Raw genomic sequence first — 72,089 nt, forward strand, 5'->3', positions numbered from 1 at the left:
AAAAATGGAAAAAAGAATTGCTGATTGTCTATTATTAGGAAAGCACATGAATGGCAAAGGCAGCAACTATGGTTGCAAGCAGATTAACATTGACAGTACTGGGCATAAAGTCAATGAAGCACTGATACTGTGAATTCCAGATAGAAAATCAAAGTGCACCCAATACGGCTGTCACTGGACATTAATCAATTGCCTTACCAACAGAGTCCTGCTGTTAGTGAGAGGAGAGTACACAGATAGATCTGTATATTTAATGTACATTTATGGTATATGTTACTACAAAAAATTAATGTGTAACACAAACAAATGCTCCAAAATGGTCATAAATACTATAGACAATAAATCAGCATAAGTGAGTATAGGAAATAATAAATTAGACTGTCTAAAAGGCAAATAGTATCATATGCTTCTAGAAGTACCCAGTGTACCAATTGAATCCATGAGTGGAGATCTCACTGTTGCATATAGGCTGGTGAAGAGGGACCCTCTGGAATGGAAAACACATTTCGCCCAGTTTTCCAGGCTTGTTCACTTCCTGGTGTAAGGAAAAATGGGTCTAGGGGCATTAAAATATACAGTTTTTGAGGTACAAACCAATCAGGTACGCCGTATGTGGGGAGAGGAAGGAATTATCAGCTTCCACCTATGTGGAGAGGTGCATACCAATCAGGTGCACCAAATGACTGAAGAGGGAGGAAATATTGAGTAACTAAGGGCGGAAGCTGGGTTAAACGGGAAGGATAGCTGAGGGCGGAAGTAGATGCGATACTGTTATGTCTAGTACGCGGTTGTTACTGTTAGGGGACTGAAGGCAGAAGTGAGAAATAGCGCTGCCGCTGGTGAATGCTTATACTCTGTTATCTGACGTCAGTACCTGCACCAAAATCAAAAAAGAGGAAAAAGGAGCACTGTGAAAATTAATTTTAGATATCCTGACCAAAATTGGGTAAAAATAAAGTAAAAATAAACAACCCAAAATACTTCAAATGAGGGCATAATAAGAAAAGGATATGGGCCCTCATTCAGAGTCGTTCGCTCTGTATTTTTCATCGCATCGCAGTGAAATTCCGCTTAGTGCGCATGCGCAATATTCGCACTGCGACTGCGCCAAGTATCTTTGCTATGAAGATAGTATTTTTACTCACGGCTTTTTCATCGCTCCGGCGATCGTAATGTGATTGACAGGAAATGGGTGTTACTGGGCGGAAACAGGCCGTTTTATGGGCGTGTGGCTGAAAACGCTACCGTTTCCGGAAAAAACGCAGGAGTGGCCGGAGAAACGGGGGAGTGGTTGGGCGAACGCTGGGTGTGTTTGTGACGTCAAACCAGGAACGACAAGCACTGAACTGATCGCACAGGCAGAGTAAGTCTGGAGCTACTCTAAAACTGCTAAGTAGTTTGTGAGCGCAATATTGCGAATACATCGGTCGCAATTTTAAGATGCTAAGATACACTCCCAGTAGGCGGCGGCTTAGCGTGTGTAACTCTGCTAAATTCGCCTTGCGACCGATCAACTCGGAATGAGGGCCATGGTACTGAAAATAAGTATGAAGTTATAATGTAAGATTTATAAGAATGAAAATAATAACAATGATACTAATAAAAATAAAAATAAGTAAAAATAAAAATAAGAGTCAATAAATAAATGAAAAAAATTAAAATAATGAAAAAAATATATAAGGAAAAAATATAATAAAAAAATAATAAAAGCAAAATATAATTTGGAATAATTCCAGGTGAATATAAAAATACAGAGCGAAAAATTGGAAAAAAACTGCCAGGATGCAGTAAGTAGAAACACTGCATGGGTGTGCGGTAAGGAAGTGGTGAGAGTTAGGAATGCACCAAAAGGGGTATAAGTGAGAACAATAGATAGAAATTAGAAAATGCCAAGAAGGACAAGATCAAAGATGCAGGGCTAAGGAAAGTGCATGGTGAGAAAGAACTACTGGGAAGGTCATAATGACCATAAATATTATATATATATAATTAATCTATTAGATGTAACCACAGTATATTAACGTCACATAAGTGACAAAATAGGGTGCCATAGAGGCACCAGGGATTGCTATAAGTATTAAAGTCGTTGCATGTGAAACAAAAAGTGTATCATGAAACGATGTTGAGTTTATGCATGTTTTAAGCGATTGGAGACTAGGTGTGAAAATTGGGGAGAGCTGGTGGTAATGAAAGAAAAGGGAAGGGAGGAGAAATAGAAAGGAAAAGTGTGTATGAAATGGGGAGAAAAGGGAGGGAGAAACAGACCAAGGTGCAGTGAAGAGGTGGCAGTTACAGTACAATTAGGGCCACCTGGGTGCAAAAAATGTAATCTATACCATGAACAAAAGTGCAAAAATGAACAAAATAGTGTGTGAGAAGTAGGATAGAAAATAAAATGGGCGAAATTGGTATGGGGGATTATGCAGAAGTGCCTAGAATAGGGATTAGTGTACTTGGGGCACACCAGAAAAGAACTAAAAAAATGCCATGGTGAAAATGTCACTGTTTAAAGGAAAGCACCATAATTAATGTTCTCGTTTAAGCCCAAAGGTTTAAGTCCACCTAAGCGGAAAATCCACTCACTCTCCCTTTTAAGTAACTCCTTAGTGATGTCTCCTCCTCTGATACCCAATTGAATTCTATGCAGAACAACACCTTTAGATCTTTTGAGGAATCCCTATGATGAAAATGGAAATGTCTCGCAACTGATGTTAATTGTTTCATACGGGATAAATCCAGGGATGCATTGTGAATAGTTCCTACATGTTCAAGAATCCTTTCTTTACATTTCCGTGTCGTCATGCCAATGTACTTCAAGTCACAAGTGCAAGTGAGGCAGTAAATCACTGCCTGCGTATTGCAGTTAAACAAATGTTTCAGAGTAACTAATTGTCCATAACGATCCATGACTGTATTTGTTTGCAGTATTTGGGGGCACGCCTTACATTGTCCACACGGAAAGGAACCAGTTACTATATTCCGCTTGGGTATTCCTGTTGGCAGGTGACTTTAAACTAATAGATCCTTAATTTTCTTGGCTCTACGCCAGCTCAATGGTAATGTGTTATCCAAAAAGTGAGCCAGATCTGTGTCTAATCTTAAAATAGGTAGATGTTTCTCAATAGCATTCTTCAACAGCTTCCATTCAGGACAAAAGATCCCTACAAACTTAATTGTGTCCTCTGGTTGCGAGGTTACCATTTTATTGCAAAAGATCAAGTTTTCCCTTTTAATCCTAGTTACCTCGGAATATGCTCGTTTGAGAGATCTCTTGCTGTAGCCTCTTTCGGCAAGCCGATTGGTTAATTCCACACTTTTTGCTTTAAAGATTTGATCTTCTAAGCAGTTGCGTCTTAATCTTAGATATTCCCCTTTAGGGATATTCTTGATGGTGGGGGGAAAATGTGCACTTGTCTGGTACAGGAGACTGTTCGTTTTGCTTTCTCCTTCCGAGGTAATTCCATTTCCAAGTGCCCTGTGGGAGATTTGTATATATTCAAATCAAGGAAAGAGACCATCTGAGGGCTGATTGTGTGTGTCAATTTGATATTGAGATCATTATTGTTGAGCACATCAATAGAGTCTCCTAACATCCCTCTGTCACCATTCCAGATAATGAATATATCGTCAATATATCGAAGCCATGGGATTACGTGTGTAGTATATATTTCATTGGTAGCATTAAAGACACAGAAATGATCCCACCATCCTAGGAAAAGATTAGCGTAGGTAGGAGCACAGGCTGCTCCCATCGCCGTTTTCCTGATTTGTAAAAATAATTGATCCTGGAAGGTAATTTTTACAGAGAATGAAATCCAGCATTCTATGAAGGAATTCTACAAATTCATCCTCTCCTTCCAGGTCCATATAATACTTGGCTGCTGCAAGACCTTTATGATGATCAATACTCGTATAGAGTGCCTCCACATCCAGAGTTACTAAGTGAAAATTATCCTCAAAGTGTATGTCATGAATTTTCCGTAATAGGTCTGATGTGTCTTGCAGGAATGATGGTAAGGATAATACATGTTCACAAAGATGTAAATCCAGAAAGCGACTCAGTTGTTCCAGAAGGCCCCCATTCCTCGACATAATTGGTCTGCCGGGGGGTCGGGTAATATCCTTGTGTACCTTAGGTAATAAATATAATGTCGGTGTTCTGGGATTAGGCACTGTCAAGTATTGTTGTTCCTGTTTCGTAATGATTCCTTGTGCTGCAGCCTCATTAATCATGGAAGTATATTCTTTTTGGAATCTAACAGTAGGGTTATTAAGCAATTTCTTGTAATATTTGGTATCTTTGCAGAAAAGCCAGTATTCTGGAAGTTCTGATTCTATGGACATCGTAATTCTTCTCAGCACACCAGGAGAAGTAAGAATTCCAAACCCTGTAATAAATCCGGACAGAGGCCGGTTTGCAGGCTTTCAACATAGTTTGAATAACCGCCTCTGAAAATCCTTTGGCACTCAGGAGTGATGCTTCAAGAGCCACGTCGTCAAAGCCAGTCTGGCCAGGTCTGGGTAGAGACAAGGGCCCTGTACAAGGAGGTCTGGTCGTTGAGAAAGTAGAAGAGGATGCCCTGTCGATAGACCCTGCAGGTCTGAGAACCAATGCCTTCTGGGCCACGCTGGAGTGACTAGAATCAGCATTCCTCCTTCCTGTTTGAACTTCCGTAGAACCTTGGGCAGAAGTGACACTGGCGGGAACACGTAAGGCAGCCGAAAGTTTCATGACACTGTCAGTGCATCCATGAACGCTGCTTGAGGATCCCTGGTCCGAGATCCAAAGACAAGAACCTTGTGATTGTGTCAAGAGGCCATGAGATCTACGTCTGGTAGAGCCCACCTGTTCACTAGGAGTTGAAAGACTTCTGGATGAATACTCCACTCTCCAGCATGTACGCCTTGGCGACTGAGGTAGTCCGCTTCCCAGTTCAGGACACCCGGAATGAACACTCTCGATATACATGGCAGATGGCCTTCTGCCCAACAAAGGATTTTTGACCTTCCTTCATAGCCATACGGCTTCGAGTGTCGCCTTGATGGTTTATGTATGCCACTGATATGGCGCTGTCTGATCTTACCTGAACCGACCTGTTCTGTACCAGAGGCAGGGCAAGTGATAATGCATTGAACACCACCCTCAGCTCTAGGACGTTTATTGGGAGGATTGATTCTTCTTTGGTCCACTGACCCTGAAAAGAGTGTTGCTCCAATACCGCTCCCTATCATCCCTATCCCCTCAGACTGGCGTCAGTTGTCAGTAGGACCCAGCCGGGGATCCAGAAGGGACAGCCCCTGCTCAATTGCTGGTCCTGGAGCCACCAGGTCAGCAAAAAATGAACCTCTGGAGTCAATGAGATAATTTGAGATCTGATCCGATGAGGCAGGCCATCCCACTTGGCAAGAATTAATCGTTGCAGGAAGCGAAAATGAAATTGAGCTTACTCTACTATGTCAAACACCAACACCATCAGGCCAAGTACTTGCATCGCCGAGTGTATCGACACTCTGGGGTGACGGATGAAGTGTCTTATCCTGTCCTGGATTTTTAGGACCTTGTCTGGAGACAGGAACAGTCTCTGACTGTGTGTGTCCAGAAGCGCCCCTAGGAGCACCATGCTTTGAGCTGGGACCATCGAGTACATCTTCCATTTGATCAACCATTCATGGGCTTGTAAGCAACTCACGGTCAGTTGTAGATGACTGAGGAGGACATATGTGTGTGTATATATATATATATAACACAACGTAGTCCTAGACCAGAGGTATATATCCGAATACTCGTACAATATATTCTGTAATAGGTACACTCTTTCTTAACTAACGCTGTCTGTAGAAAGACATGTAAAATACTCAAGTGTCTGCAAAGTCTCAGCGCTGTATACAGGCGGCTTTACAGGGGAGACCTTGGCCTGCAATCCCAGAGACCAGTAGCAGCAGCTATGCTCAGAAGATGGCGCCCAGTGTCTCTGTCAGGAACTGAGGGAGAGTGTGAGGCAGCTCCAGGGTGGGAAATCTGCGAGGAGATGGCGCCCTGGGCCAGGGGAGGGGCTACAGGTCAAGCGCCGGCTCCCCTATGCTGGACCTTACTGCCGGTACTACGGAGCCTTATCAATCGGGCGTTAGTACACCCGCCCTGTACTCCTACGCCCTGGCTGATATAGGGGGTAATTCAGAGTTGATCGCAGTAGCAAATTTGTTAGCAGCTCGGCAAAACCATGTGCACTGCAGCTATGGCAGATATAACATTTGCAGAGAGCGTTAGATTTGGGTGGGTTATTTTGTTTCTGTGCAGTGTAAATAATGGCTGCTTTATTTTTACACTGCAATTTAGATTTCAGTTTGAACACATCCCACCCAAATCTAACTCTCTCTGCACATGTTATATCTGCCCCCCCTGCAGTGCTCATGGTTTTGCCCAACTGCTAACAAATTTGCTGCTGCAATCAACTCTGAATTAGGGCCTTAGTGGGGTCCCTGCTCGGTAACAGTGTCCACGCCAGCATCGCAGTCCGTCTCCCTAGACTGCAATCAGGAACGCGATTTAGTGGCGGGTCCCGCCGGGGGGACCCTTTCACCTCCTCCCTTCATAGCAGCCATGCGAACCAGGAGAGTGTCTGCGACCGTGTGCTGAAGTCGGAGCGTCTCCACCGCAAGTACCCGAGAACTGAGCCGCAGGAGTATGCGACGCCGCTTGGGAGGTGACGGAGACGCAGCACTGAATGTCACCCTGACATATCAGTGCTGCTGCCCTTGAAGTCTGCTTAACTTTTTCAGGGCAGCCCAGTGCAGCCCGCCTGTTAGGTGACCTGCTGCTGCAGACACCACTCGAAACTGAGCTCTCAGTGCCTGGAGGCGGGGTTATAGAGGCCCCAATGCATCCTGGGACAGTCAAAGCTTTGCCTGATGGTGCCTCTGGATCAAGATCCCACTCTACACCCCGATGTTTCCCTGTGGAAACCAATGTACCCTGCTGCAGAAATCCTGATTCCCCGATCCCAACCATTTTTGGTTGGGATCGGTGAATTGGGCATTTTTAACATGTTTCATTTCTCTGATTCCCAGTGGATCAGCAGTGCTGGTGGGTGGGAGAATCAGAGCATCGCAGGTTATGTGGATAGTTCTGGAATTTGGGGGCTATTCAGAGATGGACACAGCCGTTGCATTCGCAGCAGCAGCCGCGTCCATCGGATCTGCGCACGAGCACTGGCCATAGTGCGCATGTGCAACCCGTCACCATGCGATCACACCCCGGAAGGATGTGATCACATAGTGATTGACAGGAGGAGGCGGTGCTGCTGCATTTAGTGGGCATGGTCCATACAACGCAGGCATGTCCAGACCATTTTCTGAGTGGCTGCATGTTGTCACACGCACCCTCTCCAAGAAAAACAATGTCGCCAGACTGCCTGCCAGAGCAGCCAGGCTGCGCAGACAGGGGTCGTCCTCACATTGATGCATTCACAATTAAATTGTGAATGCATCGTGGAACGGTGCAACACACATGCTGTGAGGCCTTTCCCTGTGCTGGACGGCCCCCAGCATGTGAGCAGATGGACGCAGATCTTGCTGCGGAAGCAAGATCAGCGTCCATCTCTGAATAACCCCTATTTGTCTGCAGAGTTGAGTTTTCAGAGAACATTTCAAAGTTTGGAGACTAGAGGAAAGTCTTATTTTGTAAGTAAAAGTATTTTAATATTGAAATGTAAATCAGTATCCTGAATACCATAGGGAACAGATTTACAATTAATTAGGGGAAGAAGCAGTAACATGAAGTTTCTAAAAAAATAAAAAATGTTTTGTGAGTGTAGAAGGAGAAACAAAAATGTAATGCTTATCGGTGTGGCGGCCTATCTGGTGCACTATTATAACTGTAAATAAGTAGAAAGAAAAAAAAATCAAGAATGGGAGTTTAAGAGGAATGAAGAAAAAAGAAAAGTAATGGTAAGTGTGTATCTCAACCCCAATTAATCACCCTTTGTCTCTCGTAACATAAGAATGATTACATTTTCCAGTTTCGTCTTTTTTTTTTTTTACATAAAAAAAGTTTCTTATGATAGATATTCCCAAAATGCTTCCTTTGCATCCATCCGCCTTATGCTCTCCTTAATCTCCAATCTCATGTAATGAGGTTGTCACTGACCTGGGTTGGGAGTGTTGAGAACTCGGGGGTTCTTCTGATGATCGGGAAGAGGAACCACAGCTGGACCGGATGTAGGATTTCCTCATGCAGAACTTAGCCATTGTAACCGACGTGTAATGCTAAAGAATTAGTTGTGACCAAGGCTTGGGGGCGATGCTGAAGTACACAGGAGAATGAAGAACTTGTGAGCGATGTTGAAGAAATGAATGAAGATTTGAGAACGATGTTGAAGCACACAGAAGAATGAAGAACTTGTGAGCGATGCTGAAGAGTTGAATGAAGATTTGAGAACGATGTTGAAGCACGCAGAAGAATGAAGAACTTGTGAGCGATGCTGAAGAGATGAATGAAGATTTGAGAACGATGTTGAAGCACGCAGAAGAATGAAGAACTTGTGAGCGATGCTGAAGAAATAAATGAGGATTTGAGATTCAGTGTAACTCTGGAAGTTTGGGAGGCGTTCCACTTAGGGATACCCTGTAATACTGGAAGCACAGGAGGTGTCCCTCTGAGAGATACACTGTAACGCTGGTAACGCAGAGAATGTCCCACTGAGTGATACATTATAACGCTGGTAGCACAGGGAATGTCCCACTGAAAGATACACTGTAACGCTGGTAGCACAGGGAAGGTTCCACTGAGTGATACACTGTAACGCTGGTAGCACAGGGAAGGTTCCACTGAGTGATACACTGTAACGCTGGTAGCACAGGGAATGTCCCATTGAAAGATACTCTGTAACGCTGGTAGCACAGGGAATGTCCCACTGAAAGATACTCTGTAACGCTGGAACACAGGAGACGTTCAGCTTGAGAACACGCTGAACGCTGCTAGCACTGGTGATCATTGGAAAGACGATACTCAGGCGCCGGGGCTCTGTACGGCGTCTGCCTTTGAACTTCCCGCCCTCTCCCGATTGGCGGAAGGGGCCGATGACGTCACCCGCTCACCACGCTCTCGTGGATGCTGGGCGCAATGGCGGCGCCCACACCCCGGGAACCCGCCGGAGGCAGCGCCAGCAAGACACGATGACCCGGAGCCCACCGGGGGCGACGAACGCCGGGAGACCCAGTGCACACGGAGCGGTAAGCGCGGCAGCCGCAGCGCCGCGGGTGTGACAGTGGTCTCGCAACTCAGCTACTTGTAAGAAGATTTGCGAAATTACTTTAAAGGTGTGTTTCTCCATTTCTGCTGGTTGCCTACGATATACAGATGTCCAAGAGTTTGGTTGCATGTTTATACTGGGAGTCCTGTTGATACCACATCTTTCCAGGATTTCTGAATGAGTATAGCAGACCACCACACAACGTAAGCAAAAACTGTGTTACCACAACCTCTAATACTGGTGCTTTGTGAGTAAGAAATGAATCTGCAGTATTGTCTAGAATTTGCGACCAGGGGGTATATTTACTAATATTCGTGTTATAGCCGTTTTTAAGGGTGTTTGAACTCGAATGGTATCGGGTGCATTTTACTGCAACTTTTTGAATCCTGATACGGTCATTTACTAAGCTGCCGAGTTTTCCTCATTCGTCTTTTCCGATATCGATGTGATTCGTAATGTCAGGCAGTGTTTTACGGGAGTTATGAGTAAAACACTGCCTGACAAAACACAAGGAATCCCGGCCGGATCTGTGAGATCCGTGCAGGACTTCATTGTGTACCTTAAAAAAAGAGTTTAAAGAGTTAAAAAACTGAAAGAAATTGCGCGGGGCCCCCCCTCCTAAGCAAAACCAGCCTCGGGCTCTTTGAGCCGGTCCTGGTTGCAAAAATATGGGGGGGAAATTGACAGGGGTTCCCCCATATTTTAACAACCAGCACCGGGCTCTGCGCCTGGTCCTGGTGCCAAAAATACGGGGGACAAAAAGCGCAGGGGTCCCCCGTATTTTTAACACCAGCACCGGGCTCCACTAGTCAGAGAGATAATGCCACAGCCGGGGGACACTTTTATCTTGATCAAGTAGACAGACATAAAGTACCAACTAACCAACTCCTGTCATTTTTCAAACACAGCCTGTAACATGGCAGTTAGGAGGTGATTGTCTGGTACTTTATCTGTATCCTCTTTATACTCTCTAGAAGGCTAAATACATAGCCCCCCTAGAGTAAAGGCTGTTTTGTGGTATAAGGGAGTCAGGGATTTTCGTGGGGAGTGAATCCCTGCTAATTGATTTAAGAAATTATTATGATTCTCATATGGGTTCTTGTAGCAATTTATTGAACGAATTTGCTCTTCCAGATTTACGCCTGAATTCTTTTTTAGGGATAAAAGATGGACTAAGGCCCTCATTCCGAGTTGATCGCGTGCTAGCTATTTTTTGCAGAGCAGCGATCAGATAGTCGCCGCCCACGGGGGAGTGTATTTTTGCTTTGCAAGTGTGCGATCGCATGTGCAGCCGAGCGGGACGAAAATGTTTTTTGCAGTTTCTGAGTAGGTCTGAACTTACTCAGCCCTTGCGATCACTTCAGCCTGTCCGGTCCCGGAATTGACGTCAGACACTCGCCCTGCAAATGCCTGGACATGCCTGCATTTTCCATACCACTCCCAGAAAACAGTCAGTTGACACCCATAAACGCCCTCTTCCTGTCAATCTCCTTGCGATCGGTTGTGCGAATGGATTAGTCGCTAGAAGCATTGCACAGCAACGATGCTGTTTGTACCCGTATGACACGCGTGCTCATTGCGGTGCATACGCATACGCAGTAGTAGCCTGATCGTTGCGCTGCAAAAATCGTCAGCGTGTGATCAACTCGGAATGACCCCCTTAGTGCTTAAATGCACTTTCAGCCTGTTAATATCATGTATAATTGTGTTTCAGCCATTTTACTATACAGGAAGCCTAGAGGAGGGCGCCTGAAAGATAATGCTGAAATGAGATGCTCGATGGGCCCCACCCACAACAACTGATACACAGCAGTCTTTCAATTCTTCTCTCCTTCATATCCCTCACTCTCTTTAATTCTGTCCTCTCATGTTTGTGGTTGTTACCTTTCTAGCCACAGCATCTCTGTCTCTTTTCACATTGCCTCTCCCCCTCTCACTCTGATGTAGTAAACTTTAAGACTGTTCTTGGTACCTATCTCTTTTCCCTTTATATTTCCATGTTTGAAATGATCTCATCAGCTCCTTTGCATCCAATTCCACCTCTATGCTGACAAAAATGTACCTTTCTTCCCTTTACTGCTCTCTCTCCCTCTGACCTCTCGTATGTCATCTTCGCCTAGATTTCTTAGCACTTTCTCAAATTTAATATGTCCAAACCTGAACTCATTGTTTTCCCCCCCCCCATCCAGTATCCCTAACATCCTCTCCTATATGCTTCTTCTCCATCCTCGTTTCTATTCACACTCCAGGTCTCAAAGCCCCTTCACTGACTCCTGCATCCAATATTTCTTCAATGCTGCCCACTGCCCTGTATCTCACTTACTTACCCTGTCAAACTCTCTTCCATCTACACTTCAAATGAGCCCTTAAGACTCACATTTCATTAAAGCTTATCAGCCCCCTCATAACTCATTACTCAGACCCTCTTACCACAAACCTTGTTTCTAGTTCACCATCCTGGTTACGTCACTCCCTCTTCAACTTCATGCCTCATGAGTGGGTTCATCTTTCCTTCTGTGTTCTGTACTTGAAGCACTATGCCTGTGCACTTTATAGCCCGCCTCCCACCAGTGACTCTGATCTTGTCAGTCTGCCCACTTGTTAGGTACAGGTTCATTGCCTGCTGATTCACTTCCTATTCCTCCCCCTTGAGACTTACCACTACTTGATTTTCGTGACTGCAGTGAGTTGCTGTACCCTACCCTTTAGTTCCTCCATAATTCACCCTGCCTTTGGTTGTTTCACTTTGTTTAATTGATTTGTGTTCCCATGTATTGATGTAGAATTGTGTTGTTTAATCTCTGCGCAGAACAGCGGACACCTTGAAACGGGATCTGGTCAGGATCCTGGCGTTTGGGATCTCAGCACTCAGAATACCAACATCGGAACCCCGGCACTGCTCGGTATACTGATGCCGGGATCCCGACATGGATCTAAATGTTGGCGTCAGGATCCCGAATGCTGGGATCCCAAACAAAGGACTGCCGAGACTCCTGACTGGTAAGCCGCTGGGGGAGAGTTAGGCTGCAGGGAGGGAGGGTTAGCCACCCCAGGAAAGGGTTAGGCTGTGGGGTAGGGAGGGTTAGGGTTAGCCACCCCAGGGAAGGGTTAGGCTGCGGAAGAGGGAGGGTTAGGTTTAGGCTGCGGGGAGGGGTAGTTAGGGTTAGGCACCACTTGGAATGGTTAGGGTTAGGCTGCTGGGAGGGAGGGCTAGAGTCAGGCTGCAGGAAAGGAGGGTTAGGGTTAGGAAGGTTAGGGATTAGGGGTACTATACTTACCAACTAGGTGTTGAGATCCTGAGCGTCGGGATGCCAGTGATGGTAATCTGTCGGCATTCCAAATGCCAGAATCCCAATACCATCCCCTTGAGGAGCCGTATAAATATAAGATAATAATAATAATAATAATAATAATAATAATAATAATAATAGCTCTCTCAGATAAACTTATCTGAAGTTCAACATGCCAAAAATGGAGTTTATCATCTTATAGCAGGGCCGGTTCCAGATCTGCTAGCACCTTGAGTGAGAAATTTCGAAGCGCCCCCTACGAGAGGGCGCTTGCACACCTGGGAAAGTGGGCGTGGCCTCGCAACTTTATATTATCAAACGCTAAATATATATTTATTTTCACACCCCCTCTACACACACAATTAGTAGCCTTACACATAACACCCACAGTAGTGTTCCTTACATATAATGTCCCCAGTACAATGTCAGATACACAAAATGTTCCAGTAGAGTGCCAGATCCACATACGCCCCCAATAGTGCAGTGCCAGATGCACATATGCCTCCAGCAGTGCCAGATACACATACGCCCCCAGCAGTGCCATGCCAGATACACATATGCCCCCAGCAGTGCCATGCCAGATACACATACGCCTCCAATAGTGCAGTGCCAGATACACATATGCCTCCAGCAGTGCCAGATGCACATGTGCCCCCAGCAGTGCCATGCCAGATACACATTATTTGCCCCCCGCAGTGACATGCCATATACACATTATATGCCCCCAGCAGTGCCATGCCAGATACACATACGCCCCTAATAGTGCAGTGCCAGATACACATATGCCCCCAGCAGTGCCAGATGCACATATGTCCCCAGCAGTGCAATGCCAGATACACATTTTATGCCCCCAACAGAGTCATGCCAGATACACATTATATGCCCCCAGCAGTGCTGCCAGATACACATTATATGCCCCCAGCAGTGCTGCCAGATACACATTATATGCCTCCAGCAGTGTTGCCAGATACACAAATGCCCTCACAGTGCTGCCAGATACACATTATATGTTCCCAGCAATGCTGCCAGATACACATTATATGCCCCCTGTAGTGCTGCCTGATACACATTATATGCCCCAAGCATTGCTGCCAGATACATATTATATGCCCCCAGCAGTGCTACCAGATACACAAATGCACCCACAGTGCTGCCAGATACACATTATATGCCCCCAGCATTGCTGCCAGATACACATATGTCCCCAGCAGTGCTGCCAGATACACAAATGCCCCCACAGTGCTGCCATATACACAAATGCTCCCAGTGCCAGACACATTATACTCCCCCAGCAGTGCTGCCAGATACACATTATATGCCTCCAGCAGTGCAGCCAGATACACAAATGCCCCCACAGTGCTGCCAGATACACATTATATGCCCCAAGCAGCACTGCCAGATACACATTATAAGCACAGGAAACTGCTGCCGCCAGGAGTGTGCCGCACACAGGGGACCCAGACTAACCAGATCCCAGTGTGGTGGGGATGGGGGGTGCGCAGTGTGCTGAATGCTGAGGTCTGGGAGCTTCACTCCCGGCACCTCAATGCTATATGCAGGCAGAGAGCTACGGCACAAAGGACAAGCGTACCAAGCTGCTGTATTACACATGTTGCTGGGGGCCGGAATAGCCGGCTCCCAATGTTGAGGTTGTTAGGGAACCCGTCCTGCCCTCATAACCCTGGGCTCACTCACTGCGATGTCTGGTCCACACCTCTCCTCCTGTCTCCAGCGGCGGTCATCTCAAATATGGCACCGGTCCATGAGCCAATCAAAGCTCGTGGCCCGGCAGCCAATATGCCTGGAGCCAGCCCTGTCTTATAGTGCACGTATAGTGTTACATCTCCTCTAGTTTCACTCAATGTTAACAATCTCACACTCTCCCCTATTCGTCAAATCTGCTACCTTGGTATCATCCTTGATTCCATCCTCAGCAGACATATTACTCTTTATGATATTTTGTTGCTTCCTCCTTTGTAGAATGTGCTCCTATATTACTCAGGACGTTACCAAAACCCACCTTATCTACCTCCTTGATTATTGCAATTACCTTCTGTCTGGCCTGTCCCTCTTTCGATTTTCCCCTGTACAAGTTGTCTTAAATCCACGGCAAGACTTCCTCTGTCTGCGCTCTACATCAACTGAACAACTCTGCAAGCCCTACACTGACTTTTATTTATTAACAGTTTGTTCTATAGCGCAGCCAATTCCATTGCGCTTTATAATTGGACACAATGATACACCAAAACTGGGTAATAAACAGTCAGAAGTAGGAAGGCCCTGCTCGCATGCTTACAATCTATAGGGAAATAGGCATTGCTACACAAGGAAAGGCATTATCTATTGCATATTTGTCCACCGGATTGCAAAGGTTCTAGGTGGGTTGCATGATATCACATCACAGCAATGGTGAACCCTGCTTAGAAAGAAAGGGAAAGTGAAGAAAGAAAATATGTGGACTTTTACCCTCCTGAATTCCAGATAGCTACTCAATTCTTTCAAAACTCTGACCAACTCCCCTTCATAGATCTCAGACCTTGCTATGAGATACACTCCCTTGCATCCTTTTTTTCTACCTCTGACCTTACTTCTCTTCCTATCTGATAACTACCTCTCACTCCTGCCTCCAAGACTTCACCTATGCTTCAAGACTTATGGAACTCCCTTACTTGTGAGGCCAGAACTCCGACCCTCTGACTGTGATTCTCCAACTCCTGATCCCACTAAATAGAACCAGACTCGTCTGCTGCTATCTGGCACTATCTTTGGCGGGCACCAGCATTGATACAATACATTCTATCAATGAACTTAATGGAGTCCACATGTGAGATCCACCTGCTACCATCCCATCCGAACAGCTGTCTCACACTATGAAAAAATGACAGAGGGACCACATACTGTGGACTTCACTGTTAAAATGTGACCAATCCAGCCTTTCCTAGCTAGGTCACAGGCTGACAGGCATATCTGTGGGGGTGTCCACCTCTGATCTAATCTCAAATATGTGCCCCTACTGAACTTAAAAACAAAATAAAAAAAGAGATAAGCGTGTGCTTAGTATATACCATACGAGGTGTATACAAACATAAATGTTTTATTCCTTACTATTGCAAATCTGTGTATGTCTAGCAAGGTGAAAGCATGATATGATGTAATCCGTTAAAAATTTGATCAAAACATTTAAGCCTACAACCAGCTTCAAGGTCACCTCATTTTTTGTAGATTTTACAAATCTGCAATAGTAGTGATAAGCGCGCACAACAACTATGGCTTTTGATTCTTTTTTACCGCACTCGGGTAAATTTAAATTTTTAGAAAACCATCGGACCAACTATCGATTATTTAACACAGACAACAGTAGAAAGCTTTGGGTTTAGAAGTCACCGCAAACCCATTGGCAAACCCGGCCAAATAATAGTCCTCTCTGCAGACGAGTTGGTGTGAAGCACTATATACATCACTATGATCTTTGCAGTTATCATTTTATTAATATGCTTTCAAAGTGTTAAAAAAAATATAAGAAAAAAACGCATTAGGACATGGTTAGGAAGTATGCCATGATGCCCGGGCAGGCTTGCTGTTACCTGTAGTCAAATTGTAAAGAGCAACATTATTTTCACTTTCTTTATACTATTACCTCTGCACCCAAAGCCCTGGAAGTGTAGTGAAGAGCTCTGGCCTTTCAGCAACGGACTTGTTGTTCTTAGGTTGGGTTGACCAGGGCCGTCTTAACAGCACTGAAGGCCCTGAGCAAATCCATGTACTGCGGCCACTATATACCTATTTTCAGGAATAAATAAAATAAAAAATGATAACGGGCACTATCTCTCCACATGATTCCATACAGTGAATGGCTGTCAGTACTCTGGTGAATGGTTGGAGTTATCAAGCAATCAATCAGCAAGCTGACACACATTCACTGAAAGGAGATAGAAAATGCTGCACTCTGATTGGTGGATAGCTTTAGCCATCCACCAATCAGCAAGCTGACAGCCATTTGGTGTCTTGCTGCAGCCTGGGATTCAGGTAGAGAATGCTGCCTGGCCGCTCTGAAACATAGTTAGGAGCTGATTGATTGTTACGTTATCTCTCTCTAAGCTTTAATAAATCTGTGCCTAAATGTTCTGCTGCCGTCAGCGGAGTTCAGTCTCATGGTAAAGCGACTGAGAGCTTTTTCTGTCACCCCAGTACAGGATACTTAGGCTTAGGGTGTACAGCCAATCAGTGCAGGATGCCGAATTGCTCCTCCTCCCTGATATCCAGCTGGCTCACCCCTCACCTCCACCGACCTCTCCTCTTTTTCCCTTTACCCTCTATTGATTTCTTGCATCAGTTTTTACTCTTCCCTCCATTATAGATCCTATCTCTACCTGCCCTTCTCTTTTATACTGTTCCCTTTGCTCATGTCTCTTCTCCTCCTGCTTCCACATTTCTCACCATCCTGCTTCTCCATTGCATCTGGACTCATGCATGCCCTTCCGGATCTGCGATGGAGCAATAGAATCTGGAATTTCCATCTGGCCTCCTGGGGCCTTCGGAGGTTATACATTACACACCAACACATTCCTAGTGGCTCTTTTGTTATTGTTCTTTGATCAGAACACATTGAACACGCACTGTTCAAGTAATAATGACTATATGAAATGATGTGGGGCGGCATGTCTTATACCCCCAGTGGGAACTTTTCATACCCCCAGGGGGTGCAGGTACCCCTGGATAAGAACCACTGGCCTAGAGAATGGGGTTTTCCACCTCTTGATTATCATTTAAATATTTATTCCCACAAATCATCATCAACACTCCCAGCCTACTAAGCTTTAGATGTCAGAGTGGCTTGTCCAAACTCAAATCTAAATGACAGTGTTAAAATAAAACTATCCAGCATTTGTGGTCATGTATTGGTAGCATACTTACGCATTGTGGGCCTAATTCATGTTTGTACGCAATAGCCGATGAACAGAGCGATAATCTGCAAACTGTGTGCTGCTGCGATCCCGAGAACTTTGTTGCAGAGTGATTGACAGGAAATAGCTGTTTGGAGGTGTTCATGGGAAATTATGGGGAGGGTTGGTGACACGCAGGCGTGTCATGGCTGTTATCAGAGCGTGTATCTTCTAATGGCTGCATGATCGTACATGGAAATACATGGCTTTGAGTGATTACTGCTGTGGCCAGTCTCAGCAGCTATAGGCCAACCCTTAGCTTTGAAGTTCTCCATAATTGTATATAGTCTGCTAATGTGTACACAATTGATGCTTGCGATCAGTCCGGTGGGTGTCTCTTTTCATTACTGGGCAGCAGCTTCACTTACTGACATTAGCAGCTCCATAGCCTAGAATCGTAATTGCATTTGCGAAAAATCATGAATTAGGCCCTGTGTTCTGTATCATTATGTAGCATAACCTAGTCCTTAATTGGATTATTCTTGCCTACTGCCTGCACTGACATGATTTAAGACCTATTGAAGCACAAAGGCGTATCTATAATGGGTGCAGTGTACAAGGGCTCCTGGGTCCAGGGGGGCCCACACCACACATCCATGTTCAATTACTTTACTCTCCAGAGTCATGTGTCGGCACTGCTGCTTCAGCAAAAAGCGCTGTGGCCATTTTACTAGTGATTCATGCATGCGCAGTAGAGATTTGTCGCCGGGAACATGGCGGGTGCCATTTTCCAAAAACCAGCACATGTGCAGAGTCTACTGCATCGCAGTGAGGAGGGGGCCCGCATGGAGTGTGCACAAGGGGTCCTCTTCTCTCTTAGGGGCTAATCAAGCATGGAACGCAGGTACATTTGTGTTCACATGCTGAAGCCCTGTGAAGTGTGCATGCGCAGCAGCCGCGCTGCGTGTGCGCAGACAGTGAGATGCAAAAGCATCTCACTTGTGTGAATGCCTCTGCCTGATTGACAGGCAGAGGCTTTCACAGGGCAGGAGAGGCCATCAAATCTGCATTTAAGGGGAATCGTGGCAGCGTTGGGGGCGCAATCCAGACAACGCAGGCATGTCTGGACAATTGCGGGGCAGGCAGCGGCAGCTGTGTGTGATGCGACCCGAAACATGGTGGTTAGCCACCTGCCTTCGCCCTTCTACCCTAAACATGCTAAAGCATAGCCGCATGCGGGGCGGACTTGCCCTGTGCTGGGCATCCCCCCATGTCAGAGTAATGGACCGTAGATGTGCGATTTTTCGCACATATACGATCCACGCTGAATTATTCCCTTAATCTGCCCCTTTTGATGCAGATGTACTAAACCTTGGAAAGGTATAAAGTGGAGAGAGACAATGTACCAGCCAATCAGTCTTAACTGTAACAGTTAGAAACGGATTGTCTGGTACTTTCTCTCCACTTTATCACTCTCCAAGGTGTGTACATATGCCCCATTGTGTTAACAGCCTGCCAAGATTTTGGATTGTATCTGACCATTGTTGCCACTCATTCTTTTTTTTTTTTTTTTTTTATATGAGTGGATGTTTTGTGCTGTTTTTTTACTTATATTTGCTACCGGCTGCATAATTTGTTTAATACTCATGAATATGCCACTGGCATTTAACAAGACCACTCCAGTTATATTGAACTATGTTCTCCTCAGTGGCGTCTTCTGCTCTTTTGCTGGTAGCCTACCACAGGCTGCTTAGTAATGTGTATGCTCATGGCACTTCCACCTGGCTTTGCTGAAGCCGGAAAGGTCTCCATTGCCAGCAATGGGGTCCGTACCAATAACGCCAGATGGCATAAGTGGTACACTGACAAACAGCTGTAAGCTAAGGTTACTGCTGTTTGTTAAGTACAGACTGGCAGACATAACCCTTTAGTACTAAAGGGTTTTAGAGGAGTTGTCTCATTCTTAAAATAGAGCACCTTTTGTTTCCCTGGTCTCTGCATAGGTATGTAGTCGCAACAACACTATTTATATGCATCACTCTCTATTATCAACATCCTAGTATTTTGGACCCGTCATTTGCTGGGCTGTGAATATGCAAATGGCATAAAAAATTATCTGCATGAGAACCAGCAGCTGTAATGTAAGCAGCCTTCAATCCACAAATGCCACATTATCCTTATTTCAAGAGAAAACTTACAAGAGAAGACACAAAAGGTCACTGCGTTGTATCTGGGATTCTGCTAGGCATTTGCAGATTCAGGTCTGAGGCACCCGAAGCATAATCCACAATATGCGGCGGCATCGGGGCTAATAATAGGACAGTCCCTGGAGATCCTATTAGCAGTAGGACCGCTGCTAATAGGATACCACCCATAGTGTGGCCCCAATTATGGGTAGTCATCATGTGCAGTTTAAGTTTCAATAACTTGTCATGCATTTAAATAAAATATGCCATGTCCTGTACTTTTAAACTAATTGTTCAAAATTGTCCTATCTTCTTAAATGTTTAATAATTTAATCAGGTAAAGAACCTAAAATTAAACCTACATATTACAAACCAGGAGTACACATGACCACTAGGTGTCACCTCTGGCCATTATGTGTAATGGAACATGCACAATCTTACCACCAGATGGCACTCATTTCTATAGAGAACATATATAGAATATATATGGTTGTTTAAATCAGTGTAAGGGAAACAAGGGCTCGACATGTAAGGAAATCTAATCTCAAATATACTAGACGCCATCCACCACTAAGCACCACTTCTGCTAGTAATATGAGCCTTAAACTAAACTGCTAGGGGTACTAATATACCTCTCCAAAAAAGTTTAAAACTTTAAACGGTATATATCGTTGTGCTCACTTTAATGTACAATCACTATTTTTTTTTAACCCATAAAAGTTTTTTAGACATTACATTATTGTTAACTTGTTAAACATGGGAGGTGGGCGGCATACTGTATCTTTAATGCTATGGGTTTTCTGTGTAGCCAGGAGCACACAACCAAGGGAATGTGTACAATCTAATTATTAAGAAAACCTAGAAATTCATGTCCCAGTCACTTAAGTTTTAGGAGTTCTCCAATGAAGAGTTGGAACAATTTCTGATAGCCAGAACTGAGATTGTGACAAATGTCCCAAGATCTAACGTTGCCACGTGTGGCGATTTCAGAACAGGTTTAGGAATTATTTATCATTGCCCCCGAGCCAGGATAGCTACTCCAATAAGCAGCTGTCATGGTGGAACCAGCAGCAAAAGTTTACACTGCTAAAAAGGTTTTTCTAATAAAATAATATTCATGAAATAACTAATATTTATACTGCAGTAAATATGTCCAGTATGCTATTTGACTGATCCAACAGAAATCACGTTAGAATTAGTTACTACCACATGTAGTGGCAATGTTTTGTAATGTGTCTATACACTGGTTCCTAGCAAAGTGAGAAGCTTCATTCTCCAGAGCCTTGGATAAAATACATGCGTGGTTCAATAATAATGTCCCTTTTAGTGCTCATCCTCCTCGCTGGCAAAGGTTGGTTTGATGATTAGATAGCGTGACAGAAGACAGAGTAGTCATAAAATATTTATATTTAGCACAACTTCTGATATACACACATATATTTACACAATGGTTTACACTGTATGACAGTAAATTATTTACAGATGTATATGTATATAAATATATACATTGCTCTGCAGGTTTTGCCTTTCATAAGTGTCTTATACCCCACCCTTCCACGGAACAGTTCATGCTAGTGATATCTTGGGAAACTCTCCTCTCAAGCCATCATCACTGTAATGGAGATATAGTCTAGAAGCATTTTCCAACACCCATCTCTCTCCTGAGGTCGTAGCTGTGTGATCTAGCCTTCCACAGGAAGTGACAGTGTGACTTCAACACCAGAAAACCCCTATTATTTTAGTGCCCATGCTTTAGCAGTTCTACGGAGATCCCATCATGCTATCAGTGTGTGTCGACACGGAATGACAGCAGTTTCTCAGAGTGCATGCTGTTAAGGGTTCGCAGGTCGGGCAGTCGCAGCAGTAGTTTGGTGAAACGGGAAGTGTCATTTGGACTATTTTTAAAGATGAGAGAGCGAAGGGCACGTATGAGAGTCTCTTGCAGCTGCTCTACCAATGAGGCATTCTCCATCCCTGAACGGTCTGCAGCAAAGAAAAGAAGAAAGCATTACAAAAGGGAAGTCCATATACAACAATAAAAAAATCTCTCTCATAGCCTTATGTATTTGATTTGTACTTTAACTTTTTGGACACTTAAACTTTCTTTTACATAGGAGTTTTACTGTATTCCGGAGAACTAGGAACTATAATACCAAATTGCTGCATTTTTAATCAAGGTCATAGGATGTTACAGGGATTTATTCTGGCCATGGGAAACTTAAGGTGCATACACACGGTGAGATTTTGACTAAATTCCAATTTTGACTATGCGATTTCCCTTGAATTCCCCGGAGCCCAGAATCACCAATTTTGATTATACTAGAAACCAGACTGTATACTTTCTAGTCAAAATTGCCATGCCTGCACAGTTTTTTTTTTCTTGTGATACCGAACCCACAGGAGCACGCATTGGTATCACAAGCTGTATACATACGGTGCGATATGTGGTAACTCTTCTTACGATTTTGACTATATAGTCAAAATTGTAAGCACACAACGCCATGTGTATGCACCTTTAGTTATTTTTCAACAATAACATAGTACACAAACAAACAGCATCACCCGCCATTTTAACCGCGCCCCCCTCCCCCCTCAACAAAAAAAGAATGCCTTGGCACCATAGTGAAATTGTCTATTGTTGAACTACACATACTAGCATGCCTTGCTACAGTTTTGCTATTTAGCCATGCTAAAACTGTTGCAGGGCATGCTGGGAAGTGTAGTTCAACAACAGCTGGAGGGCCGAAGGTTCCCCATCCCTGGTCTACACTTAGGCAACTTCTGGCTCAAAAAAAAGGCCGTAGAAACCAACTATATCATTATTCTTGCTTCAGGTAGAATCTCACCTGCAGATACGAGCACCAGCGCAGTGAAGATCCCCAGCTCCTCTTGGCTCAGGTTGAGAGACGCCAGTTTTTCACTAAAGTCAAACATTGAGCTCAGTAGCTCACCCATCCCCATAGCTTGGAGCTCTGGCAGAGAATATGTAGCTCCACTGAGGAAGCGGAGAGAGCGTTCACGCACATCAAATAAGGAGGCAAATCGGACCATGAGAACCTGGAAGCAGATAAAGAATGAGGCTGTAAGACAGATGGAAAAAGTGAGGAGACCACAGTGGAAAATAAAGAAAGAGTTCACCACTCACCTCAAATGTACCAGCCTTTAGCAAGGTGACTTGGTCTTGTTGAGTTAAGTCTTGGAAACCAGGAATGTGACGGGCAAATTCAACCACCTCTCGCACAGCTGGGGTAAAACTGAGAGAGAAATCTTCCCACACCTCCTGTACAGAGCAGAGTTTTCCTCCACGGGGCAGAGCATTCATGGGGCATGCCTGAAAAGTGGAAAATTAATAAAGCATTAACTATCTGCAATGTATGGACAAATAGCTTTAGTAATATACATATTACTCCATGTACTATCTGTACACATATTAAATATATACAAATCATAAATAAGGTCTGCACTCTGTGTCTGGATGTATTAATGCACAAACTGGGGGTTACCATGTTATGAATGCAACCAGGGCTGCAGCAGGGCACATTGCATTAAGGGGGCAAGGTAACAAATGCATTTAAATCATGTCTACTGCACCTCAAGGGGTGATGTTGCACCTGAGGGGATGATGTTCAGCATGTGGTGCTGAATGACCACCCAATAAAAATATTAATCAGTCATTTTTATAAGGAATAATTTGTGAAATAGAACAGTGCCTTTTACCTCAACCCTTGTGACCCACACTGTGTGGTGGCGAGGGCTGTAGCCAGACAGAGGCTATTAAATGGCTTAACAGGTGGTTTCAAATAGGAACGCAAATGGTTCTGTATAAGCAGCTTTCTGCAAAAACATTTTTTGTAATTCTAATGGTTTTATAGGAAACACATCTGAATTTTTGCAATGTTGCACATTTTCAAAACGGATCCTGTCAGATGAATAAGCCTAACTATTGAGAAAATGTATCCACTTGTTAAAGAAATGCATTTTTGAAATTGGGAAAAGTTTGCGATGCTATGTCTTACCAGAAAGACACTGCGATTGCCTCTGGTTTCTCCATTGTCTTGCGTCCAACATTTTGACGGAGAGACGTCATGGTGCTCCCATGATGCTAACTTTCCGCTCACTTTTTCATGGGCGTAGACAAATATCTGTCGATGAGCCTGGGTCACTTGACCTATAACATCATCGACATGGTCTGGACTGGGAGAGCGAGGAGGTGTCAGTTGCTGTGGGTAATGGGGATAGGCTTCTGGGATCGAAGGTGGTGAAGGACAGGAGGTTGGACCCAAGTGGGGAGGAGTGGAAGGTCGAAGTTGCTGTGGCTGAAGTGGAACAGGACTCCTTCTCCCAAAATGGCCACCAGCAATGTGACTCATAGCACTGTGCATTTCTGCCAACATCCGTTGTTTTTCCCTCTTTGGGATGCGTCCAAACCTCACAGCTAAAGATGAAGAAATTAAAAAGTGTTACTATGCTAGAAGTCTAAAAAAAAAAGTCAGACTGCGCAATATAAAACGACTATGCCCTGACAAACTTGAACTCACCATCTCTAGACATGCCCACAGAAAGACACTTTCGAAAGCGGCACTGTTGGCAACGGTTTCTATTAATCCGCACTATGGAGCACGTCTCATTCTTCAGACACTTCTTGTACTGAATATTTTGCTGAATGCTGCGTCGGAAAAAACCCTGAAAAAGAAAATGCATAAGTGTCAGATTAATTAAGTGATGGCTGCTATATTCGCACCACTCCACTGCCAGGAACACAAAAACACTCACACCTCATAGAACCAGAATTACTGGAACAAAGGATATGAAGTCCTCAATGAACAATTATGCTACCCTGAGGCATGAGATATGTGATATGACACATCATAACTATCAAGGCAATGCGCTTATGACAACCATGCCACTTGTATTGTCATGCACGCCTTGAAACCAGCTACATCTTCTAATATAAACAAGACAAGGAGGCCTGAACCCCACTGCCACTAAAAATGCAAGACAACACTCATTCGTCATTAATGCTAAGATACAAAAAACATACCACTCACACAGGAATGAAACAACCAAAAGAATGCAAGACCAACCACAAAATTGAAGCACGTGTGTAACAGACCAATTATAGCAGACATCTGTAGAAGCTTCTGCAATTGGTTTAAAATAAAAAAAAATAAAAAAAAAAAAAAACAGGAAAAAGCAACAATAGGGTAATCTATAAAACAGCGTCAAATTATATAGGATAAACACAACTGTTGCCTCACCATGATTGGAGAGTAGTTATAAGGACATTAATTGTTTGGTGCAGGTTCAGCCATGTGTAATGTATATTGGCTCCTTGAGGAGATGCTATCGCTATACTGGCTGTGAGAATGTGAAAGTAACTGTGTACAGGGGACAGGAAGACCTACAGTTACTTTAAATACCAAACACTACTGATGACCTGGTTACCAGATCAAACTGGTAGTTTCCCAGAATCCACACTCCTGGTGTCATTACCCAGGAACCAATCACACAATAGAAAAAAAACACACACACACACACAGTTGGTCAACCTAATATTCTGATTTTGATCTCAACTCACCTTGCAGCCCTCACAGGCATGTACACCATAATGAAATCCAGAGGCCACATCACCACAGACTTTGCATAACAGAACCATTCCATTCAGCTCTGAAAAATAGCAAAACGGAAGGCATGTTTAATATCAGCCTGAAATCATTTGTAAGCATGTTAAACTCAGGTTGTCAGTGCCTAGTGTAATGGTTTTAATGTTTGTGATGGCTGTGTCCTCTTAGAATCTACACATGCGCAGAGAGCACATTTGTTAAACAATGACCAGCTATACAGATAAATGGGATCATACTGTTACATAGGGAGGCAATCCAGATACCGCCACTCGGGATCTTGGCGGTTACAAAGCAGACGCCAGAATCCTGACAGGTGGTGAAATACCACTGCCGGAATACCGGCGACACAGGCTAATCTCCCTCTGTGGGTGTCTACAACAAGGGGCTTTCTAGCGCTTGCCCTGCTGCCGGCATACTGGCGGACGGGATCCCGTCCGCCGGTATTCAGTATGTATTCAGTTATATACACCTTTCATACCAGGACACTAGAGGTCGGTCTCCGTATGAAATGATGCCAAACATCCACCCTGTTCTTGCGGAAGGTGTATTTAGACCTTGCTGCATACTTACTTGTGATATTGCTGGATGTTTTGCTCGGGGATACACGACTGCCATCATCTAGCGCCACATGAAGTCCTCCTGGAGAAGAAGCCAGGCAATATGATGAGCGTGGAGAAGTCTCCCCTCCTGAGCCAGAGGAGCTGGCGCTATAAGAGTGGGAAGGGGAAGGCGGCAGATATGATGGATAGTGAGGGGCTCCACCTTGAGGGCTGCCAGTTGAGCATTCACTGTACAGAGAGACCGGGCTGGTCCTACTGGGTGATGAGCCACTAGAGCCGACATAACTTATAACTCCACCTAGAGAGAAAGATGAGAACAATGCGATTACGGAAATGGAAATAACAAATTTTATTATAAATATTCCCTACACACACACACATATATAACAGATACAGCCAATGACTAGGCTAAACCAATCAATGAGAATATAGTTTTTGCGCCTCACTGTTTGTTTCCTAGTGAACGGATAAATGCCTTTCTCAAGAATGGTGGTTCAGCCACAAAATGGCTGCCTCCTCAGGCTAGGACATTGGCGCTTTTTAAAACCTGTAACAAGTGTGTTGCTATAGAGATCAGAAATAACAGGCCAGGAAACAATGGGGGTAATTCAGATCTGATCGTAGCAACAAATTTGTTAGCAGTTGGGCAAAACCATGTGCACTGCAGGTGTGGCAGATATAACATATTTAACACAAATCTAACTCTCTCTGCACATGTTCTATCTGCCCCCCCCCCCCCCCCCCCCCCTCCCCCTCCCCCTCCCCCTGCAGTGCACATGGTTTTGCCCAACTGCTAACAAATTTGCTGCTACGATCAGGTCTGAATTACCCCCATTGTTTCCTGGCCTATTATATATATCCAGGTTACTTGGGCAAACTTTATACAGCAGATAGGAATTTTCAGCAGAAGACGCAATATAGAAACATTTTAAAACAAAATGTATTAAAGTAACTTACTATTTACACCTAATAATTCAAGTGCTTACAATGTGCAGATTCTGCCTTTAAATGCAGCATATACATCATTAACGCTCTATTTTATATAAACTATACAAACCTAATCCCCTATTGATATATATGATATCAAGTGGATTAAAACTTATTTCTGCAAGATACCCAGTGTTATGGCACATAAAGGGTTAATGTCTGGGACTCTGCACTGCAGGCACCGCTTAGCATTCTGGGTAACGCATGCAGAGATTAAAGCATATTCAGAGGAACTCCCTTTTACCGCATATCAGGAACTCATGGTTTGCTCAAATGGCAGTTTATAATTATAAACACACACACACACACACACACACACACACACACACACACACACATACATATAATGGGGGTGGATAAATGTCACCTGACGCAAAATAATTAGAAAGGAATAAAATAATATAAATTTGACAAACAATCCACATATCTTCAACACAAAAGGTATATTCACATAGGACAACCACGAGGACATAGGCAGAAACGCCGCTGTTGATGTCACAGCAGACAATCCTAGAATGCATAGTATTTCCAGGAAGCAATGATGCAAACAGGAAGCAATTAATCTGCAACTTTCACACTCCAAGTGATAATAATGATGATGACACTGCAGTCTGACCGGTTCCCATATAAAACACAAAGACGGTTGGGCTCATTTACGAACACTGTATGTAGGTGCAGATTTGCACTAACATCACAGCAACTCAAATACTTGTTTTCTTAGGGCGGCATTCAATTCAGACCAAGGTAAGGCTGCACACATTTTAGGGTTATTACAATTTAATTTATTGTAAGTAATGCTCTAATGGATTTCTGTTGCTTCAAAGTTTTAGTAACTTTTGCCAAAGGCCTACATACCTGCCTAGACACCTACATATGAAAGGAATCTTCTCTGAACACCAGTTTCTGTTACTATCTAGACTTGTATATTTAATCTAAAAAAACTGTTTCTTTCTAGCTGACCCGTTACCTACACAGTGATACTGCCAACCTGTGTGCAGACGTAACAAAGAAATCCAATTCCCTTAGAATTAGTGGCATCACCCCCATCGAAGTCATTCTGTACCTTTCTCTCCAACAATCAAGTCACCCTTACAGTCCTTTTTTTTAAGGATATCCATGCTTGTGCACAGAGAAATGTTAATAAAATGAACCCATATGATACAGACAACACTGGCTAGGATGTAGACAAGGACATGGAAACCCAACTGGGGTATTCTTCACTAAAATTCTAGTCAGAACCAACTGAACGGTAATGCGGAGCCTTTCCAATGTTATATGAACAACCCAACACACATGGGGAATTCAATTCAGCGAGAGCTTCTTAGTTACGGGGTATGCGTACCCGCAGCTATTCAATTGCCTGCACTGTGTAAAATCATTTAAGTTGGGAGATGCAGTTTACCGCAACTAAGCCATGGGTATTAATCATGGTAAACTGCATTTACCATCTGAAGTGTCAGACACTATGCTGTTACCACGCACAGTAACACTGCATCTAACCAGTCACTAGTTAGCATGGATTTCTGTTTAAGCCTCAGGAGGCTGCAGGTAGAAGTCTGCAATTGAAAATCTCTGGGCACTCATTCCTGGGGATTAACAAATGCCTACTGAATTGATTAGCTCTTAGAAGTGGTAGAACATGTATGTGCCATTCTAGATTTGCATATTGTTAAACTGAGGTAACCTTTTTAATACCTCACACCGCTCTCCCCTATCACTGGTACTATTAAATTTAGCATGTCACTGACAGTAGTGCTCTCCAGCTACTGTCTCCAGAATAAGCTTCATGTTCTTACAGAAACATTGTCCCCTTCCTGCATATACAGCTCCCAGAAAAAAATACATCCATTTGTTTCTTTCTAGCTTTGCCAGATCCCCCATCCACTAACTTCCAGATCTAGAACCCTTTCTATTGCTTACATACTCCCTTTCTCTCATTACTCATTTCACCTGTCCCTTACTCATCCCCCACTCCTGATTCTCCCCAGGTTATATAAACTGTGTCCAACCACATGTAATGAATACCAACTCACTGACCTCAGGTTACTCGTCCCCTCCTACCTCACGCACACACTCCACGTGTTGTCACTGCACATGTTCCCATTGCACATGCACTCCTGAGTCACACCTACCCAATGAGCCTGCGGCCAATCTTGCTGTCCTAATGACACATTTCTCCTCCTTTTACGAATGGCACCACCCTGCAATGCTTTAACCTATCTGCTACCAGTACACGTTCTGCACGAGTCACTAACTTTGCAAGATTAGTAATTTAATAGAAGTATTAAGGGTATGTTAGTTACATTACTTATCCGGTCTCATGCTGGGCAACAAATCGCTGCAAAGTATGTTTTCCCTGATTAGCCTGTTATTCTATTTAATATGGGCTCAAAGAAATTGTTAGGTCTGAAACAATTAGAACACACTTGCCTACCTAACCCTCTCCATGTGGGAGAAATGCTCTGTTCCTGGACATGTATGATTGCCATTACCTGTGGTGAGCTAGGTAATTGATAAGAAAGGTGTTTCACCACAGGTGATGGCAATCATACATTACCAGGAAAGTCCAGGAACAGAGCATTTTCTCCCTCATGGAGAGGGTCAGGTAGGCAAGTATGAATTAGAATAGTGCCAACAAAAACTACACTGCCTGTTTTTATCACAATGAAAATCTAGACGACAGCAGGCTCTCTGCAACTGTGGAACTACAAGTCTCATACAAGTTAAAAACTCAATATCATAAAATATAAAAGCACAGGTTGCCCAAGGCATCTTCCACCATGTTTTGGCTGTCCATTCTCAAAGTGGCAGAGCAGATGGATCTGATCAGGAACCACATTTACCTACTACAAATGGACAAAGCAGAGTATCTGCAAAACTGCACTCTGCTCTACAGGCACTGGAGACAAATTACACTGTCCCATATCACTGGGGGGGGAGATGTCCTAAGCTTTGGGAGAGAGAAATTACCCAACTACTGTCATTTTTCAAACACAGACTGTAACATGACAATTGAGTTGATTGGCTGGTAGTTTCTCTCTCTCCAAGGTTTAGTACATCTCCTCCAGATTATGAATGGGGTTAAACTGACCAGGCAGTAACCCAGACTCCAGTCCCATGCCCATCTGTGGGCGTGTCCATGAAGTTCCCTCCGGGGGCGTTGCTACAGCAGCTATCCAATCAGGACTCAGACTAGAGAAGCAGGAATGAAAACACTGTGCACATGGCTAGGGCGGGAGAACACGTGAAGCAGATGGGAGGATCTGGCTCACACACAGCTCGGATGACCTACTTTCCTCATTCCATGTGACTGCAAGCTCTGCAGGCCAGGGTACCCTCCCACTCATGCTTTCATTTTATACATAGGATGACTTCTAAATATGAAACATCCATTGCTGAAAGTATATTTATATTTTAATGTAGTTGATCACAATAATGCATTTTTTTTATTTTTATTTTTTTAAAGGCAGAGGGTGCAGATACAAAAAATACAGCCAAAAAATACATAAGACAGCCTGTACTGAAGATACATAGTGGTAATCTAGTGATTAGAATGGTTAACTGCGCCCTATAGGGTCATATCAGTGGCAGATTACAACTTCTGTGCTAGAGAAGCCAGGATCCCACAACACGTGATCTACGAAGGAATGCCGTTACTCTGATCCCTCCATACATGCTAGGAATCTCAGTGACCGTTGCTGCATTATGTTATAATAATGAGTATCTAACGCTTGGGAACAGAAATAGCAGGATGACAACAACAACGAAAAAAATAGCAATATTGTAACCAGGCTACTGCAGAGGCAAGCAGACATGTAACATGTCACAGCAAAGACCTGCCCCTTCTAGCAGGGACTCGATGATCGCAGTGTCTACACCCTCAAACCCCGCTCACCTGTGTTGTTACTGCAATCCATAGTGGTCATGGTTGAAATTCCGGGATCATTCACCGCAAGACGTCTAATATTACACTGCAGTCCTCGTGTCCTTTATATACCCCCTGGGTGCAGCGATCCACTGTAGTAATTCCTTTTACATGGAGAATTTATAGAATATTTTGCCAGCAGCTGCTGCATTGGTGAACCAAATATATATTGTTCTACTCTAGATGCTCCTTTAAGAAAAAAAATGGGAGCTGCGTCCTGCAGAGGTGATGAGTCTGATGCCCTCTGCGTTACCAAAATGACAATAAGCATAGGACTGCAGCCAGCCGTGGAGCACACTAGCACTGCCAATCAGGAGCTAAATCAACGGGATTTTGGCAGAATGAATCTATGAAGATCCACAAAAAAAAAATTATATGCCAGTGCACCCTTTACTGGAATGCTGTTCACTCTGCAGTATCTCCTGTCAAAACACGAGCAGCGCTGCAGCTATCCAGACTGTTCCCCGAGAGGAGAGCTCGGCAACACACGTCCTGTTTCTCCACCCTCCTTGCTCTGCAATGTTCTCCCTCGCACGCCTCCAGTCTGCTTTAGACAGCTTGACTCTGCTCACTGCAGCACTGCGCCTGCGCACAAGCGGCTGTCCCTCCGGGCCCGGCACGCGGCACTGAAGCAAGGACCACGTGACTCCTGGGAGAGCCTCGTGCCCCAGTGACACACTTTCTACAGCAGTCTCGCAATGCGCATGCACGGTTAGGTCTGCGGCCAGGGGAGTCCACTGGGCTTTCTTATTTTTTTTTTCTCACTAAACTTTGTTTACAGTTACAGAGAATAAACAATGACACTTGTTGTTTATATCACTTATCCACTGCTATCAGGCATGCAAAACCCTCCAAACCGTTCTCATAAAGAAAATTGAAAGATTACTGTTCATTACAAAAAATGTTCTCGCAGATTGTAGAATGTTACAATACATTTATGTATGAACTTGATTACAGACAGCGGTACGCAATCTCCTTGGTTTCTCCACATATTTGCAGATCAATCTTCTATTAGATGAGGATTCAGAAAAGGAACAGCAGAATACTTTTACATTGTTGTTCATTTATCTATCCAGCTTTTTGAGGTTGTAGTAGCATCTTCAGCAAATCACTTAGAGGGAAATTTGGAGAACAATAAATGAGAGAGAGATAAGTTGTACAAAAAGCAGCACCTGTCGTTACGGTAGCGTCTACTTTACCTTCGTGGAGAGAACCTTTCCCATAACCCCCTGGGTCCATGTCACAATCTATTTGGAATAGTAACCTGTGGGGAGCGGAGCGAGACACAGAGCCCGAAGCATGGCGAGTGAATCGAGCCCGTGAGGGTCCAATGCTGCATAGAAAAAAAATTGACCCCAAACGAGCGGAGAACAAAGAAAACATCTAGGTGCTGTAAGGGCGGAAGTTCTCTCCTGCCCTCTCGTTTTGTCACTTCCAGGTCCTGAGCACGAAGGTAACATAGACACAACCCTGTCATTACAGGCTGTGTTTGAAAATGACAGGAAATTATTGGTTTGGAGGGAACTCAATTGCGGGAGGAGGGTGCAAATTGCCATTTGTGCTGTGTTTAAACAAAGGCAACAGCACCGCATCTCACAACCCTCATCCGCCCATATTTACACAAAACTTCTCACGGCCATATGGGGGTGCGAGCAGTTTGTATAAGATTGGGCTGCCATAAAGTGCAGCTTCTGACGCGCTGATTTGGCCAGGTGAAGACATCCGCCCACAATTATCTCCTTCCACTTTGTCAGAGCTTTGATACAGCTCCCCCTTTGTGGGAAATATGCCACCTCATTTTTCTTAAATGCAAAACTTGGTTTCTCTTTGCCATTGTTCCTCTGGATTCTTCTGTGAAATCTTGCACTCACTTTGTCTCCCTCAATTTCAAACTAGCTCCATTTATCCCACAGCCACCATTTTGGAATAAACTGCCTAGCTCATACTCCTTTCACACCAAAGTCCCGTGTCTGACCAGGGTTATGGAACTCAGTTCCAATATAGGTATTCCTGGGATAGACCTCTTTCATACCGTGGCTCTGGCCTGGGTTTTTCCCAGTCAGCACTATTTATACTGCACACAGGTGCAGTGCTGGTGCTTAGTGATGACATCATCTCCAAGCGCTGGGAATGCTGCTCTCCCTATGCTGTGAACTAGACCCAGGTCCCGGTTCACACTGACCGGTAATCCAGGTCCTTCCTGGAACCAATCCTGCAAGCTACCTGGGTTGCATTACCTGGTAACTGGACATGGGTTATTTTTTGGGGGGATAATAGAAACATAGAATTTGATGGCAGATAAGAACCACTTGGCCCATATAGTCTGCCCCCTTTTTTTTTTATCCTTTAGGCAATCTCAACCCTTTTTGAACCTTAATTCTTTCTAAAGATATTCATATGCCTATCCCAAGCATGTTTAAATTGCTCTACAGTCTTAGCCTCTACCACCTCTGATGGGAGGCTATTCCACTTATCCACTACCCTTTCTGTGAAGTAATTTTTCCTTACATTTTCCCTGAACCTCCCCCCCTCCAGTCTCGGTGTATGTCCTCGAGTTCTAATACTTCTCTTCCTTTTGAAGAATGTTTCCCTCCTTTGGATCCTTTCGCACCAAGCCGTGACCAGAGGTAACCTGGCAATAACTCAGGTCAAAAGCTCAGTGTGAAAGAGGTAGAAGTAATTCAGGCTAATCTTTATCTAAATACTTTATATGGTTTTATACATTGGCAAATCAGCAACATCTATTATGTATATTTTTAGACCTGGATAAATATTCTGTGACATAACAGACATTATACCTGACATGTAGAAAATTTCCTTTGACATGGCAAAAAAACAGTTTCTTGTAAAAAAAAAATATATAAAAAATGCAATTTACCATGTGCTTACCTCCATCACAGCCAGAGAGGAATGATGAGTCAAGTGCTTCCTGAATTTCTTGTCACATGGCAACAAAGTGTTGTTTATATACAGGGAGTGGGTAAGCCTATCCACTGTCTCATCTTACTCCACTCTCCCCTGAGTATGCATTATTATTTGTATAGGTTAGAGTGCTTTAGAAGGACTTGTCTTCTAGTAAAATATTATTTTCAGGGGATCTTACCACCAGCTAGATCCCCTGATTTCTGTGACTGCCAGGCGATTGTCTACCTGCTCCTGCCAATGAAACATTGTTAATGGAAACTCATTTTCAAACTATTGGGTGAAACGCTGTATGGCAAAGAGCTTTTGTTGATTACTTTTAATTAAAATATTCCTGCAGCAAAATAGTTGAAGATAACCAATTAATTCAGAACTTCCTAAAGTTTTCTAAAGATACTAATTATACATTAGTTTTCAATTAATAACATACCTTTCAGTTCAGCTGTTCATGAATAATGTAGTTTGTTTAAGTACTGTCCTTTGTTTATTATTGTTAAAAATGTAACAATAGGAGGACACTGGTGACTAGTGTAAAAAATATGAAACATGATTAATTCAATTATAAATTGGTACACAATAGGACTAATTTATAATAGTAGCTACTCTGCCTCAATAAAAGGTTATGTTGTAAACCTGAAACTTTGTTGAAACAAAAGAATCCTTAAAGCCAATATAAAGCCCAGTCTGTATTTCCAAATTGAAGCTATACTTGTTAGTTGACAGGACAGAAGTAAACCTCGTACAGGCGGGGGAGATGTGTGCCGGGCGATCTAGCTGATGTGTGCTGAGCGAGGGGGAGAGACGGGGGTGGAGGGGGGAGCGCTCATTTAACACAGCGGTGATCTCATTAGATTTGGCATGCATGCATGCCAAAGCTAGAGCTGGCGATAGCGACGCGCTGTCGCCGGAACCCTACACACAGAGAGATCCTTGCTTAATCTCTAAGCAATCTAGTCCGATTGCTTAGAATTTAAGCACAGATCTCTCCGTGTGTACCCATCTGTAGGCCGAGGCAGTGCTAGATTTCTTAGTGCCTGAGGCAAAGCTGCAGTCTACTGCCCCTCCCTTCCACCAATACCCACTTCACATCTACTTGCACACTTGTCTTTTGTAAAAAAAATACATAAACTGTAACCTAATATCTGGTTGGCTAGCAAGGCTGCAGGCCAGATGTACTGATGTCTGATTCAAAATATTGTCCAGGCTACATTGCCGGCCAAGGCATGCTCACTTCTAAATAGCCCGCAATTCATCTACATTCCCACAGCAAACATCCAAATGTGAATGTCCCATTGTCGCCCAGTTCCATCCATTTAGTGGTAATCCAGCTGACTTCAGTGCTACTCTGAAAAGTCCACAGATCTGCAGAGATGTTTATACACCTGTGATAGCCTCAGATGCATGCTCATTTCTACAATTTGTAGATGCAGTCACTTTTAATCAGACCCAAAGGGTATATTTTAACTGTGTCAAAATAAATCCAAATTAAAATCACCAGATTATCCCTCTCATACCCCCATGGTCACCATCTTTCTTTTTTCTTGTCCATCTGACCATCAGCATCCCTCACATGCAACCTGCTGCCTACAATGATTTATCTTACACAAGGGCATAGCTACCATTGGTGCAGGCAGTGCAGCTGCTCTGGGGCCCAGAACTGAGATGGGCCCACCTTCCCTGTCACAGTTACATGTGCTATATACATTTTTCACTGTCTGGTATAGCAAACTTTAGCCTTGGTGCCTGTAATATATCTAGGTACCTGGACCTGCTCATTGTAATGTGGTATAAAATGAACAGGAGGGCATTATAATGTGACATAATATGAACTGAGGCACTGCAGTGTGGCACAATATGAAGTGGATGCAATATAGTGTGGCACAGTAAGGTGAATGGCTGGGGATGCACACATGGGGATGGGTCTGAATGCTGGTAGCCTGTTTACCCTCCTACTCACTGTAACTCTCCCCTCGCCACACTAAGCTACAGTGTCCATTTAGTCTCCTACCTGCATCCCTGTGTCTTCTCTTGCTGCTGCTGACTGAGCTCCAACTACAGTGCACTTCCTGGCCACATGACACATCCAAGTGTCCATCAGTGCACAAGGCCCACCCCACACTCAGAGACATGCCTCTATTGGCTCCCTTTCTGTGCAGCTTTACTGCCCGTGGTGTGGCCTCGTCCTCAGCTCTGCAAAGCAGTGTCTGACTGTAAAACCAAGGCAGGGCTGTTGCTGCCTCATCTCTCATCTCCCTGCAGCTCCAGGGATCTAAACAAAGCTTACGAGTATCATGGTGCCCACACACGGTGCGATTCTCGCATGCTATTTGATCTATGTAGTTCAAATAGCATTGCGTCTAGTTCAAATCGCACCGTGTGCACGCTCCCGTCTAGTCCATATCTCAAGGCAAAATTGTATGTGCAGGCAGGTATTTTTGTACTACATCGCACATAGGGGGTCATTCTGACCTGATCGCTCGCTGCAGTTCTTCGCAGCGCAGCGATCAGGTCAGAACTGCGCATGCGCCGGTGCATGGCTGACAGCCGGTGGCTGTCGTTACCTAGCGATCGCCTCTGCTTGATTGACAGGCAGAGGCGGTCGCTGGGCAGGAGGGGCGGCACGGCGGCATTTGGCCGCCATTTTGTGGGCATGGTCTGGTCAACGCAGGCGTGGCCGGACCGTGCGGGGGGTGGGCCACAACGGCTGCATGACATCACACACAGCCGCTGCATCCCGGGCAGCGACGAGTAGCACGCAAAAGCTGCGCTGGCCGGGAGCTACTCCTGAAGTGCAAAAGCATCGCCGCTGTGCAATGCTTTTGCGCCTCTGCGACGGGGCAGGGACTGACATACGGGGCGGGCTAGCCCTGTGCTGGGCGTCCCCCCGCATGTGTGTTCCTGATCGTAGCTGTGCTAAATTTAGCACAGCTATGATCAAGTCGGAATCACCCCCATAGTACATTGTAGTGATTCAAAATTGGATGTAGTTCAAATTAGTTCAAATAGCATACCCACTTAGTCCAAATCGCATAGCACACATTGTAAAGGCTAAAAACGCACCTAGCACAAATTTGTGGGCCCTATTATCTATAAACAGGATTACAATAAACAAAGAAGATGTTTATGTTATAAATATTTACTTTGTATCATTCTAATAGTTTTTATATAAAATCTCAGGAGTTTGACAGGGGAATCTTTGCCTCCCCTGATTACCCTGATTGCACGTCCCTGATGTGGCATAATATGAACTGGGGACCAGGGGTGGATTTAATGGTGAGGGCCCCCCTAGGCACAACAATAATACCCCTCCCCCCTTTGCCTAATTTTATTATTTTCATTTATTGGTTATAAGCTCTCATTTAATGATAGCCAATTTAATACAATAATAAAAACCCACTATGATTTTTTTTTTAATTACTATATGTATACATATTTACTACGTAGAACAGCTTACAGGAGCAGTATGTGCATGTCCTTCCCATTTAAACTCCATTCTAGATGGCATATGGTACAGTACAGTGGAAATATTTTACAGTTACTGGTACATTTTGGGCTGACAATACCTACACAACTATCTAAATGTCGCCCCCAAACAAGTGCTACTCCTAGGCATGTGCCTCATGTGCCTAATGGGAAATTTGCCACTGTTGGGGACACCGTATGCCATAATGTGAATTGGTGGCACTGTGTTGCAAAATGTGTACTGGCAGCCTGCAATGTGACATAATGTGAACTAGGGCACTACTATGGTTCATAAAATAAACTAGGGCACTATTATAGGGCATTATATTAACTAAGGCACTATTATAGTTCAGAAAACGAGCTAGAGCACCATTATGGGGTAAGAAATTAACTGTTGCGGAGAGGTGTCTCTCCAGAAGCATTGGTATAGGGGCCCCCTCAAAATGTTGCTTTGGGGCCCACAAAGTTCTGACTACGTCCCCTGCTCTTGGATATAACCCTTTAGGCATTGGCTTGATGGTGCAAACTATAACTGAGATGTGGGGGCTTACAGGATGGGAGGCACTCAGAGGCATTAAGCTGCCCAATAGTAACGCCAATAGCTACTTGTAAGTAGGTAGGATACATATAATTGTATTCACCAGAAGACAGTTAAAATGCAAACCAATACCTGAATGGTCAATTATCAAGTATTTATGAAGTTCCTTTCCAACCTAAAAAGCGACTACATTTTATTAGATGTTTATAATGTAATTCTTATATCAAGATTCCTGATTTAGGGACTCACCTGATGAGGTCACTGTGACAAGGTAGGTGGGCTCACATTTTTGCCAAAAATTGTGCTAAGAACCTAAATTTTACTCCATGCTAAATCATAGAGTATATTATAATTGTGCTGATTACCATGTTTTTAGTGCTTAGAGTGTGCACCTGCATTTTCTTTTCTTTTTTAATCAAGTGTTTTTTATTGCTTTTCAAAAACAGAACAACATAAAACAGTACAAATGTACAAATAAACAATTACAAAACCATACTTGTGCTTTTCAGACATTTTCACCAAACATCAGCTATGCCGCATGATAAGGAGGTATATCTATATATCAAGCATATAGCCATTCAGTACCAATACAATCCGCAAACATATTTCAGGCTAAATTGCGTGTCGAGATGTGTGGGAGGTAGACTGGACCGTGCCGGGACCAACCCAGCACTGTACACAACCATAGGCGTGCGCAGCACATTTTATTAGGGGGTGCACCGTCGGAGGGGTGTGTCTAGCACCGCCTTTTGGGCGTGTCTAGCACATCTATTGACGGTCAACGCAATATAAAATATCCACCCTTGTACCAATCCTAATAAAGCAGATACATTGTCAGATGTTGTGGTGTGCACCAAACAAACACCCCTGATGGCACTCACTGCAATTACACTGCTCCTCCTCAGCCTGGTCTGGCTGCCCCTCTCTTTCCCCTGCAAGCTGCAGCAGCCTACTTACAAGTCAGTCACTCACTGACAGTTGCAGACTAGTACTGCTGCTGCTGGAAAAACGAGTGACGTGTCAAAGCTGATGCCGGCCACCTGCCAGTATTGAATTTGTCTTCCTAAGAGGAACACTGGCTGCATGCTGATCCTCATCAGTGGCTGGCGTTGGCATAGCATAGAAGGAGAGAGGTGGGCATGTGACGGGTGGGCGTGCGAGCAGCATGACGTAATCACATCATGCTGTTTTTGTACATGGAGGTGGAGCCGGGAGTTTGAAAGCCGGTGGCAATGGCACCCTTGATTAACCCAGGCGTCTGGTCAGTAATGCAGTCCTGACAGGGTGCAGCGCAGAGGGGACAGTAATCAGCCTGCTCGGCAATCGCTGCATCAGGCATGTGAGATTGGGGTGCCAGACATTAGGGGGTGCCTGTGCGCACCAGGCACCCCCCCTGCGCACACCTATGTACACAACACTATCACACAATATGTAAGACGGAGGATCAATAAAGTGCAGAGATTTCCTCCAAGAACCCCATATCTTTTCAAATTTCAGTGGACAGTTACGTTTAGTGTACATAAAACGCTCATGGGAGAGAGTAGTATTCACCAAGGCAACCCATTCAGCAGACGACGGAGGGGCATGAGCCATCCAGGTGCGGGCTATACACACTCTAGCCAATGTTAAAGCAGTGTTGACATAAAGTCGAGAATGAAGCAGGAGTGATTCCTGTAAATCAAGGCCAAATATACAAATACGCGGGGTCATCAGCGGAATCCGTATACCCGTGTGAGACACAGAGGCCGTGACATCCTCCCAGAAGGCGTACACCCGTGAGCACTGCCAAAGCAAGTGCCAGAACCCAGCAGCTGGAGCAGAACATTTCGGACAGCTATCAGAAGCCGAGCCTCCAAACTTAAACAAACCACAAGGAGTCCAGTAGACCCTATGCAGGATGTACAGATGTATCTGCTGGAATCTAGCACTCGCCGAGGCCACACACGGGGAGGCCAGGATATGGTCCCAATCTTCATCATTAATTGGACCCAAATCTAGTACCCATTTAGCCCGGAGGACGCTCAGCCCATCCAAACCAGAGAAGGAGAGGAGGGAGGAGTAGAGAACCAAGACCCTTCCACAAGAAGGCAGCGTATGGATAATTGTATGAACAGGGGATTCAGAGAGTTGTGGAAAAGAACCCCGCCACTGTGCCGAGAGTGCATGCCAGAGCTGTAAATACCGAAAAAAATAATGTCTAGGGATGGCATATGTAGTAGATAAATAATCAAAACTATGGAGCACACCATCCTGATAAAGGTGCCCCAAGGCAGACACCCCAAAAGAGGTCCAGCCAGAGCTGCCCTCCAAACCATAAAGTTCAGAAAAATACAAATTATTCCAGAGTGGAGAACAGGGGTCCATCATGGAATCTCCCATTAATTTCTCAGTGCTAGCCATACTCTACGAGCCTGTTGTAACAATGGGGAAGAGAGGACAATGAAGTACGTGCTAGTAGAAACTGCAACGGAGAAAACAATAGGCCAGCTTTATCCAAAAGGGTCACTAGGAGGTTCCCATAGTCCCCAGGGGCAACCCACTCACAGAGTTGTACCAGCTGAGCAGCTAAATAATACAGACGCATATCCGGCAATGCCAGACCACCTTCTGCTCTGAGTCTGCTAAGTGTTTTATATGCGATACGGGCCCGTTTAGCACCCCAAATAAAGGAGGCAATATATCTGGAAATCAACAAAAATTGTGAGACAGGGATATAAGCCGGCGTATTCTGCAGTATATAAAGAAATTTGGGTTGGATAATCATTTTGACAACATTCACACGTCCCGTAACAGTTAAAGGGAGCTTCTGCCAAATTTGCGTCTTTATACGTAAATTATCAATCTGGGGGCTCAAATTCAAGGCGACAAAATCTTTAGGAGAATGAGAAATTTGAATGCCGAGATACTTAAACTGTGTACACCATTTAAGGGGGAGATCATAGGAGGGGGGAGGTGACGTGGAGGGACTTAACGGAAACACCACTGATTTGTCCCAATTAATACAGATACCTGAGAAAGAGACAAATACCTTTACCAAGTCCAGAAGGGCAGGCAATGAAATGGATATATCCTTCAGAAATAATATCATATCGTCTGCGTATAAACCAATTTTTTCCTCTTGACCCACAACATGAAACCTGCATTTTCTTTTATTTTCTGTGTGGCAGTACAAGTCTCAGCAAAGTAGCACCTCTTATGTTGAAAATTAGGGTGTGCATTCCATCTCTCTCTCTCTCTCTCTCTCTCTCTTTACTCTGTAATTGTGTTTGTATATACACTTGAAGGTAGAGACACCTATCTGGACTAGCATCCAACCCACCTGTCCTTAGGTGTTTTTAATTAGTATGGGTCCTTGCATTTGCTGTCTACATATTAGAATAGGCACTATGACATATAAGACATGGTTAAATGTATATAATATGTGAGTACACTGTATTAGAGATGTTAGGGACCCACCTGATGAGGTCACTGTGATGAGGTAGGTGGGCTCGCAATTATGCCAAGTTGTAGGGTATATTATAATTGATCCGATTACCAGTGTTCTTAGTGCTTAGAGTGTGCACTTGCATTTTCTTTTTTCCTGTGGAGAACTTCCATGAGTGCCAAGCTTCTCTATCCATATGCCAACTCACACATGTTGTGAGATGTAACGGAGACTTAGAACGCCGGAGGGGCGGGATACCGTCCAATCTCAGACGTTTTTTTAAAGGGGCAAACACTTACTTGGCAAAACCATGCCTTGTAAGTTATTGCCCCTCTAAAAAAAAGTCAGAGATCATCTGTCATCCTGCACCTCTTGCAATCTCGGACTCCATTACATCCCGCCGATGTAGAGAAAAAAAGAGCAGGCACCTGCAAGAGTGTACTGGTAATTCCAGACCCTCCCGAATTGTTTATTATGGGCCATATAATGCACCGTTTCAACCTTTTTTTATGGATTACTTCTTCACTGGCACCCAAAGCTGTCTGATTTCCTCTTAAAGATAATAATAGTATAACTACACCCAGGGGGTAATTCCAAGTTGATCGCAGCAGGAATTTGGTTAGCAGTTGGGCAAAACCATGTGCACTGCAGGGGGGCAGATATAACATGTGCAGAGAGAGTTAGATTTGGGTGGGTTATTTTGTTTCTGTGCAGGGTAAATACTGGCTGCTTTATTTTTACACTGCAATTTAGATTGCAGATTGAACTCACCACACCCAAATCTAACTCTCTCTGCACATGTTATATCTGCCTCCCCTGCACTGCACATGGTTTTGCCCAACTGCTAAAAAATTTCCTGCTGCGATCAACTTGGAATTACCCCCCCAATCCATATATTATTGCATTTTATTGTGCTGACCACTGCTCGTGAACTTTATGCAAGTAAATGACCTTGCATTCACACAGAGCTGGCAGAAGCGCTTGTAGTGCCCTAAACAACCGTACCCCTTACCAGATCGCTGGTGGGGACGGCATCCTAGGCTCTCCAGTCTGGGGGGCGGAGGGGGGGGGGGAGTGTAGCGGTTGGCAGTGATATCGTAGCCAAGGGATGCACTCTCAGTGTAACATTGATGTGGAGTAGCAGCAGTCAGCAGCTTTTCATGTAAGAAGTTGCTGGCTGCTTTTCCTTCAAGTCAGTGATCGGCAATCCAGCTTCAGATGCTGACAGTGCAGTGAAAAAATTTTTTTGAGTGATACTATGGGGGAGATTTAAATGTTTGAAAAGTCGGTTGGGTGTCTGTTTTTTCCTGTCTAATAGACAGGAAAAATCAGACTCCCAACTGACTTTTCAAAAATTTGAATCTCCCCCTATGTGTTTTAAGATCCCACAAACCATTTTACCCTATTTAAAACCTATGTTTGCCTAATGGTAATGCAGGCCTCGTACATAAAATAATATTCCATTTTACTTAATAAGAACACATATCCATACAAGTTAGGTCTCCCATATCTTAAATGTCTGGGACCAAAAGTATTTTGGATTTTTCCATATTTTGGGATGTTTGAATACCATAATTAAATATTTTGGGAATGGGACCCAAGTTTAAACACAGAATGCATTTATGTTTCAAACGCACCTTATACACATACCCTGAAGGCAATTTTAAACAATATTTTTACAATTTGGTCCATCAAACACAATTTGTATACATTCAACCATCAGACAGCAAAGGTGGCACTATCTCAGTCAGTATTAAAAAAAAAAATTGGATTTTGGATATAGGATTTTCGGGTAAGGGAGACACAACCTTTAAGTGCAATTAGACATGGCACTGTGCAGCTGGTCAGTAATTATATCCGGGGATATTGACATATGCAATAAGAACACTGCTAAATCATGTCAGCTTGGCTATAGAAGCTTGTAATTATTGGGGTGAATTATAAATCTATATCATATTATGGTTACTGCTTATGCACTTGTAAACCTGTGTCGGAAAAAGAAAAAAACACACACGTTTTATTTTTATTTTTTGCATATTACATCCTGACATAGTGTTCTCAAAGGGACTCTGTGCAGCTGTCCTCATTTATATGTGAGGCAGACAGCAGGTGTCTGAGAACATCCTCTGCACGTTTCTGTCTACTCGTGATCTTACTGTATTTATACATTGTGTGTGCTGTGTGTACATGCACACAAACCTATATATTCATACTTAAACAATGATACAACCATATGCAGTTCAGATCAGATAGAGAGCTTGATAGATGGACTTAGAAAATATAATAATATAGTTACGCACGTGTGTCCCCAGAGCAGTATGGGTTAAGCACTCAGTTTAAGAGCTTTGCTCTGTGCTCTGCTGTTTGACTGCACCGTGGCTCAGCCAGGATTAGCAGTGCCAGTCACGCGTGTATTGTAACCGGCAGGCGGCGGGTGTCCTCAGCCATGTAACAGATTCACTGACAGTATAGCACGTGTCACCTGCAGTTTTAACGCTTTTGATGCAGCACTCACATGTAGACACATATACACACATGTGCAGACACGAATCTGACGGGCAAACAACGATTTGCCTGTAGAATCAGAATACAAAGATAGACACAGAAAGATATAACACTTTTTCCTGGGAGAAGCATAGAAATGACACATATAAATATAGACTCATTACTTAGTCATAGACTAAAGGCTTGTACACATGGTTGGTAATATTACACATTCAATGCTTGCGCAGGCTTGCTTGCTCCTGGTAAACGCACTCTAATCCTGTTAGTCCAAAACAGAATGGACATGGATGCACACACTAACGAGCGCCCACTTCATATCTAATATTGCGTTGCCTGCATGCCTACAGAGCTATAAGAGTTACCATTGTAACTTTGTCACATAGGACTGTCCCATCCAAACGGTGGGCCATGGTGTCACATAGAGGGGGCAGAGAAATTGGGGGGGAGCACTCTCACACCACTGCTCTGCATAGTGGGTGAATAGATGCACACAGCAAGTAATATAGACGGGAGCATACCACAAGGCCACATTCCCTTTTTGGGCACATGCAGGATCCCAAATTTGAACTCACAGATGATGGGAGAGATGATAATGTGAGGCTACACACTGATGATGCATGGCCATGACCCCTTTTCAAGTGCTACAGTGTGCACAATCTATCTGGGGAGAGGTATCAAACCTTCTAGAGCAGTGGTTCCCAAACTCGGTCCTCAAGGAGCACTAACAGTTAATGCTTTCCAGGACACCTGTGGATTTTTAAAATGTGACAGTTGAGGATACACAGTGCAGCTGCCGGGTGACCTGGAAAACGGGATCCGTTAGGAGTCCTTGAGGACCGAGTTTGGAAACCACTGGTCAAGTGAGATAAAGTGGAGAAGCTTCCTATGACAAACATCTTCTGCTTATCATTTTACAGACTTTGCTAGAGCTAGATAAATTAAAGCTATAAGGTGATTGATTGCAATGGACAACTTCTCCACCTAATTTCTCTCAAAGGTTTGATACAGCTCTATCTGCTCCATATCCTCTCTTCTCATTCCAAACCTGCAGCACATACTATTTCTGGACTACTCTTATAAATTTATAACTAGCTGCTCTACTGTTCATCAGGGGTGTATCTAGCAGTCTGAGCGCCCCTGGCAAAGTAAGGGGATGGGCGCCCCCCCCATATTTGAAATAGGGAAGGCGTGTGTGCTGAAAACAGGGCATGGCCACAAAATAGTACCACAAATTCAAATTACAACACACAGTAGTGCCCCTTACTCATATTACGCCACACAGTAGTACCCCTTATTCACATTATGCCACACAGTAGTGCTCCTTACAGTGTGAGCCTAATTCAGACCTGATCGCTGTGCTACAAATTTGGTTGTCCTGTGATCAGGTAGTCGCCGCCCAAGGGGGAGTGTTAATTCGCCCGTGCAAGTGTGTGATTGCATGTGTAAAATATCCCTTAGTCAGCCGACAGCTGCAAATCCGTTTACAACTCACTCACCACTGAATGTTTTTTCCAGTGTGTGCAGTCCAGGACTAACTCCTACAGTGCAGTGACGTGCGGTGAGGTCATTGGCTGGGGAGGCACTGATATATACATTTTTATATATATATATATATATATATATATATAGTGTTTGAAGTGGAAATTTTGAGGTGGGGGTATGCAACAGTTAAGGATGCAAGTATGTGCGCGTCGAAGGCGCGCACGCTCCAGAAAAGGGGGCGTGGTCACCCAATAGGTGGCGTGTCCAGTGTAGTAGAACACCTTATACTATCTAGTACTGGTGCCCCTTTTACCTTGTAGCACACGGTAGGAGCCGAAATTCACATTATAGCACATGGTACAAGCCGAAATTCACATTGTAGCACACTGAATGAGCCGACATTTACATTGTAGCACACTGAATGAGCCGACATTTACATTGTAGCACACTGAATGAGCCGAAATTCACATTATAGCACACTGAATGAGCCGAAATTCACATTGTAGCACACTGAATGAGCCGAAAGTCACATTGTAGCACACTGAATGAGCCGAAAGTCACATTGTAGCACACTGAATGAGCCGAAATTCACATTGTAGCACACTGAATGAGCCGAAATTCACATTGTAGCACACTGAATGAGCCGAAATTCACATTGTAGCACACTGACTGAGCCGACATTCACATTGTAGCACACTGACTGAGCCGACATTCACATTGTAGCACAATGAATGAGCCGACATTCACATTGTAGCACACTGAATGAGCCGAAATTCACATTATAGCACACTGAATGAGCCGAAATTCACATTATAGCACACTGAATGAGCCGAAATTCACATTATAGCACACTGAATGAGCTGAAATTGTGATAGCAGGGAGAGCCAGAGTGACGACAGGGAGAGCCAGAGTGACGACAGGGAGAGAGAGTGACGACAGTGACAGCAGGGAGAGAGAGTGACAGCAGGGAGAGAGAGTGACAGCAGGGAGAGAGAGAGTGACGATAGTGACAGCAGAGAGAGAGAGTGACGATAGTGACAGCAGGGAGAGAGAGTGACGACAGTGACAGCAGGGAGAGAGAGAGTGACGATAGTGACAGCAGGGAGGGAGACGACAGTGACAGCAGGGAGAGAGAGAGAGTGACAACAGTGACAGCAGGGAGAGAGATTGACGACAGGGAGAGAGAGTGTGACAGTAGGGACAGGGACAGTAACGACAGGGAAAGAGGGTGACAGCAGGTGAACATTACCTGACTCATTTGTTGCGGCTGGTGGCGGTCAGTGGCTGGCGGCGGTGGGCGGCTGGCGGCGGTGAGCGGCTGTGCGCTCTACACAGCCGCCGGCCGTCAAGCAGGGGCTTCTGTCTGAGAGATGGCGTAGGAGGAGAGCACCGGGCGCCGCTCAATTCACGCTGGGTCTGTGGCTTCCCACCGCTGTCGCCGTGCACATTAGCCAGCGTTTGGGCCAGCGGGGGACATGGAACACACTTTAGCTAGTAGGGGGAGGGGGGTACATGGCACACACACATTAGCTAGTAGGGGGAGGGGGTGACATGGAACACACACATTAGCTAGTAGGGGGAGGGGGGACATAGAACACACACATTAGCTAGTAGGGGGAGGGGGGACATGGAACACACACATTAGCTAGTAGGGGGAGGGGGGACATGGCACACACACATTAGCTAGTAGGGGGAGGGGGGGACATGGAACACACACATTAGCTAGTAGGGGGAGGGGGGGACATGCCACACACACATTAGCTAGTAGGGGGAGGGGGGGGACATGCCACACACACATTAGCTAGTAGGGGGAGTGGGGACATGGCACACACACATTAGCTAGTAGGGGGAGGGGGGGGGGGACATGCCACACACACATTAGCTAGTAGGGGGAGGGGGGGCATGCCACACAAACATTAGCTAGTAGGGGGAGGGGGGGGGACATGCCACACACACATTAGCTAGTAGGGGGAGGGGGGGGACATGCCACACACACATTAGCTAGTAGGGGGAGGGGGGGACATGGCACACACACATTAGCTAGTAGGGGGAGAGGGGGGACATGCCACACACACATTAGCTAGTAGGGGGAGGGGGGGGACATGCCACACACACATTAGCTAGTAGGGGGAGTGGGGACATGGCACACACACATTAGCTAGTAGGGGGAGGGGGGGGACATGCCACACACACATTAGCTAGTAGGGGGAGGGGGGGACATGGAACACACACATTAGCTAGTAGGGGGAGGGAGGGACATGGAACACACACATTAGCTAGTAGGGGGAGGGGGGGACATGGAACACACACATTAGCTAGTAGGGGGAGGGAGGGACATGGAACACACACATTAGCTAGTAGGGGGAGGGGGGGACACGGAAAACACTTTACCTAGATTACAGTAGGAAGATCTGCCGTTCCGCTCTCCCCCTCCTCCCTGTACCGCTGCTGCTGCACTCACTGTCTTCAGGCTCTGCCTGTGTGTGACAGGCGCCGGACCAGCAGCGGCAGCAACAGCAAGGACACTGTGAGTAAGGAGGCAGGGAGGGGGAGCTGCACTTAATGAAGTCAGCCCCGCATGGACTCCTGGGCATCCCGGCGCCGCCGCAGCTGGAGCAGTATGACTGGTCCCGGCGCTGCTTCTCCCGGCCGCGTCTATGTGATTGGACCAGCGGATCCAGCACTGGATCCGCTGTCCAATCACAGGTGCCTCGCTAGCAGGGGCGTGCTTTCCCTGCCAGCGAGGCACTTGTATAAGTGCCGCATTCTAGTCTTTTTGTAATGGGCTTTTCCAGCCCAGCGCATGGCCCCGCCCCCCCCCCGCTTTGTCCCGTTATCACTAGCTACGGGAGGCACTAGCTGTCAGTGCCTCCCAAACGTATTAGATGGGCTAAAATGATTAAATTAATATAAAGAGGGTACAATACATATGACACAGAATATGTGTCTTATGTATCTTCTTTCTATTATTTTAATCATAATGACAGGGGAGGCACTGCCTCCCCTGCCTCCCCTGACTGCACGTCCCTGCTACAGTGCGAAAAGAACAGGTTGATCGGGTTAGGAGCCGACGTCACACACCCTCCCAGAAAACGCTTGGGCACGCCTGTGTTTTCCCTGATACTCCCAGAAAACCACCAGTTACCACCCACAAATGGCCTCTTCCTGTCAATCAGCTTGTGAATGGCTGTGCAATCAAAATTTTCACACCTGCTTGTTGCTGTTTGGTGACACATGTGCATTGTGGTGAATACCCATGCACAGTCACTCGATAATTGCCCGCTGTGCCCACAGCAGCAATCAGTCTGAATCAGGCCCTGTGGCCAGTATTTAGCAGCAGCAATTTACCATGATTTATTAACCTGCCCGGAAAAGTATTTATGGTCAATGTAGTAGGGAATACCAGTGCTGGTGGCTGCCAATCATACAATATGTGAACAAACAGAAGCAAATCCTGTCCCTCACCACACAATTGAACCTATGGATGACATATAAACACAATTTACTTAATGTAATATTTCTTCTACATTTCTGAATAATAAACTTTTGGCCTAGCGGTGCCGTGAAAAAAAAAAATCTGATTCTCTAGGGTGCCGTGATTAAAAAAAGTTTGGGATCCACTGGGGTAGTGTGTTCTCCATATTCCCCCCACCCCCTACACACACACACACACACACACACACACACACACACACACACACACACACACACACACACACACACACACACACACACACACACACACACACACACACACACACACACACACACACACCACTGGGCAGTGTTCTCTTTTCTATTACCCCGTGCAGTGTGCGCCATTGTACATCCTCTCTCTCTCTCCACAATGGGGGTAATTCTGAGTTGATCGCAGCAGAAAGTTTGTTAGCAATTGGGCAAAACCATGGGGGTAATTCCAAGTTGATCGCAGCAGGATTTTTGTTAGCAATTGGGCAAAACCATGTGCACTGCAGGGGAGGCAGATATAACATGTGCAGAGAGAGTTAGATTTGGGTGGGGAGTGTTCAATCTGCAATCTAAATTGCAGTGTAAAAATAAAGCAGCCAGTATTTACCCTGCACAGAAATAAAATAACCCACCCAAATCTAACTCTTTCTGCACATGTTATATCTGCCTCCCCTGCAGTGCACATGGTTTTGCCCAATTGCTATCAAAAATACTGCTGCGATCAACTTGGAATTATTCCCCATGTGCAGTGCAGGAGGGGCAGATATAACACGTGCAGAGAGAGTTAGATTTGGGTGGGTATATTGTTTCTGTACACGGTAAATATTGGCTGCTTTATTTTTACACTGCAATTTAGATTGCAGTTTGAATACACCCCACCCAAATCTAACTCTCTCTGCACATGTTATATCTGCCTCCCCTGCAGTGCACATGGTTTTGGCCAACTGCTAACAAAGGCCCTCATTCCGAGTTGTTCGCTCAGTAATTTTCTTCGCATCGCAGCGATTTTCCGCTAATTGCGCATGCGCAATGTTCGCACTGCGACTGCGCCAAGTAAATTTGCTATGCAGTTAGGTATTTTACTCACGGCATTACGAGGTTTTTTCTTCGTTCTGGTGATCGTAATGTGATTGACAGGAAGTGGGTGTTTCTGGGCGGAAACTGGCCGTTTTATGGGTGTGTGTGAAAAAACGCTACCGTTTCTGGGAAAAACGCGGGAGTGTCTGAAGAAACGGGGGAGTGTCTGGGCGAACGCTGGGTGTGTTTGTAACGTCAAACCAGGAACGAAACTGACTGAACTGATCGCAGTTGCCGAGTAAGTCTGGAGCTACTCAGAAACTGCTAAGAAGTGTCTATTCGCAATTCTGCTAATCTTTCGTTCGCAATTTTACTATGCTAAGATTCACTCCCAGTAGGCGGCGGCTTAGCGTGTGCAAAGCTGCTAAAAGCAGCTTGCGAGCGAACAACTCGGAATGACCACCAAAGTTCCTGCTGCGATCAACTCAGAATTAGGCCCAGTGTGCAGTGTGCTTCTACTCACAAAAGGATCTGTTTGGACAGCGTGTTTTCCCTGGGTAAGGGGGCTCCTCAGCCCTCCAGCTGGACCTGCAGGAGCTGTTGCGCCCGCTCCCCTCATCAAGCACTGTGGCCCGGTGTCTCACACTGGTCGGCTGGAACGGGACGGGTGTCACCGCATGTACTTACTGTTAACAGCACCGGTGCCCGGTACCGCACTACCGTGATAAAGCGCTAAATGAATTACAGCTCCCAGCAGCAAGGGCTGCCGGAAGCTCCCAGCAGCAAGGGCTGCTGGGAGCTGTAGTTTTAGAGCGTCCTTACTGTAGTGCGGTACTGAGCACCAGCGCTGTTAACAGTAAGTAGATGCGGTGCGAGTCTCCATCCTGGCCAGGCACTGCTCAGAGGGACTGGGGCACACTAGGTTCTACCCCTGGCTGTGGATGACACTGCCGGGAGGCGTCCCTCCTCAGCCGGCGCCCCTGGCAAGTGCCATCCTGGTCAGTGGGTAGATATGCCCCTGCTGTTCATCACATGGAAGTTTCTGATTTTCACGATTGTAAATAAATTAGTGTTACAAATTTGGTAAATCTATAGAGGTGTAAATTTGAGACGTCTTAATATAAGTAATTATTAATCCATGGTTCTTGGCGTTACCTGAGGAGCACCCGTAGCAGATACGGTAAAAAGTGACAGGACCATTATCACTGACCTGGTCTGGAAGTGCTGTGGACTCGGGGCTTCTTCCGGTGACCGGGAAGAGGAACCGCTACTGGGTCGCAGTAGAGATGGCCGGATGTAGGTCTTCCTCATGCAGGATTAGGACGGTAGGCAGAAGGCACGGGTGGGCGCTTGAAGGTCTCCTGAAAGACAAGACTTGTAAAGGTGCTGATGAATTGGTGGAGAGTACCAAAAGCTCACCGTGAGCGATGTAGTGGTGCTAGAGGCACTGAGGTGCTAGAGGCACTGAAATGCTAGAGGTACTGAGGTGTTTGGAGGCACTTAGAGACGCTGAGGTGCTTTGAGGCACGGAGGTGCTGGAGGCACGGAGGTGCTGAGGCAAGGAGATGCTGAGGCACGGAGGTGCTGAGGCACGGAGATGCTGGAGGCACGGAGGTGCTGAGGCACGGAGATGCTGGAGGCACGGAGGTGCTGAGGCACGGAGATGCTGGAGGCACGGAGATGCTGGAGGCACGGAGGTGCTGAGGCACGGAGATGCTGGAGGCACGGAGATGCTGGAGGCACGGAGATGCTGGAGGCACGAAGATGCCGAGGCACGAAGGTGCTGAGGCACAGAGGTGCTAAGGCACGGAGATGCTGGAGGCACGGAGATGCTGGAGGCACAGAGGTGCTGAGGCACGAAGATGCTGAGGCACGAAGATGCTGAGGCACGGAGATGCTGGAGGCACGGAGGTGCTGAGGCACGGAGGTGCTGAGGCACGGAGCTCTGGAGATCACAGGTACAGTAGTAGTAGCGATGATACTCAGGTGTCGGAGCTCTGCCCGGCGTCTGAATTTGTACTTCCCGCCAGCACCTGATTGGAGGAGCGCCGATGACGTCACCCATCCCCAGTGAACGTCGGGCGCACCCGCGACGTCCACACTACGGGCGCCGGACGGAGCGCCGGGAGGCAGAGGCCGCAAGCGAGGACGACCGCCCGGACAGCCAGCACCCCCAGAGAGACAAGGCCGGCGGCCGTGGCGGCGGTATGACAGTACCCCCTCCTCTAGGAGTGGCCCCTGGACACTTTCCTGGCTTCGTAGGATGTCTAGAATGGAAAATCAGGATTAGTCGAGGAGCCGAGACCTCAGAAGCCTTTATCCAACTTCTCTCCTCAGGACCGTACCCTTTCCATTCCACCAGATATTGCAGATTCTTGTGAAGGTAACGAGAGTCCAGAATTGTTTTGATCTCGAAGTCTGTTCCTGTTTCAGCTTCCACTGAGGTGGGGCTAGAGGACTTTGAATGAAAACGATTAAGGACGAGAGGACGAAGAAGAGAAACATGGAAGGCATTTGGAATACGTAGGTGAGAAGGTAAACCCAATTTACAGACCACAGGATTCAGGACTTGTAGCACAGAGTAAGGACAGATGAATCTTGGAGCAAACTTCATAGTGGGCACCTTCAACCGGAGATTACGTGTGGACAGCCATACCCTATCACCAACCTTGTATTGAGGAGCAGCTCGTCGTTTCCTATCGGCGAAGAACTTGTATCGGACAGAAACCTTTTTAAGACTAGCATGAATCCTACACCAAATTTGTCTGAAGTGCAGTAGAGTGGACGTTACAGCTGGAACCTCTTCTGTCGGAAGACTTGGTAATTCCGGAACTCGTGGATGGAACCCATAGTTGACGAAGAACGGAGACTCACCAGTGGAAGAATGAAATGAATGGTTATGGGCAAACTCCGCCCAAGGTAACAACTCCACCCAGTTGTCCTGTGAAGGGGAGAGATAAAGGCGAAGGAAAGTCTCTAGATCTTGATTGACTCGTTCCGTTTGATCATTCGTTTGGGGATGATAGGCGGATGAAAACTTAAGTTTAATCTGTAAGGCTGAGCAGAGGGCTTTCCAAAACTTTGCGGTGAACTGTACCCCTCGATCAGAGACTATTTCCTGAGGCAACCCATGCAACCGAAAATGTTCTCAGATGAATAGTAGGGCTAGTTTAGGAGCTGTCGGCAGACCAGTCAATGGAACGAAGTGCGCCATCTTCGAGAAACGGTCGACGATCACCCAGACGGTGTTGCAACCTTTGGAACAGGGCAAGTCAGTGATGAAGTCCATGGAAATGTGAGTCCAGGGTTTCACAGGAATGGGCAGAGGACGAAGCAACCCAGCAGGAGGCAGGCGAGGAGATTTATGTTGTGTACACTGTGGACAAGAATTAACGTAATCCTGTACATCCTTCCTCATGGTGTCCCACCAGTAAGATCTTTGCAGAAACTTGTACATCTTCTGGGCGCCGGGATGACCGGAAAACTTGGAGATATGGGCCCACTGTAGTATTCTCGGCCGGAATCTAGCTGGTACGGACATTCTTCCAGGAGGAGGAGCTTGAGTAGTTGAAGCAGCGGAGACAGAAATTGGATTTAGAATTAAACTCCGCTCAAAAGAATCATCCTCGTCTGTGGAAATTTGTGAACGGGACAGTGCATCCGCTTTAGTATTGAGAGTCCCGGCCCGGTACCTGATAACAAAAGAAAATCGAGTAAAGAAAAGTGCCCATCTCGCTTGGCGGGGATTCAAGCATTGTGCGGATTTGATATACAACAAATTTTTGTGATCCGTGTAAATGGTAATCACATGTTTGGCCCCTTCTAAGAGATATCTCCACTCTTCCAAGGTAGATTTAATTGCCAAAAGTTCCTGGTCTCCAATAGTGTAATTCCGTTCGGCCGGAGAGAATTTACGAGAGTGGAAGCCACACGGATGTAATTTCTTATCTGAGGAGTACTGAGAGAGAACGGCCCCAACTCCGACCGAAGATGCGTCAACTTCTAGGAAGAAAGGTTCATCAAAATTTGGTTGTTGGAGAACTGGAGCGGACATGAAAGCTAACTTCAAGTGGGAAAAAGCCTCAATGGCTTCGGGAGGCCACAAACTCGGATTCGAGCCCTTTCTCGTCAAGGCAGTAATGGGCGCAACAATGGTGGAGAAACCCCTAACGAATTTCCTGTAGTAATTTGCAAAGCCCAGGAATCTTTGTATTGCTTTTAAAGAGAGAGGCTGAGTCCAGTCACGAATGGCAGAGAGCTTCTCCGGATCCATGTGAAGCTCCGTCCCCGAGATGATATAACCGAGGAATGGAATTGATGTTACTTCGAAGGTACATTTGGAGAGCTTAGCATAGAGATGATTCTCTCGTAAACGGTGGAGCACTTCTTTGACTTGAGTCCTGTGTTCAAGAAGATCTTTGGAAAAAATCAGTATGTCGTCCAAATATGAATCACAACACTTTGATACAACATGTCTTGGAAGATTTCGTTGACGAATCCCTGGAAGACAGCAGGAGCATTACTAAGGCCGAACGGCATCACCAGGTATTCGTAATGCCCATCCCGGGTATTGAAGGCGGTCTTCCATTCATCCCCTTCTCGGATGCGTATAAGATTATAAGCTCCCCTCAAGTCGAGTTTGGAGAAAACGCGGGCGCCACGAACCCTATCAAATAACTCTGTGATTAGTGGCAAGGGGTATTTATTCTTGATGGTGATATCGTTTTAAGCCGCGGTAGTCGATACATGGTCTCAACCCCCTGTCCTTCTTTTTCACGAAAAAGAAGCCTGCTCCAGCAGGGGAGGAAGAGGGGCAAATGAATCCCTTGAGCAGATTGGACTTAATATAGTCCGACATAGCTTGAGTCTCGGGAAGTGACAGAGGATATGTGCGGCCACGGGGTGGCATCTTCCCTGGGACAAGGTCAATAGGGCAGTCCCAAGGCCTATGAGGTGGTAACTGATCAGCCGCCTGTTCCGAAAACACATCCTTGAACCCTTGATACGCCTCCGGAATATGCTCTTCATCCGACTTGGAAGAGACACGGAGCGGACAAACGGGAGTGAGACAGTTAGCGTGGCAAAAAGAACTCCAAGACAGAATTTGAGAAGACTTCCAGTCAATGTGGGGATTATGAATTTTGAGCCAAGGCATTCCAAGGACCAGATCGTGATGCATTTCCGGAATCACCAAGAGTTCCAGACATTCTTGATGTAGAGCCCCGACCTGCAGCTTAACTGGCTCCGTGCGCCACGTTATGAGACCCTTGGAAATTCTAGTACCGTTAATAGCCGTCAACGAAATAGGCCGCTCGATAGGCCGTACCTTTAAATCCATGCTTTGGACACAGGAGGAAGAAACGAAGTTCCCGCAGCTCCCGAATCCAACAAGGCTTCACAAGACTTGGAGACTGAATTGGTGATTAAAGACACAGGAAGCAAACAATCCAAAATTGGAGAAGATTTAGTCGTGACCCCCAACTTGACTCCTCCGGAACAAGCTAGGCCTGCCCGTTTCCCGGACGGGATTAACAAAACTTAAGGAAATGATCTGCGGCTCCACAGTAAAGGCAAAGTTTACCCTCACGACAACGCTGTCGTTCCTCCGGAGACAGTCGGGAACGGTTAATTTGCATGGGTTCGTCAGAGCTGGGCCCAGCCGCCGGTCTAGGAGTAGGATGCCGCAACCTTGAACGATCTGAATGGCTACGTTCTCCTCCACGCTCCTGCATCCGAAGATCCACCTTGACGCAAAGGGAGATCAACTCTTATAATGGATCTGGCAGATCCCTAGTGACCAACTCATCTTTCAGCCGGTCGGAGAGACCGTTCCAGAAGGCAGCCCTCAGAGCGTCATTATTCCAGCGAAGTTCAGAGGCAATGGTCTGGAAATGAACCACGTACTGACCCACGGAACGGGAGCCCTGACGAACACGGAGCAAGTCGGAAGAAGCAGTGGTCATCTTGCCGGGCTCGTCGAAGATTCTTCGAAAGGACGTGATGAAGTTGGTGTAGTTGGAAACCACGGGATCAGATCGTTCCCATAACGGAGACACCCAATCCAACGCTGACCCTTCAAGCAGGGAAATGATATACGCTACCTTAGAGCGATCCGTAGGGAAATTATGAGAGAGAAGCTCGAAGTGCACCTCGCACTGATTTAGAAAACCACAGCAATTATTTGGGTTCCCATTATAGCGGGAAGGAGTAGGAAGCTGAAGACGTGACCTGGTACCAGCCGGAGGTTGGACATTACTGGAAACAGCAACTGGAGCAGTTACGGGAACTGGGACCGGAATTACGGAAGCTAAGGATGCTTGAATTTGATCCAATCGGCCGGACAATTCCTGGAGATATTGCATCACCTGGCCCTGTGTCGCCTCTTGAGTCTGAACTCGGGAAGCCAAACTTTGGATGGCACTCGACTCTGTGTTCCAATCCCCCGGGTCCATGGGGCCTGAGTATTCTATCACTGACCTGGTCTGGAAGTGCTGTGGACTCGGGGCTTCTTCCGGTGACCGGGAAGAGGAACCGCTACTGGGTCGCAGCAGAGATGGCCGGATGTAGGTCTTCCTCATGCAGGATTAGGACGGTAGGCAGAAGGCACGGGTGGGCGCTTGAAGGTTTCCTGAAAGACAAGACTTGTAAAGGTGCTGATGAATTGGTGGAGAGTACCAAAAGCTCACCGTGAGCGATGTAGTGGTGCTAGAGGCACTGAGGTGCTAGAGGCACTGAAATGCTAGAGGTACTGAGGTGTTTGAAGGCGCTGAGGCGCTTAGAGACGCTGAGGTGCTTTGAGGCACGGAGGTGCTGAGGCACGGAGATGCTGGAGGCACGGAGGTGCCGAGGCACGAATATGCTGAGGCACGGAGATGCTGGAGGTGCTGAGGCACGGAGATGCTGGAGGCACGGAGGTGCTGAGGCACGGAGATGCTGGAGGCACGGAGGTGCCGAGGCACGAAGATGCTGAGGCACGAAGGTGCTGAGGCACGGAGGTGCTGAGGCACGGAGGTGCTGAGGCACAGAGGTGCTGAGACACGGAGATGCTGGAGGCACGGAGGTGCCGAGGCACGAAGATGCTGAGGCACGGAGGTGCCGAGGCACGAAGATGCTGAGGCACGAAGGTGCTGAGGCACGGAGATGCTGGAGGCACGGAGGTGCTGAGGCACGGAGCTCTGGAGATCACAGGTACAGTAGTAGTAGCGATGATACTCAGGCGCCGGAGCTCTGCCCGGCGTCTGAATTTGTACTTCCCGCCAGCACCTGATTGGAGGAGCGCCGATGACGTCACCCGTCCCCAGTGAACGTCGGGCGCACCCGCGACGTCCACACTACGGGCGCCGGAGCGCCGGGAGGCAGAGGCCGCCAGCGAGGACGACCGCCCGGACAGCCAGCACCCCCGGAGAGACAAGGCCGGCGGCCGCGGCGGCGGTATGACAACCATTTTTGTAGTTTATTAAGTTCTAGAACTGGAGGTGCAAATCCAAATTTTGATCCTATTGTCTGTTTGGGCGTTATCGTTCACGCAACGCAAGCCCCGCATCGGTAATGACTTCATTATGTCAACACCCTTTTCATCCCCTTAGGGGAGGTTTATTAAAATTCTAATTACGTACTTTTTTTTATTTCCCACCTGAAGAATACCTACGTTGCATTTCAGCTTCCTAACATATTGGAAAGTAAGAGAATTAGGGGGACATTTACTAAGCAGTGATAAGAGCAGAGAAGTGAGCCAGTGGAGAAGTTGCCCATGGCAACCAATCAGCACTGAAGTAACATCTATAATTTGCATACTATAAACTTATACAGAGCTGCTGATTGGTTGATGGGGCAACTTCTCCACTGGCTCACTTCTCTGCTCTTATCACTGCTTAGTAAATGTCCCCCTTAGTGATGAGCAGGGGCGTATCTACCCATTGGCCAGGAAGGCACTTGCCAGGGGCGCCGGCTGAAGAGGGGCGCCACCCGGCAGTGTCATCCGCGGCCAGGGGTAGAACCTAGTGTGCCCCAGTCCCTCTGAGCAGTGCCTGGCCAGGATGGAGACTCGCACCGCATCTACTTACTGTTAACAGCGCCGGTGCTCAGTACCGCACTACAGTAAGGATGCTCTAAAACTACAGCTCCCAGCAGCCCTTGCTGCTGGGAGCCCCCGGCAGCAAGGGCTGCTGGGAGCTGTAGTTTATTTAGCGCTTTATCACGGTAGTGCGGTACCGGGCACCGGCGCTGTTAACAGTAAGTACATGCGGTGACACCCGTCCCGTTCCAGCCGACCAGTGTGAGACACCGGGCCACAGTGCTTGATGAGGGGAGCGGGCGCAGCAGCTCCTGCAGGTCCAGCTGGAGGGGTGAGGAGCGGCCGGGAGGTGACAAGTGTCAGCCCCCCTGCCCAGGGAAAACACGCTGTTCAAACAGATCCTTTTGTGAGTAGGAGCACACTGCACACTGTGGAGAGAGGGAGGATGTACAGTGGCGCACACTGCACGGGGTAATAGAAAAGAGAACACTGCCCAGGTGTGTGTGTGTGTGTGTGTGTGTGTGTGTGTGTGTGTGTGTGTGTGTGTGTGTGTGTGTGTGTGTGTAGGGGGTGGGGGGAATATGGAGAACACACTACCCCAGTGGATCCCAAACTTTTTTTAATCACGGCACCCTAGAGAATCAGAATTGTTTTTTTCACGGCACCGCTAGGCCAAAAGTTTATTATTCAGAAATTTAGAAGAAATATTACATTAAGTAAATTGTGTTTATATGTCATCCATAGGTTCAATTGTGTGGTGAGGGACAGGATTTGCTTCTGTTTGTTCACATATTGTATGATTGGCAGCCACCAGCACTGGTATTCCCTACTACATTGACCATAAATACTTTTCCGGGCAGGTTAATAAATCATGGTAAATTGCTGCTGCTAAATACTGGCCACAGGGCCTGATTCAGACTGATTGCTGCTGTGGGCACAGCGGGCAATTATCGAGTGACTGTGCATGGGTATTCACCACAATGCACATGTGTCACCAAACAGCAACAAGCTGGTGTGAAAATTTTGATTGCACAGCCATTCACAAGCTGATTGACAGGAAGAGGCCATTTGTGGGTGGTAACTGGTGGTTTTCTGGGAGTGTCAGGGAAAACACAGGCGTGCCCAAGCGTTTTCTGGGAGGGTGTGTGACGTCGGCTCCTAACCCGATCAACCTGTTCTTTTCGCACTGTAGGAGTTAGTCCTGGACTGCACACACTGGAAAAAACATTCAGTGGTGAGTGAGTTGTAAACGGATTTGCAGCTGTCCGCTGACTAAGGGATATTTTACACATGCAATCACACACTTGCACGGGCGAATTAACACTCCCCCTTGGGCGGCGACTACCTGATCGCAGGACAACCAAATTTGTAGCACAGCGATCAGGTCTGAATTAAGCTCACACTGTAAGGAGCACTACTGTGTGGCATAATGTGAATAAGGGGTACTACTGTGTGGCGTAAAATTAGTAAGGGGCACTACTGTGTGTTGTAATCTGAATTTGTGGTACTATTTTGTGGCCATGCCCTGTTTTCAGCACACACGCCTTCCCTATTTCAAATATGGGGGGAGGGGGCATCCCCTTACTTTGCGAGGGGCGCTCGGACTCCTAGATACACCCCTGGTGATGAGTCAGTCAGTCAGTCAGTCAGTGAAAGAGGGCTTTCGTATTTCTATATCGATTAGCTGTAACATTGGATCACTGATGTGCTAGCTTTCAGCGTAAACCAAATTATCAATTTTCCATGTGTGTGTTGTTTTATGTGTTTAACAAACAAAATACACATCTATAGTTTAGTACATTAAAACATTTTATAAAGAGATAGATAGATAGATAGATAGATAGATAGATAATTGTGCAGTACAGATACACAATACTAAACACAATGGTTCCCTTACTCTAAGTGGTAGCACCTAATGCCCACCACCACAAACATAGGCATATGCACAGTACTCTCGGTCAGTACATCACAGTGTTTGTGAACCAGCCTACTGCCTGTGACCTCAACTGGTGAGACCCTGAGTAATGCTTTGACACACCTTATACAAGGTTCTTACAGGTGCAGGTACTAATTAGCTTGCTCTCAGGTTGCAGACCTGGCATAGACCTAATGGATGGATCCCGCCCTCTCTCTCCATCCATATCCTCAGGAACCCTTAACCACCTTTTACTAATGTCCAAAATCTACCAAATCAGTTTTTTTTCAGAAACAGACATTTTCCTGGGGTTCTAAATCATGTAGGTCAGAAACCTGGGACAAACATATTTCCCATTTATAACTTATCTCCCACTTATAACTTTACCAGTGCTATTATCACAATAGATAGATTATTTTACGGAATTTACTTAATCCTGGTGTTTCCTGTAGATGTAGCCATAAAGACCTGTAGAGAGGTTCCGGAGGGGAAGCGGTTCAAATACCGCTAGTCGGGATCCTGCCGGTCACAATGCCAATGCCGGAATCCCAACTAGCGGTGAAATGCCGCTGCTGGACTACTGGTGAGGTAGGTGCTTCTTCCTCTATGGGATATAATCTGTGGCGAGCGTAGCGAGCCACCGTGCCTGCAGCGTGGCAAGCGCAGGGAGTCCGCAAGGGGCTTTCTAGTGCTCGCCCCGCTGCCAGCATACTGGTGGCCGGGATGTCGCTGTCGGTATACTAAGGCAGTCCCAATGTATTTTGTCTAGCTGCTATTAGGTTACTGACTTCACACTGATGCTATGACCTTAGGCTCTATTCTAGCAAGGATACTATTTGTGTGAACTTCTGTTTGGAGTTTGTATGTTTTCATTATGTTTTTGTGAGTTTCCTCTGGGTCTCCACGTTTTCACTTGTAGCTGTTAATGTTAGAGTGTATGTTAATGTTAGAGTGTATGTTTGTGTACATTTATAAAACATTCTCCTTAAAGAACTATGTAATATTTTTCACTGCATAGATAAAGGTCTGTTATTCCAATTACCAGTTGTGGGAACACTGGATTTGACCAGGGCAATCTAGATCTTTGGTAATATGGAGGATATTTATATGGGTTAGTTTGTACTAGTGTTACCGCATTTTGGCCTGTGTAAAAATGTAGGTCGCTAGTATGCAGGTCTGTACATTCACCACGTAAATAAGGAGTTTCTTTATGCATGGCATAAGGGAAAGCACACCAAAAGAGCTGATCTTACACTGACTCCCCCATTCTGCTATGCACATGGAAAGTAATAAGAAGATCACTAATAATAGCAATACACAGACTACTGGAACATCACTTCTCTATTACATAGAAATTAGGATAAAAACATGTTTCTGTTATCTGCAAGATAAATACTATACAAAATCTTATTTGACTGAAATGTCCATGTCTTTCTTTAGTTGCATAACTAACTAACTAACTAACTAACTAACTAACTAACTAACTAACTAACTGACTAACAATTCATTCTGCTATGTGTTTCATTTATTTACATCCATAGAGGAGCTGGACTTCTATGGCAAAGCAATCTGAAAAGCAATTTCATAGGAGGGAGGGGATATACTGTAATGATATAAATATCATTCCTACCATCCACCCTCCTCCTGGACTAGACCTTTTGAGAAAATGAAGGTCAGTTGTTGCATTTACAGCACCTTGGGAGCAACTGCAAAGGTCCCCAGTTACATAGATTGTGGTAGTTTAATATAAAGACCATTCTGGACAGATTCTGGTGTAATTGATAAGCGGAAACCATGCACCACCTGTCACATAAACTCATTACAGTGATACAAGCAAAGGGTATAGCGGAATACATCTAAATACTGGCGGTCACATGACCGACACAGCGGCATCCCAACGCTGACTATCCTGACAGTGGACGGGGTAAGCATTTTTATTCTCCCCTAACCATCAGGAGGTGGCGGCTATGGCTAACCCTCCTGGGGTGGCGGCTATTGCTACCCCCCCCTTCCCATAGTGCCCAAACCCTAAACCCCTGGGCCCTAACCCCTAACCCCGGTACTCGCCTTCGGGATGTCAGCTGTTGGTGATCCAGTGCCGGTCTGTTGAATGGTGTGGGATTCTGGCGTCGGTCACATGACCGCAGCCTCCCAACCGCAGAGCTGCGTTCGCACCTTGTCTATTCTCCAGTTAGGCAGTACAGCGCAAAAGTGGTCCTTTTACATATTACAGGATGACTGGATGTCAACAAACTCCGGTATAATTAACTCAGAACATGGGTCATTTCCATACTGTATTTAGTGGGATAACATGTCAGTTCATAAAGAATTTAACTGACTTTGGTCATTGTGATTGGTCATAAATTCATATTAGCTTTAAACGTGCAACAAAGATGGTGTGGATAACAAAAGGTTAAATACTAGCCTCAAAGAATTCCTGTGTATTATTTAACAGCAGTGTTTTTATTCCCAGACACATGTGAGTCAGAGAGAGAGAAAACATCTCCTGTACAGCAGAGAAGGGAGTCTGGGAGTAGTCACATGGCCCCTGCATGTGACACAATGAGACACTTCCCTATCACACTGCACAGCCTGCTGCAGAGACATGTGCAAGGGAAGGCCTCACGAGGAGGAGACGGTGACTGCTCAAAGTCACTTTGCAGGAAGCTGCTCGTCACGTTGGGAGGGACATCAACCCAGAGCACTCATATATGATATAAATACATGTGCACATGTGTATGAACAGCTTATTCATGTATACCTAACAATCCACATCAGATTGATCGATCTATCTTTCTGTCTATATTTGCCTCCACTATGAATACAAATGAGTGAATAGGGTTATTTATAAATTCTCCACATTTGTAGATACAGTATGAAGTGTCACTTTCTTTATAAATGTATTTTAACTACAGTAGTACCTTACTACTTTTCTACCCCAGGAAATTTAAAGCAATGCAATTAAAGCATTTGTACTATCCCATTTCTCTTACGTCCTAGAGGATGGCTGTGTTAGGGTCTCCTGCCCTGTGCTGCCACGTCGTCATGGCAACCGGGAGACAAGTGCTAGCGGAGTAACCTGAGCGCAGCTGATACTCCGGTTCGGGTCTTTTGCTGTGCAGTGGTTACAGGCAGGGGATCCGGTGCTGGTTTTTGTGCTCACAGTCTGTGAGGTCTGAGTGGGGCGTGGACAGCACCTGCTTTATAAGGCCTCTTCTCAGATTAAGCAGATGCTGCTGAATCTTTGTTGGTTAGTCAGTTCCTGAAAATTAGCCAGTACTGTGTAGCTTTGTATTTGTTATTGCTTACTGCAAATAGGCCTGGGGATTTGGTACTACACTCTGCCAATCCAGACCTAGCAGTAAGACTGGAGTCAGTCGTTTAGCCTGCTGAGGTTCTTTTGCTATTCTGTGAACCCAGCAGGTTTGTGGCTGTACTTTCAGACCTGCATGCTTAATCCTCTCTCACTGTGCAGGGCGTCCATGTGTCAGTTTAGTGGCAGTAATCTGAACCTGGGCCCTGCAAGTGAGAATTAGGATTGTGGAGACTCTCCTTGTGCCTACTATTCCATCTCTGACCAAGGAGTTTGCTGCCACACCCGTTGGTAACCCTTTAGGGTTTTGCTGTTGCCCTTAGCAACAGCATTTCGGGTTCTCTACGTATTAAAACTAGAGATGAGCGCCGGAAATTTTTCGGGTTTTGTGTTTTGGTTTTGGGTTCGGTTCCGCGGCCGTGTTTTGGGTTCGACCGCGTTTTGGCAAAACCTCACCGAATTTTTTTTGTCGGATTCGGGTGTGTTTTGGATTCGGGTGTTTTTTTCAAAAAACCCTAAAAAACAGCTTAAATCATAGAATTTGGGGGTAATTTTGATCCCAAAGTATTATTAACCTCAAAAAACATAATTTACACTCATTTTCAGCCTATTCTGAACACATCACACCTCACAATATTATTTTTAGTCCTAAAATTTGCACCGAGGTCGCTGTGTGAGTAAGATAAGCGACCCTAGTGGCCGACACAAACACCGGGCCCATCTAGGAGTGGCACTGCAGTGTCACGCAGGATGGCCCTTCCAAAAAACCCTCCCCAAACAGCACATGACGCAAAGAAAAAAAGAGGCGCAATGAGGTAGCTGTGTGAGTAAGATTAGCGACCCTAGTGGCCGACACAAACACCGGGCACATCTAGGAGTGGCACTGCAGTGTCACGCAGGATGTCCCTTCCAAAAAACCCTCCCCAAACAGCACATGACGCAAAGAAAAAAAGAGGCGCAATGAGGTAGCTGACTGTGTGAGTAAGATTAGCGACCCTAGTGGCCGACACAAACACCGGGCCCATCTAGGAGTGGCACTGCAGTGTCACGCAGGATGTCCCTTCCAAAAAACCCTCCCCAAACAGCACATGACGCAAAGAAAAAAAGAGGCGCAATGAGGTAGCTGACTGTGTGAGTAAGATTAGCGACCCTAGTGGCCGACACAAACACCGGGCCCATCTAGGAGTGGCACTGCAGTGTCACGCAGGATGTCCCTTCCAAAAAACCCTCCCCAATCAGCACATGATGCAAAGAAAAAGAAAAGAAAAAAGAGGTGCAAGATGGAATTATCCTTGGGCCCTCCCACCCACCCTTATGTTGTATAAACAAAACAGGACATGCACACTTTAACCAACCCATCATTTCAGTGACAGGGTCTGCCACACGACTGTGACTGATATGACGGGTTGGTTTGGACCCCCCCCCAAAAAAGAAGCAATTAATCTCTCCTTGCACAAACTGGCTCTACAGAGGCAAGATGTCCACCTCATCTTCACCCTCCGATATATCACCGTGTACATCCCCCTCCTCACAGATTATCAATTCGTCCCCACTGGAATCCACCATCTCAGCTCCCTGTGTACTTTGTGGAGGCAATTGCTGCTGGTCAATGTCTCCGCGGAGGAATTGATTATAATTCATTTTAATGAACATCATCTTCTCCACATTTTCTGGATGTAACCTCGTACGCCGATTGCTGACAAGGTGAGCGGCGGCACTAAACACTCTTTCGGAGTACACACTTGTGGGAGGGCAACTTAGGTAGAATAAAGCCAGTTTGTGCAAGGGCCTCCAAATTGCCTCTTTTTCCTGCCAGTATAAGTACGGACTGTGTGACGTGCCTACTTGGATGCGGTCACTCATATAATCCTCCACCATTCTATCAATGTTGAGAGAATCATATGCAGTGACAGTAGACGACATGTCCGTAATCGTTGTCAGGTCCTTCAGTCCGGACCAGATGTCAGCATCAGCAGTCGCTCCAGACTGCCCTGCATCACCGCCAGCGGGTGGGCTCGGAATTCTGAGCCTTTTCCTCGCACCCCCAGTTGCGGGAGAATGTGAAGGAGGAGATGTTGACAGGTCGCGTTCCGCTTGACTTGACAATTTTGTCACCAGCAGGTCTTTCAACCCCAGCAGACCTGTGTCTGCTGGAAAGAGAGATCCAAGGTAGGCTTTAAATCTAGGATCGAGCACGGTGGCCAAAATGTAGTGCTCTGATTTCAACAGATTGACCACCCGTGAATCCTTGTTAAGCGAATTAAGGGCTGCATCCACAAGTCCCACATGCCTAGCGGAATCGCTCCGTGTTAGCTCCTTCTTCAATGCCTCCAGCTTCTTCTGCAAAAGCCTGATGAGGGGAATGACCTGACTCAGGCTGGCAGTGTCTGAACTGACTTCACGTGTGGCAAGTTCAAAGGGCATCAGAACCTTGCACAACGTTGAAATCATTCTCCACTGCACTTGAGACAGGTGCATTCCATCTCCTATATCGTGCTCAATTGTATAGGCTTGAATGGCCTTTTGCTGCTCCTCCAACCTCTGAAGCATATAGAGGGTTGAATTCCACCTCGTTACCACTTCTTGCTTCAGATGATGGCAGGGCAGGTTCAGTAGTTTTTGGTGGTGCTCCAGTCTTCTGTACGTGGTGCCTGTACGCCGAAAGTGTCCCGCAATTTTTCTGGCCACCGACAGCATCTCTTGCACGCCCCTGTCGTTTTTTAAAAAATTCTGCACCACCAAATTCAAGGTATGTGCAAAACATGGGACGTGCTGGAATTTGCCCATATTTAATGCACACACAATATTGCTGGCGTTGTCCGATGCCACAAATCCACAGGAGAGTCCAATTGGGGTAAGCCATTCCGCGATGATCTTCCTCAGTTGCCGTAAGAGGTTTTCAGCTGTGTGCGTATTCTGGAAAGCGGTGATACAAAGCGTAGCCTGCCTAGGAAAGAGTTGGCGTTTGCGAGATGCTGCTACTGGTGCCGCCGCTGCTGTTCTTGCGGCGGGAGTCCATACATCTACCCAGTGGGCTGTCACAGTCATATAGTCCTGACCCTGCCCTGCTCCACTTGTCCACATGTCCGTGGTTAAGTGGACATTGGGTACAACTGCATTTTTTAGGACACTGGTGAGTCTTTTTCTGACGTCCGTGTACATTCTCGGTATCGCCTGCCTAGAGAAGTGGAACCTAGATGGTATTTGGTAACGGGGGCACACTGCCTCAATAAATTGTCTAGTTCCCTGTGAACTAACGGCGGATACCGGACGCACGTCTAACACCAACATAGTTGTCAAGGACTCAGTTATCCGCTTTGCAGTAGGATGACTGCTGTGATATTTCATCTTCCTCGCAAAGGACTGTTGAACAGTCAATTGCTTACTGGAAGTAGTACAAGTGGGCTTACGACTTCCCCTCTGGGATGACCATCGACTCCCAGCGGCAACAACAGCAGCGCCAGCAGCAGTAGGCGTTACACGCAAGGATGCATCGGAGGAATCCCAGGCAGGAAAGGACTCGTCAGACTTGCCAGTGACATGGCCTGCAGGACTATTGGCATTCCTGGGGAAGGAGGAAATTGACACTGAGGGAGTTGGTGGGGTGGTTTGCGTGAGCTTGGTTACAAGAGGAAGGGATTTACTGGTCAGTGGACTGCTTCCGCTGTCACCCAAAGTTTTTGAACTTGTCACTGACTTATTATGAATGCGCTGCAGGTGACGTATAAGGGAGGATGTTCCGAGGTGGTTAACGTCCTTACCCCTACTTATTACAGCTTGACAAAGGGAACACACGGCTTGACACCTGTTGTCCGCATTTCTGGTGAAATACCTCCACACCGAAGAGCTGATTTTTTTGGTATTTTCACCTGGCATGTCAACGGCCATATTCCTCCCACGGACAACAGGTGTCTCCCCGGGTGCCTGACTTAAACAAACCACCTCACCATCAGAATCCTCCTGGTCAATTTCCTCCCCAGCGCCAGCAACACCCATATCCTCCTCATCCTGGTGTACTTCAACACTGACATCTTCAATCTGACTATCAGGAACTGGACTGCGGGTGCTCCTTCCAGCACTTGCAGGGGGCATGCAAATAGTGGAAGGCGCATGCTCTTCACGTCCAGTGTTGGGAAGGTCAGGCATCGCAAACGACACAATTGGACTCTCCTTGTGGATTTGGGATTTCAAAGAACGCACAGTTCTTTGCGGTGCTTTTGCCAGCTTGAGTCTTTTCAGTTTTCTAGCGAGAGGCTGAGTGCTTCCATCCTCATGTGAAGCTGAACCACTAGCCATGAACATAGGCCAGGGCCTCAGCCGTTCCTTGCCACTCCGTGTGGTAAATGGCATATTGGCAAGTTTACGCTTCTCCTCCGACAATTTTATTTTAGGTTTTGGAGTCCTTTTTTTTCTGATATTTGGTGTTTTGGATTTGACATGCTCTGTACTATGACATTGGGCATCGGCCTTGGCAGACGACGTTGCTGGCATTTCATCGTCTCGGCCATGACTAGTGGCAGCAGCTTCAGCACGAGGTGGAAGTGGATCTTGATCTTTCCCTAATTTTGGAACCTCAACTTTTTTGTTCTCCATATTTTATAGGCAGAACTAAAAGGCACCTCAGGTAAACAATGGAGATGGATGGATTGGATACTAGTATACAATTATGGACGGACTGCCACGGTTAGGTGGTATAAAAAAACCACGGTTAGGTGGTATATATTATAATAATAATACAATTATGGATGGACGGACTGCCTGCCGACTGCCGACACAGAGGTAGCCACAGCCGTGAACTACCGCACTGTACACTGGTTGATAAAGAGATAGTAGTATACTCGTAACAACTAGTATGACACTATGACGACGGTATAAAGAATGGAAAAAAAACCACGGTTAGGTGGTATATATTATAATAATAATACAATTATGGATGGACGGACTGCCTGCCGACTGCCGACACAGAGGTAGCCACAGCCGTGAACTACCGCACTGTACACTGGTTGATAAAGAGATAGTAGTATACTCGTAACAACTAGTATGACACTATGACGACGGTATAAAGAATGAAAAAAAAACCACGGTTAGGTGGTATATATTATAATAATAATACAATTATGGATGGACGGACTGCCTGCCGACTGCCAACACAGAGGTAGCCACAGCCGTGAACTACCGCACTGTACACTGGTTGATAAAGAGATAGTAGTATACTCGTAACAACTAGTATGACACTATGACGACGGTATAAAGAATGAAAAAAAAACCACGGTTAGGTGGTATATATTATAATAATAATACAATTATGGATGGACGGACTGCCTGCCGACTGCCGACACAGAGGTAGCCACAGCCGTGAACTACCGCACTGTACACTGGTTGATAAAGAGATAGTAGTATACTCGTAACAATTAGGATGACACTATGACGGTATAAAGAATGAAAAAAAAAACCACGGTTAGGTGGTAGGTATATAATAATAAATAATACAATTCTGGTCGGACGGACTGCCTGCCGTGTGCCGACACAGAGGTAGCCACAGCCGTGAACTACCGCACTGTACACTGGTTGATAAAGAGATAGTAGTATACTCGTAACAATTAGGATGACACTATGACGGTATAAAGAATGAAAAAAAAACCACGGTTAGGTGGTAGGTATATAATAATAAATAATACAATTCTGGTCGGACGGACTGCCTGCCGTGTGCCGACACAGAGGTAGCCACAGCCGTGAACTACCGCACTGTACACTGGTTGATAAAGAGATAGTAGTATACTCGTAACAATTAGGATGACACTATGACGGTATAAAGAATGAAAAAAAAAACCACGGTTAGGTGGTAGGTATATAATAATAAATAATACAATTCTGGTCGGACGGACTGCCTGCCGTGTGCCGACACAGAGGTAGCCACAGCCGTGAACTACCGCACTGTACACTGGTTGATAAAGAGATAGTAGTATACTCGTAACAATTAGGATGACACTATGACGGTATAAAGAATGAAAAAAAAAACCACGGTTAGGTGGTAGGTATATAATAATAAATAATACAATTCTGGTCGGACGGACTGCCTGCCGTGTGCCGACACAGAGGTAGCCACAGCCGTGAACTACCGCACTGTACACTGGTTGATAAAGAGATAGTAGTATACTCGTAACAATTAGGATGACACTATGACGGTATAAAGAATGAAAAAAAAAACCACGGTTAGGTGGTAGGTATATAATAATAAATAATACAATTCTGGTCGGACGGACTGCCTGCCGTGTGCCGACACAGAGGTAGCCACAGCCGTGAACTACCGCACTGTACACTGGTTGATAAAGAGATAGTAGTATACTCGTAACAATTAGGATGACACTATGACGGTATAAAGAATGAAAAAAAAACCACGGTTAGGTGGTAGGTATATAATAATAAATAATACAATTCTGGTCGGACGGACTGCCTGCCGTGTGCCGACACAGAGGTAGCCACAGCCGTGAACTACCGCACTGTACACTGGTTGATAAAGAGATAGTAGTATACTCGTAACAATTAGGATGACACTATGACGGTATAAAGAATGAAAAAAAAACCACGGTTAGGTGGTAGGTATATAATAATAAATAATACAAATTCTGGTCGGACGGACTGCCTGCCGTGTGCCGACACAGAGGTAGCCACAGCCGTGAACTACCGCACTGTACACTGGTTGATAAAGAGATAGTAGTATACTCGTAACAATTAGGATGACACTATGACGGTATAAAGAATGAAAAAAAAAACCACGGTTAGGTGGTAGGTATATAATAATAAATAATACAATTCTGGTCGGACGGACTGCCTGCCGTGTGCCGACACAGAGGTAGCCACAGCCGTGAACTACCGCACTGTACACTGGTTGATAAAGAGATAGTAGTATACTCGTAACAATTAGGATGACACTATGACGGTATAAAGAATGAAAAAAAAAACCACGGTTAGGTGGTAGGTATATAATAATAAATAATACAATTCTGGTCGGACGGACTGCCTGCCGTGTGCCGACACAGAGGTAGCCACAGCCGTGAACTACCGCACTGTACACTGGTTGATAAAGAGATAGTAGTATACTCGTAACAATTAGGATGACACTATGACGGTATAAAGAATGAAAAAAAAACCACGGTTAGGTGGTAGGTATATAATAATAAATAATACAATTCTGGTCGGACGGACTGCCTGCCGTGTGCCGACACAGAGGTAGCCACAGCCGTGAACTACCGCACTGTACACTGGTTGATAAAGAGATAGTAGTATACTCGTAACAATTAGGATGACACTATGACGGTATAAAGAATGAAAAAAAAACCACGGTTAGGTGGTAGGTATATAATAATAAATAATACAATTCTGGTCGGACGGACTGCCTGCCGTGTGCCGACACAGAGGTAGCCACAGCCGTGAACTACCGCACTGTACACTGGTTGATAAAGAGATAGTAGTATACTCGTAACAATTAGGATGACACTATGACGGTATAAAGAATGAAAAAAAAAACCACGGTTAGGTGGTAGGTATATAATAATAAATAATACAATTCTGGTCGGACGGACTGCCTGCCGTGTGCCGACACAGAGGTAGCCACAGCCGTGAACTACCGCACTGTACACTGGTTGATAAAGAGATAGTAGTATACTCGTAACAATTAGGATGACACTATGACGGTATAAAGAATGAAAAAAAAAACCACGGTTAGGTGGTAGGTATATAATAATAAATAATACAATTCTGGTCGGACGGACTGCCTGCCGTGTGCCGACACAGAGGTAGCCACAGCCGTGAACTACCGCACTGTACACTGGTTGATAAAGAGATAGTAGTATACTCGTAACAATTAGGATGACACTATGACGGTATAAAGAATGAAAAAAAAAACCACGGTTAGGTGGTAGGTATATAATAATAAATAATACAATTCTGGTCGGACGGACTGCCTGCCGTGTGCCGACACAGAGGTAGCCACAGCCGTGAACTACCGCACTGTACACTGGTTGATAAAGAGATAGTAGTATACTCGTAACAATTAGGATGACACTATGACGGTATAAAGAATGAAAAAAAAACCACGGTTAGGTGGTAGGTATATAATAATAAATAATACAATTCTGGTCGGACGGACTGCCTGCCGTGTGCCGACACAGAGGTAGCCACAGCCGTGAACTACCGCACTGTACACTGGTTGATAAAGAGATAGTAGTATACTCGTAACAATTAGGATGACACTATGACGGTATAAAGAATGAAAAAAAAACCACGGTTAGGTGGTAGGTATATAATAATAAATAATACAATTCTGGTCGGACGGACTGCCTGCCGTGTGCCGACACAGAGGTAGCCACAGCCGTGAACTACCGCACTGTACACTGGTTGATAAAGAGATAGTAGTATACTCGTAACAATTAGGATGACACTATGACGGTATAAAGAATGAAAAAAAAAACCACGGTTAGGTGGTAGGTATATAATAATAAATAATACAATTCTGGTCGGACGGACTGCCTGCCGTGTGCCGACACAGAGGTAGCCACAGCCGTGAACTACCGCACTGTACACTGGTTGATAAAGAGATAGTAGTATACTCGTAACAATTAGGATGACACTATGACGGTATAAAGAATGAAAAAAAAAACCACGGTTAGGTGGTAGGTATATAATAATAAATAATACAATTCTGGTCGGACGGACTGCCTGCCGTGTGCCGACACAGAGGTAGCCACAGCCGTGAACTACCGCACTGTACACTGGTTGATAAAGAGATAGTAGTATACTCGTAACAATTAGGATGACACTATGACGGTATAAAGAATGAAAAAAAAACCACGGTTAGGTGGTAGGTATATAATAATAAATAATACAATTCTGGTCGGACGGACTGCCTGCCGTGTGCCGACACAGAGGTAGCCACAGCCGTGAACTACCGCACTGTACTGTGTCTGCTGCTAATATAGACTGGTTGATATTTAAAGAGATATTAGTAGTATACAACAATACTATACTGGTGGTCAGGCACTGGTCACCACTCCTGCAGCAAAAGTGTGCACTGTTAATTAATATAATTGTACTCCTGGCTCCTGCTAACAACCTGCAGTGCTCCCCAGTCTCCCCCACAATTAATTATAAGCTTTTAATTTATACATTGATGACTGTGCAGCACACTGGGCTGAGCTGAGTGCACACAGACTGAGTCACACTGTGTGACTGACTGTGCTGTGTATCGTTTTTTTTTTCAGGCAGAGAACGGATATAGCAGAGAGAAGTGAACGGATATATTATATTAAATAAAAGTTAACTAG

At 45.6% G+C, this 72,089-nt stretch overlaps 1 protein-coding gene across 5 annotated transcripts; it reads right to left on the bottom strand.

The window, feature by feature from the left end:
• Window positions 1–20,999: 20,999 nt before the first annotated feature.
• Window positions 21,000–31,376, bottom strand: NR1D1 (nuclear receptor subfamily 1 group D member 1). 5 transcript variants are annotated; one of them, XM_063959765.1, is made up of 8 exons: window positions 30,677–31,376; window positions 25,805–26,092; window positions 25,189–25,277; window positions 24,149–24,293; window positions 23,627–24,045; window positions 22,756–22,941; window positions 22,457–22,667; window positions 21,000–21,593 (listed from the first exon to the last, which is right to left on the bottom strand). In XM_063959765.1, exons 1-8 carry the CDS (start codon window positions 30,705–30,707, stop codon window positions 21,394–21,396), a joined length of 1,569 nt encoding a protein of 522 aa, XP_063815835.1. In that variant the 5' UTR covers window positions 30,708–31,376; the 3' UTR covers window positions 21,000–21,393. The 5 variants fall into 5 exon arrangements, with proteins under 5 accessions (XP_063815835.1, XP_063815834.1, XP_063815833.1 ...); XM_063959764.1 differs by lacking the exon at window positions 30,677–31,376 and adding an exon at window positions 29,873–29,955; XM_063959763.1 differs by lacking the exon at window positions 30,677–31,376 and adding an exon at window positions 29,216–29,308.
• Window positions 31,377–72,089: the final 40,713 nt, after the last annotated feature.

Source organism: Pseudophryne corroboree, chromosome 3, assembly GCF_028390025.1.
Source record: "Pseudophryne corroboree isolate aPseCor3 chromosome 3, aPseCor3.hap2, whole genome shotgun sequence".
NCBI lineage: Eukaryota > Metazoa > Chordata > Amphibia > Anura > Myobatrachidae > Pseudophryne > Pseudophryne corroboree.

Bases quoted from the DNA above. Each gene is read 5' to 3' on its own strand.
- NR1D1 (XM_063959762.1), bottom strand. From the start codon at position 28,662: ATGGGGGATCTGGCAAAGCTAGAAAGAAACAAATGGATGTATTTTTTT. The intron at 26,093-28,577 runs GTAAGAACATGA...CTTTCTCTCTAG, and splicing joins AGGAAGGGGACAATGTTTCT to GTGGAGTTATAAGTTATGTC. The intron at 24,046-24,148 runs GTGAGTTCAAGT...CTTCATCTTTAG, and splicing joins TGTGGGCATGTCTAGAGATG to CTGTGAGGTTTGGACGCATC.